Source organism: Embiotoca jacksoni, unplaced genomic scaffold, assembly GCF_022577435.1.
Source record: "Embiotoca jacksoni isolate LCO1_2020_lvr unplaced genomic scaffold, fEmbJac1.0.p SCAF_76, whole genome shotgun sequence".
Lineage (NCBI taxonomy): Eukaryota > Metazoa > Chordata > Actinopteri > Embiotocidae > Embiotoca > Embiotoca jacksoni.
In genome coordinates this window covers 605,169-670,000 of record NW_027185432.1, presented here as the reverse complement: position 1 = coordinate 670,000, position 64,832 = coordinate 605,169, and the positions used below count along the sequence as shown (strand labels likewise).

At 43.7% G+C, this 64,832-nt stretch overlaps 1 protein-coding gene across 1 annotated transcript; it reads right to left on the bottom strand.

Moving 5' to 3' along the window:
- Window positions 1–7,567: 7,567 nt before the first annotated feature.
- trpm4a (transient receptor potential cation channel, subfamily M, member 4a) lies at window positions 7,568–43,387 on the bottom strand. The gene is made up of 28 exons (XM_069177669.1): window positions 43,318–43,387; window positions 34,268–34,329; window positions 32,716–32,893; window positions 32,200–32,380; window positions 29,118–29,287; window positions 28,846–29,023; window positions 26,531–26,595; window positions 25,784–26,023; window positions 24,866–24,968; window positions 24,487–24,605; window positions 23,070–23,372; window positions 22,660–22,761; window positions 21,931–22,059; window positions 21,395–21,524; window positions 21,062–21,207; window positions 20,417–20,529; window positions 19,777–19,884; window positions 19,643–19,689; window positions 18,187–18,419; window positions 17,687–17,802; window positions 17,420–17,552; window positions 16,745–16,919; window positions 15,561–15,726; window positions 15,250–15,431; window positions 12,076–12,208; window positions 9,354–9,426; window positions 8,807–8,900; window positions 7,568–8,583 (listed from the first exon to the last, which is right to left on the bottom strand). Exons 1-28 carry the CDS (start codon window positions 43,384–43,386, stop codon window positions 8,558–8,560), a joined length of 3,774 nt encoding a protein of 1,257 aa, XP_069033770.1. The 5' UTR covers window position 43,387; the 3' UTR covers window positions 7,568–8,557.
- Between the last annotated feature and the right edge of the window lie 21,445 nt (window positions 43,388–64,832).

Below are 64,832 nucleotides of genomic sequence, written 5' to 3'. Positions count from 1 at the left end.
AACTTCCTTCCCGGAGCCACTGGCCCGACAGATCCCATCATCTGATCGGGATATGAATGTCATAAGCATTCATTCTCCCGAGGGGAGAAATTCATTGGATTTTAATGACCCGAGGACCTTTCGCTGACCTCAGGGTAAATATTTTTAGCTCTAAGAATAGCTAAATCATCAGTTTGTTGTGTAACACTATCATAACATGAAGTGTAATGAACATTTCAGCGAGTACTCCAGCCGTCCGGCTGTCGGTCCACATGATGATTATTCTTCAAAACATGCGATTACAAATTATGTGTGATTCCTCCTGGGTGTCCATCATGCTGATGCAGCCAGAACGTATGCAGTACCAGAGTAAAGACACCGATCTGGAGTCCATCACCTCGTCCATCCCTCCCCCTACATGCTGCGCCCAAAATAGATGGATTTTGTGCAGGGAGGAGTTGACAACCGTTCTATTTTAAACCCCACACTGTCGGAGTCAGTGTAATGTGAGCCTGCTTGGCTCTGTCTGCGGGACCAACTCAGTATCCCACCCCCTCGGTCAATTCTCACCTCCACATGCATGAAGAAAAAGGTCGGTGACAGGAGCCTCCCAAACACATCCTCCATCCAACTTATTAAAAACTCAACTAAAGTCAATAAATACATGCATCCCACTTTTCCAGTTGCCGTTCTGAGGCCAGTAATGCTCCATTAAATACAGTTTTGTACACAAACTGCAGAAAACATTCAATGTAACTTCGAACTTTGAGCCAAACAAAAACAAAACTGCTGCCAGATATGAGGTGTACTTTTTATCTATGAACTTTGTAGGTTCAGGTGTGCATTTGTTTTTTCTCAGTTAGCATTAAGTTTTGTAAAGTTGTTACCAACTCTGTTTGATTGTAAAAAGCAGTCCTGGTTCAATGATACATAATGAAAAGAGGACTTTTACTTTGACATCGTTCACTTCCTGTAGTTGATGTTAAATCTCAAAAGAATCCAGGAGCTAATGAATGTCAATATAATGTATAACATCACTAGCTGCGGGAAGGACATGCAGCAATTAAATGTTCTAATGAGAAGCCAAGTCAGTCAGGTCACTGGTAACAGGATCACGAGGACAGGGTGGTGAACAGGTCTAGACCTGGATTCTCATGTGGTCCCTAAGTTAAATAAAATAGAAGATGTGCAATCATCTAATGAACAGATGGTTGACCAACCAACACATCCCAACACATTTACCACAGAAGAACCTTTATACCATTCTGTTAGACTGCACATCCTCACCAGTACCAGTCAATAGTTACAGCTTTTCATGGCACAGCATTGGTACAACAGCGTGGCTTTGAGAAGAAGTTCATCGTGAAGTTTGTGATGGTGACAGACTAGCGGCACTGAGAAACAGCTGAGCAAAGGACAGAATGAGAGAGGAGATCAGATCGAGATGAAGACTGCAAAGTGGCTGAAAGTGGAGATGAGCTCAGACATGCCAAAGACATTTTTCTCTCTTAGTTTGGACCATGAGTCGGCCTGCATGGACCTGCTTGACCCACTTAGTTAACTGCCTCTACTGTTTAATTTCTACTTCCCAGACAGTAAAGAAAGAAAAGCTGCCTGTTCTCATTAGTTTTATAGAATAACTGATGTATATCTGACATTAATCTGTCTGCTATAGTTTAAGTCAGATGTTTGCAAACAGAAAAAATGAAGCTCCAAACTCATGACCTCATTTAACTCCAACATGTCTGGGTGAAAAGAGGCATGTTAAAGAATGGGTGTTATTTGAGGTTTTGGACAGGGTGTTGTGAGGTAAAGAGATGACAGCCAGTACACTTCATTGGCCCATTCATCAGCCAGCGCTCACATTCCCCAGCAGGATTCGTTTTCCTCCCTCAATCCAATCCAGTGCCAAATTCATCCTGAGCTCTTCCCATGTAAGGACTGTCTAAAGTGGGAAATCACTTTCCACGATACAGTTACCCAAGGGGAGTGGTGTGTGTGTGTGTGTGTCTGTGCGTGTGTGTGTGTGTGTGTGTGTGTGTGTGTGTGTGTGTGTGTGCGTGTGTGCATGTGTGTGTGTGAGTATGTGTGCGTGTGTGTGTGTGTAAGAGAGAGAGAGGGAGTAGGAACATTAATTTTAAGCTTTCAAATATGAAAAAAGTCATATCTTTGTGAGTTCAATGTGTATCAGGTCTACACGGGTAGAAATGATCATGTGCTCACACTGAGGTCTGACATGATGGTTGCTCTTGGCTTTTTTCCCACTTTTCCTCTGCTTTAATAATTTCATGCCATCTTAAACTCACCTCACAACAGTGTTACAGGGTTTAGTTTGAAGGCTGAGATATGTTTGCTACTCCAGGTTTGGGAGAGCTGTATGTGCTCACTGCTGAGACAGTACTCCAAATGCTGAGATAGCCCTGGGCCATATGACAGCACTGGTAGTTTTGGCCTGCCCGCCTCTTCAGCCACCCCCCACTCTCCCAGCCCTTGGCCCCTAATGAGGGAGACATACACCGATGAGCCACAACATTAGAACCATCCCCAATATTGTGTAGGTCCCTCTTCTGACACCTGAGCAGTCTCACCGACTCGTATAAAAGACCTGAGGGTCCTGTGGTATCAGGCTATAAAATTAGTCCTGTAGGTTGCCAGGCAGGACCGACATGGGTCGACCTTGTTTTTCCAGTACATCCCACAGATGTTGGATTGAATTGCAATCTGGGGAATTTGGAAGCACTTTGAACACTTTGTCATTTGCACCGATGAACTGCGTTCACAGATGATGGTTTTCAGAAGTGTTCCTGAGCCCATGTAGTGATTTCCACAACAGAATTGTGTCTATTTTTAATGCAGTGCTGCCTGAGGGCCCGAAGATCACCAACCAATATTGGTTATTAGGCTAAAAGTTCAAACCATTCCCTCCGTCCATCCATTTTCCTCCTCTTATCCGGATCGGGTCGCAGTGGCAGCAGGCCAAGCAAGTTTGTCCAGACTTCCCTCTCCCGGCAACATTTTCCAGCTCATCCTGGGGGATACCGAGGCGTTCCCAGGCCAGATGAGATATATAATCCCTGAAGCCTGTTCTGGGTTTACCCTGAGGTCTCCTGCCAGTTGGGCGTGCTTGAAAAACCTTCAGTGGGAGGCACCCAGGAGGCATCTGATCAGATGCTGAACTACCTCAGCTGACTCCTTTCGCCACAAAGGAGTAGCGGTTCTACTTTGAGCTCCCTTCTTATGTCTGAGCTCCTTACCTTATCTCTGAGGCCACCCTAAAGAGGAAACTCATTGTAGCTTGTTGCCGTGATATCATTCTTTTGGTCACGACCCAGAGCTCGTGACCATAGGTGAGGGTTGGAACATAGATCGACCGGTAAATCAAAAGCTTCGCTTTTCGGCCCAACTCCCTTTTCACCAACACGGCCCAGTGCAGCACCTGTTTTACTGCTGCCACCGCCCCGATCCACCCGTTGATCTCCCGCTCCATCCTAACCTCACTCATGAACAAGAACCCTTAGTACTTAAAACTCCCTCACTGGTGGTAGACACTCCCTCCCGACCCAGAGGGAACAATTCACCGGTTTCCAGCACCATGGCCTCAGATTTGGAGGTAATAACTCTCATCCCCACCGCTTCACACTCGACTGCAAACTGCCCCAGTGTGTGCTGGAGGTCACAGTCTGATGAGGCCAACAGGACCACATCATCTGCAAACAGCAAAGAAATGATCCCGAGACCCCCAAACCTGATATTCTCCTCCCCCCGGCTGCGCCTAGATATCCTGTCCATGAAGGTCACAAACAGGATCGGTGAAAAAGGACAGCCCTGGTGGAGGCTAACACCCACCGGAACGTGTCTGACTTATTGCTGAGAATACGAACACAGCTCCTACTGCAGTTGTATAGAGACCGGATGGCCTTTTGCAATGGCACCGGCAGCCCATACTCCCACACCACCCCCAACAAAAAACCTCCAGGGAAATGGTTAAAAGCCTTCTCCAAGTCCACAAAACACATGCTCCTCTTGAATCCAAGGTTTGACAAACTGCCGGAGCCCCCTTTCCAGCACCCTGGCATAAGCTTTCCCCGGGAGGCTGAGTAGTGTGATACCCCGATAGTTGGAGCAAACTCTCAGGTCTGCCATGGTCTGTCAGTCCATGGGTACTATTCCTGACCCCCATGCAACATTGACAGCCAGGGGTAAGACCTGCTTTCCCTTCCTGAGTCGTCAAATGGTTTGCCAGAACTTCCTTGAGTCCTATCGAAAGTCCTTCTCCATGGCCTCCCCAAACTCCTTCCACACCTGAGTTTTTGCATCCTCAATCACCGCAGCTGCAGCTGCAGCTGCAGCCCTTCTACAGTGACCTGAAGGTGCTTCTTATTTCACCAGTGACCTGAAGGTACTTCTTAATAAGAAGAAAGCAACCTTCAGATCTGGGGACAGGGAGGAGCTCAGGAGAGTGCAGCGCCACCTGAAGGAGAAGATGAGAGAGTGCAAGGACTCCTACAGGAGGAAGCTGGAGGCCAAACTCCAGCAGAACAACATGAGGGAGGTGTGAAGGAGATTACTGGGTTCAAGGGAGACAACCAGGGGGCTCCCTGGAGAGGTCCAATGAGCTAAACTGTTTCTTCAACAGGTTTAGTTCACCACCCTCATCTGTCTCCTCCACACCTTACACCTCCCAAACACCTCTGCTGCCTCCCTCCCTCCCTCCTAGGCCCCCCCTGGTGAGCTGCATAAACACAGAGCCCTCAATCTCAAAGGGCTCTTCCTCCATCGACACCATTACCCCCCCACCCCCCTCTCTGTGATGACTGGCCAGATTAGGAGACAGCTGGAGAGACTCCACCAGGCTGCAGGACCTGACGGCGTCAGCCCCGGGGTCCTGAAGACCTGCGCCGTCCAGCTGGCTGAGGTCCTACAACACCTCTTCAACCTGAGCCTGAAGCAGGAGGAAGTCCCGGTGCTGTGGAAGACGTCCTGCCTGGTTCCAGTCCCTAAGAAGACGACTCCATCCGGCCTCAACGACTACCGACCGGTTGCCTTCACATCTCATGTGATGAAGGTGCTGGAGAGGCTGGTCTTGGCACACCTCAGGCCGCTGGTGAAATCTTCTCTGGACCCTCTGCAATTTGCGTACCAGCCTCATGTGGGAGTGGATGATGCCATCATCTACCTGCTGCAACGAGCTCAGTCTCACCTGGATGTAACTGGTGACTGTGAGAATCACTTTCTTTGATTTCTCCAGTGCATTTTACACCATCCAACCACTGCTACCGAGTGAGAAGCTGCGGGTGGTGGGGGTGGACTGGTCCACCGTCTCCTGGATCACTGACTACCTGAAAGGCAGACCACAGTTTGTCCGTCTGGGCAGTGTGCTGTCTGATACGGTGGTCAGTGGTACTGGAGCTCCACAGGGAACTGTTCTGTCTCCCTTCCTGCTCACCTTATACACCACTGACTTCCAGTACAACTCAGAGTCACGACATCTGCAGAAGTTCTCTGATGACTCTGCAGTGGTTGGGTGTATAAGGGATGGACGGGAGGATGAGTACAGGGCAGTAGTGGAGGACTTTGTGGAGTGGGCGGGAAGAAATCACCTGCTCCTGAACGTGGCCAAGACCAGAGAGATGGTGGTCGACTTCAGGAGGAAGACGACGGCTCCACAACCGCTGAGAGTTCTGGGAGAGGAGGTGGACATGGTTGAGGAGTACAAGTACCTGGTGTGTCCATCGACAACAGACTGAACTGGAAGACCAACATCAATGCTGTCTACAAGAAGGTGATGAGTCGACTCTTTTTCTTGAGGAAACTTCGATCCTTCAATGTGTGCAGCGAGATGTTGGAGATGTTCTACCAGTCTGTTGTGGCCAGCGCATTGTACTTCACTGGGGGAGCAGCATTGGAGCCGGTGACACCAACAGACTTAACAAACTGGTTAAGAAGGCCGGCTCCATCATTGGCTACAAACTGAACAGCCTGGAAAAGGTGGTGGAGAGGAGGACGCTGAACAAACTATTGTCCATATTGGATAATCCTGACCACCCTCTCCACCACCTGCTGCAGGGACAGCGGAGCACTTTCTCCAAAAGACTCCTCCAGCTCCGCTGTCACAAGGACAGCTACAGGAGATCATTCCTGCCGACCGCAATAAGTCTATACAATAACTCACCTCTGGAAAAATCCATCACACAACAATAACACTGTTGTCTGTGTTTCTTGGTTGTTTGTATATAATATATATAGATATATATACTGTACTGTATATACTGTGCATTTTATATTTAATATTTAATTTTTGTTTTACTGCTATTTTATTGCTTTTTATTATTCTATTATTATCTTATTGCTTCCTGTATGCTGCTGTAGCGAAAAAATTTCCCCTTGGGGATTAATAAAGTAACGACCTACCTCCCTACATACCTTCGAGCCTGCCAGTACCTCTCAGCTGCTTCAGGAAACACCTGTGCCAACCAGACCTGCTTTTAAAATGGTCTACTCAGATTCCATGTCCTCAACCTCACTCGAGATGTGTGAGAAGCTCTTCCGGAGGCGGGAGTTGAAGACCTCCAGAATAGGGGCCTCTGCCAGACATTCCCAGTTCACCCTCACTACACATTTGGGTTTGCCAGGTCTTTCCAGCCGAGCGCAGAAGTCCAACAACAAAAAAACATTTGGGTTCAAACTGGGCAGGCTGTACCTCCTAATCACTCCCCGCCAGGTTTCTCTGTCGTTGCCCACATGAGCGTTTGGTCTGTTTGGTCCATAAGCACAAACAGTCAGAGCCTTCCACCCTGTAACCCACAGGCGCATGGAGGCGACCCTCTCCTTCCCTTGGGAGAACTCCAATACAGCCGGGGGCTCGTGAGTATCCGCACACTCGTCCGGCACCTCTCATCCTGGGCAACTCTAGAAAAGGACAAAGTCCAGTCCCCCTCCAGGAGCATGGTTCCAGAGCTGGTGCTGTGCGTGGAGGTGAACCCAACTACAGTATATCTAGCTGGTACAGATCCACCTCCCACACCAGCTCCGGCTCTTTCCCTGCTAGTGAGGTGATGGTCCAGGTCCCTTGAGCTAGTCTATGATGTCGGTGATCAGCTTGCCGTCCGGTCTACAATGCACCCGACCCCAATGCTTGTTCCTGGTTGGTGGGCCCACAGGGTGGCTGCTCCATGTTGTTTCTTCGGGCTGAGACCCACTGGGTTCCATGGGCGAAGGCCCGGCCACCAGACGCTTGCCGGCGAGCTCCCCTCCCAGGTCTGGCACCAGGAGCGTGCCCCCGTTTCCTTGATCTGGGCGTGTGCTTCTGATCATCTGGGGTTGTTTGAAGCGCTCTTGGTCTGGACTCTCCCCTGGGACCAGTTTGTCTTGGGAGACCCTACCAGGGGCTGATACCCCGGACAACATAGCTTCCAGGATCACTGAGCCACTCAAACCCCTTAAGGTGGCGATTCTCGGAAGGGCTTCAAAACATGCAGCATAAACTCTATATCAGAAACCTTTGTCTTTATGTGCATCTTCATGCTGAGAAAATAGTACAAGGAATAGTTCCAAGAAGGAAATAACGTTGTTGTGGTTTGAACAAAACTTAAGTTCTCTACAATCTTTATTGGAAACATACAGTATCTGTACAGTCACTGTGTAACAAAAGCAGAGGTATATATTGTTTACAAAGAAAAAAAAAATACAAATTTAAACCCCAAGTTGAAAATATCACATCCCTAAATGACGTCAGTTTCACACCAGACCTCCATCAACACCACCGAATGCTGAGTGCTTCTTAGTTGTGTTTCATGTGTTTTTATTGCATGTGGATGCATCAATAGCAGTGTTCAGTGATAGTGTAAAATGACATCATATGCATTTCATATGAAAATGAAACTATGAGCCAATCATCCAACATGAAGCTGCAGGACATCTTTGACAAGTTCATCATCATTCAGCATCCGTCACTGTTTTCTGTCTTTTTTGCTGTAACGTAAATATGCTGCTTGAAATTAAGTTGATAAAAAAAGCAGGTCATGAACCAGAAGCCATAAGCAAAACAAAGAGCTAAAAAAAGTTAAAAAGGTCTTTGTGGAGTTTTGCACTACAAGCAACCCCTTTAAAATAAAAGTAATTTGGTTCATATATAAGTATTGATAAGTGCAGTTTTACTGAATATGCAGGTCATAATTCCCCTAAAAAGGTTGTCATATGCTCATATGGTGATGATTGTCTTACACAGATTATTTATGACATTATATGAAGGCACTCTCTGGTAGCATGTGGGGCTTAAAGCTCTGTTTAATACTTTTAAAGACCCCATGTGTCACTCTTTGGCGGTCCCTAGTGGTGGGAGCGAAAAAAGAAGGTAAAGAGACTAATGAATGCTGGCATTACTGTAAACATGAAAAACAGGAGTATAAAAGATACTTATGATAAAAGTATTTGTTAAAATTAAAATACAACTTAAAAACATACAAAGTAAAACAAATTAAAGGATGAGCAGATCAGAAAAGGTGCTTTATAACACGAAGGCCCTGAGGAAACCGTGTATGTGTGTGTTTGACAGAGAGGAATCCTTGAGTTTATGCGGTCAGCTTGGAGACATCTGAGGAAGATCTACAACAGAAGAAGAAAATAATGATGAATCCCAAACAGGATCCTTCAAACAGCACACACAGAAACAAGATCATAAAACATGACAGGTTGGTCTGGATGCTGCGGACGTTGTATCTCTGGAAGATTATGGTTCATTAGACCAGTGATAAGGTCTGCAGCCTGCGGTCGTCTGACTGCTCGTGTTAAAAACCTCCACTAACGGTTCGAGGTCCGATGACGTTACCTCTGAGGAGCGGAGCGGGCCGGTCGGCTTTAATCAGAGTACTCTGAGACAGAGCGTCTGTCATCCAGGAGAGGGCGCTGCAGCAGTACTCCAGCTGCAGGAGAGAGACCCACAGACAGAGATGGATGAGTGCTGAGCATGCAGAGCCGACAGCTGCAGGGAAACCAGACACACCAGCAACACACATATACACCCATATCAATCCAGCCATACATACAAGGGTCGGACCGGTGACACTCATCAGTGTTTTGTCAAGATGGGTCAGCTTTTTATTTTTACCTGGCTCGAAACAGGAAAATCTCATTCATAGAAATAAAAAAAAAATAAAGAAATCTAATCAAGCAAAGAGGCGATGAATTTAAGCTGCAGCTCCACAACCTGCTGAACATTCAGTTATGTCCCTGGGAGGAACATCTCTCAGTAAATACAAGGTTTACATGTAAAGAATTCACTTGTATAACAATGCTGGATTTTATGGCCTTTGAAAACAACTTGAGACTTGATGGTGACTGTTACAGATCAGGTGTCTATTTAAGGTGCTGCTGACCTCCGTCTCCAGCACACGCAACCTTCGGTCGTGGTCACGGATCTCTGCCATCTGTTTCAGCACACTATCCACCCTGCAGAGACACAAACACAAACACACACACACACACACACACACACACACAATGAATATACCAGCTGCAGGTACAATGTCGGAATTCAGTTCAACAAGAATAAACGACCACAAAAGAATTTGAAAACATTTTAAAAGTACAGTGCATCCAGAAAGTATTCACAGAGCTTCACTTTTTCTACATTTTGTTATCTTACAGCCTTATTCCAAAATGGATTAAATTAATTTTTTCCCTCAAAATTCTACACACAATACCCCATAATGACAACATGAAATACATTTTTTTGAAATTTTTGCAAATCTATTAAAAATCAAAAACAAAACAAAACAAAAAAAAATCACATGTACATAAGTATTCACAGCCTTTGCCATTACACTCAAAATTGAGCTCAGGTGCATCCTGTTTCCACTAATCATCCTTGAGATGTTTCTACAACTTGATTGGAGTCCACCTGTGGTAAATTGAGTTGATTGGACATGATTTGGAAAGACACACACCGTCTATATAAGGTCCCACAGTTGACAGTGCATGTCAGAGCACAAACCAAGCCATGAAGTCCAAAGAATTGTCTGTAGACCTCCAAGACAGGATTGTATCGAGGCACAGATCTGGGGAAGGGTACAGAAAAATGTCTGCGGCATTGAAGGTCCCAATGAGCACAGTGGCCTCCATCATCTGTAAATGGAAGAAGTTTGGAACCACCAGGACTCTTCCTAGAGTCGGCCGCCCAGCCAAACTGAGCGATCGGGGGAGAAGGGCCTTAGTCAGGGAGGTGACCAAGAACCCGATGGTCACTCTGACAGAGCTCCAACGTTGCTCTGTGAAGAGAGGAGAACCTTCCAGAAGGACAACCATCTCTGCAGCACTCCACCAAGCAGGCCTGTATGGTAGAGTGGCCAGATGGAAGACACTCCTCAGTAAAAGGCACATGACAGCCCACCTGGAGTTTACCAAAAGGCACCTGAAGGACTGTCAGACCATGAGAAACTAAATTCTCTGGTCTGATGAAACAAAGATTGAACTCTTTGGCCTGAATGCCAAGCGTCATGTTTGGAGGAAACCAGGCAGCGCTCATCACCTGGCAATACCATCTCTACGGTGAAGCATGGTGGTGGCAGCATCATGCTGTGGGGATGTTTTTCAGCGGCAGGAACTGGGAGACTAGTCAGGATGGAGGGAAAGATGAATGCAGCAATGTACAGAGACATCCTTGATGAAAACCTTCTCCAGAGCGCTCTGGACCTCAGACTGGGGCGAAGGTTCATCTTCCAACAGGACAATGACCCGAAGCACACAGCCAAGATAACAAAGGAATGGCTTCGGGACAACTCTGTGAATGTCTTTGAGAGGCCCAGGCAGAGCCCAGACTTGAACCCGATTGAACATCTCTGGAGAGATCTGAAAATGGCTATCCAACCTGATGGAGCTTGAGAGGTCCTGCAAAGAAGAATGGGAGAAACTGCCCAAGAATTGGTGTGCCAAGCTTATAGCATCATACTCAAAAAGACTTTGAGGCTGTAATTTCTGCCAAAGGTGCTTCAACAAAGTATTGAGCAAAGGCTGTGAATACTTATGTACGTGTTATATTTTCATTCTTTATTTTTAATAGATTTGCAAAAATTTTAAACAAACTATTTTCACTTTGTCATTATGGGACATTGCGTATAGAATTTTGAGGAAAAAAATGAATTTAATCCATTTTGGAATAAGGCTGTAACATAACAAAATGTGTAAAAAGTGAAGCGCTGTGAATACTTTCCGGATGCACTGTAAAAGAGAAACAAGTTAAACTGATTAATACTGACGTGATTAACAAACGAAAGGTGAACGAAAAGAGTCAATTAGTTAAAAGATCTCTCTTGTCAACAGATGAAAAAGCATTCACTTCTCATTTGAGGTTTTGGAAAGAACTGTACACGGTTTTCTGTGTGAAAAATCAATAACAAATAAAACCATTTTAAAATTGTTTGCCTTTTTTTTTTTAACTGTTTATAACAATATGTGATATTACAGCAGCACAGGTTTGACTGAAAAACGGCATCAGTCACATGCATGCATCCTACAGAGCTGAATTCATGCAACTTTATCTGCGTATGAGATATTTTCCAGGATATCAGAGGGTTAATATGCAACATCATGCAGCCCTCCAAAACCTCATCAGATCATCTCCTCTGTATTCACCTGTGCTGAAAGCACAACATTTCTAATGTCTATTTTTAATTGGTTATCATATTCACAAGAATCTGATTTATCCTAATTAAGCTAATTATTAAAAGATATTTTACACCAACACATTTGTCTGCTAATAATTTGAATTTGTTAGCTAAAAGAAAGCATTGTTCCCTCAATAATATGCAAATGTGTGCATAAATATGTTCCAAAACGTAAGAGATGATCTCCTCTGTGAAAAGTATGTTCAGTGTAAGAATGAGGTTTCGCTGTGAAGGAACACGAACGCATCCACAAAGTCACAATGTTTCAGCATCAAAGGAGCCGATGTGACATCCTGCGTACAAAGTAGCGCGTGTGGTCACGTGACGTAGGACTACAACCTCAGTGAAAGGTCGTTGGTCTGTGCCACCGACAGTTAATACGAATACATTGATATGTGAGGAAACACGTCTTTTAACGATCGGAGAGGAAACTTACTTGACGGATGTCCGCTTCAGTCGCGCCGTGTCGCTCTCCCTCTGCCTCTTATTCTGAGCCGACAGGAGGTTTTCTTTCTGGATCGCCTCCCATGTGTTGAGTCGGCTCGCCTTCCTGCCCCGCAGCTCCAGAACTGAGGACGGAGAGGACCGGTGGGAGGACAGACAAGCAGGGACACAGATAAACATCCACAGAGAGAGTTATCTGAGCTCTTGGTTCTTTAGAGTTAATGACAGGATTATTTCACAGGTAACGAATCCCCAGTAAAAACTAATTTGGCCTCCTGCTGTTCCTGAGCCGACAACCTTATCTGGAACACAGCTGGAGTACACAGCACCAATTATTATTCAGAACATTTCTGTTGGGGGGGGTTAATAGAAATCCAGAACACCTTGGCTGTCGTTGGGGTCCAGTGGTTGATCTCAGAGAGGTGCTTGGAGTTTTGGGATGGTGTGTTGGAGTAGGAGATTTTTCTTTTCGTTTTTGGGTAAGAACTTGATCTGGAGGATGAAGATTTTGGCGGAGCAGAAAGTGGATTTGTCTGCTGTTACCAATTCATTGATGGAACAGATAGAATAGGTAGAACAGATGGAATAGGTGGAACAAGTGAAACAAGTGGAACAAGTGAAACAAGTGGAACAGGTAGAACAGATGGAACAGGTAAAACAGGTGGAACAGGTAGAACACGTGGAACAGGTATAACAGGTGGAACAGGTAGAACAGGTAGAACACGTGGAACAGGTAAAGCACGTGAAACAGGTGGAACCGGTAGAGCAGGTACAGCAGGTACAGTGGGGCAAAAAAGTATTTAGTCAGCCACCAATTGTGCAAGTTCTCCCACTTAAAAAGATGAGAGACGCCTGTAATTTTCATCATAGGTACACTTCAACTATGAGAGACAGAATGGGGGGAAAGAATCCAGGAAATCACATTGTAGGATTTTTAATGAATTAATTGGTAAATTCCTCGGTAAAATAAGTATTTGGTCACCTACAAACAAGCAAGATTTCTGGCTCTCACAGGCCTGTAACTTCTTCTTTAAGAGGCTCCTCTGTCCTCCACTCGTTACCTGTATTAATGGCACCTGTTTGAACTTGTTATCAGTATAAAAGACACCTGTCCACAACCTCAAACAGTCACACTCCAAACTCCACTATGGCCAAGACCAAAGAGCTGTCAAAGGACACCAGAAACAAAATTGTAGACCTGCACCAGGCTGGGAAGACTGAATCTGCAATAGGTAAGCAGCTTGGTGTGAAGAAATCAACTGTGGGAGCAATTATTAGAAAATGGAAGACATACAAGACCACTGATAATCTCCCTCGATCTGGGGCTCCACGCAAGATCTCACCCCGTGGGGCCAAAATGATCACAAGAACGGTGAACAAAAATCCCAGAACCACACGGGGGGACCTCGTGAATGACCTGCAGAGAGCTGGGACCAAAGTAACAAAGGCTACCATCAGTAACACACTACGCCGCCAGGGACTCAAATCCTGCAGTGCCAGACGTGTCCCCCTGCTTAAGCCAGTACATGTCCAGGCCCGCCTGAAGTTTGCTAGAGAGCATTTGGATGATCCAGAAGAGGATTGGGAGAATGTCATATGGTCAGATGAAACCAAAATAGAACTTTTTGGTAAAAACTCAACTCGTCGTGTTTGGAGGAGAAAGAATGCCGAGTTGCATCCAAAGAACACCATACCTACTGTGAAGCATGGGGGTGGAAACATCATGCTTTGGGGCTGTTTTTCTGCAAGGGGACCAGGACGACTGATCCGTGTAAAGGAAAGAATGAATGGGGCCATGTATCGTGAGATTTTGAGTGAAAACCTCCTTCCATCAGCAAGGGCATTGAAGATGAAACGTGGCTGGGTCTTTCAGCATGACAATGATCCCAAACACACCGCCCGGGCAACGAAGGAGTGGCTTCGTAAGAAGCATTTCAAGGTCCTGGAGTGGCCTAGCCAGTCTCCAGATCTCAACCCCATAGAAAATCTGTGGAGGGAGTTGAAAGTCTGTGTTGCCCAGCGACAGCCCCAAAACATCACTGCTCTAGAGGAGATCTGCATGGAGGAATGGGCCAAAATACCAGCAACAGTGTGTGAAAAACTTGTGAAGACTTACAGAAAACGTTTGACCTCTGTCATTGCCAACAAAGGGTATATAACAAAGTATTGAGATGAACTTTTGTTATTGACCAAATACTTATTGTCCACCATAATTTGCAAATATATTCTTTAAAAATCAGACAATGTGATTTTCAGGAATTTTTTTTCTCATTTTGTCTCTCATAGTTGAAGTGTACCTATGATGAAAATTACAGGCGTCTCTCATCTTTTTAAGTGGGAGAACTTGCACAATTGGTGGCTGACTAAATACTTTTTTGCCCCACTGTAGAACATGTGGAACAGGTTGAACAGGTAGAACAGGTGGAACAGGTGGAACAGGTAGAGGGTGTCGTTGTTGTTAAATATGAGAGATCTCCTGCGGTTTCCAGGGATGTGGGAGTCCTTTTGGACTTGAGTCCTTGAATTGGAGGATTGTGGGTAATCTCTACTGGGCGTAGACCTTGGGTTAATTTTAACCAATCAGCATGAATCAAAACCAGATGACACTCTGCCACCGCTGTAATTACCTACTGTGTCCACCAGAGGGTTTTTAACAGAGTACAGAATATTGATCAAATAGTTTTAGTGAACACCAGCAGCTTGACGAGGTGCTGAGTGTTTATTCTGCAGTGAACGCTGAACTTATGACAGTTTATAAACGCTGCTCTCGTCACTGTCACCAGCCATCCAATCACAGTGAAGGAGGGGCGGGACAAATGCGGTTAACCACCGACACTGGTCCGATTGGACCTTCAGAGTGGCTGAGCTAACGCTAATAATAATAACAACAACAACAACAACAACAACAACAACAACAATAATAATACCAGACTATTCAGAATACCAGAAAAGTGAAGCTGTGAGCGACCTGCTGACAGAGACTGGTTCACAGACTATAAACTGTGTATCAGCCTTTTGATTTTAGCATCCACCTTCACACATGAACAAAACCTGAATTTAACCTAATCTGAACATCAACTCCCTTTTAGATTTTAGTGCTCAGATGATTTTGGACCTCCCCTGGGGGAGACAGCCCCCCACCCTGTCTCCACCTGCCACTTCTCACCAAAGTGTTGGTTCTTCACTGACGGGATGCTGTGGACATGTCTCTTGATGAACAGGTGCAGGTGTGAGATGATGATGAAAGGTGGAGCCAGGCAGGGCCTGGAGTGATACTCTACTATCAGGTTGTAGCGCTGGAACTTCCAGTAGGTGTCGCTGCGCTCCTGGACTTTGGAGAAGGTGTGACTGTGGAAATTATAGACTCATTGTTTACATGTAGAAGACTTTCCTCTGCTGGGTTTCTGTACTGCAGTAATAATCTAATAAACATATATATAGAGGAATTGAAGTGAATCCTTGTGAGTTTTAGTGCACCTGAACATGGCGATGAGCAGGTTGACCAGCACAATGTTGGTGAACAACAGGTAGATGACGAGCAGGATGACGACCAGCCAGTTGGCGTACGTGCTCAGACACGGCTCGGCTCCCGCTGCGATCTCGGTGGCGTTGTTTGTGCAGTTTAATTCCTCCACTTTATCAGCTGGATGGAAGTTCAAAAAACTTGAAGACCTTATAGAGTGGCATCCATTTCAACAATGTTATGTTCAAATCTAAGATGATTCTGTGTTCCAGTGTTAGTGTTACAGGTGTTTCGGTGTTACAGTGTTACAGTGTTACAGTGTTTCAGGTGTTTCAGTGTTACAGTGTTTCAGCGGTACGATGTTACAGTGTTACAGTGTTACAGTGTTTCAGTGCTCCAGTGCTCCAGTGTTTCAGTGTTACAGGTGTTACGGAGTTACGGTGTTACAATGCTCCAGTGTTTCAGTGTTACAGTGTTACAGTGTTTCAGTGTTAGTGTTACAGTGTTTCAGTGCTCCAGTGTTTCAGTGTTACAGTGTTTCAGTGCTCCAGTGCTCCAGTGTTACAGGTGTTACGGTGTTACAGTGTTTCAGGTGTTTCGGTGTTTCAGTGCTCCCGTGTTACAGTGCTCCAGTGTTTCAGTGTTACAGTGTTTCAGTGTTAGTGTTACAGTGTTTCAGTGCTACAGTGTTTCAGTGTTTCAGTGTTTCAGTGCTCCAGTGTTTCAGTGTTACAGGTGTTACAGGTGTTACAGGTGTTACGGTGTTACAGTGTTTCATTGTTTCATTGTTACAGTGTTTCAGGTGTTTCAGTGTTTCAGGTGTTTCGGTGTTACGGTGTTAGTGTTTCAGGTGTTTCAGTGTTTCAGGTGTTGCAGTGTTTCTGCATTAAATCCTGTTTAGTTGTAATCTGAGGATTTTGCTCAGTGGTGGGAAAATTCATAACATTAAATCATTATACGAGCTGCATATTAGAATACAATGCAGGCTTTGTTTAAGTACGGTTTGTTTTCTGGAATTGCATTTGATCTATTTGTATTGGATTACACCACATTTAACTTACTGACTAAACATAATAAATGTGTGCATTCATTTAAGAAAACTGATTTGAATTAAATGACAACCTTTGAACAATGTAATACCAGAGGTTGGAGTTTTGACCTGATGCAGCTGACCGATATAAAGGCAGGTCGAACTCACTGTCCATCTCATGAATGGGTATCTGCCCAAAGATGTGCAGGTATGGTCTGTAGAAGACTCGGCGGAAGATCCAGTTCGGACGCGGGTCGAACGAGTAGAGCAGAGCTTGATTGGCCACTCCGTAGGCCATGAGCCAGACGGCCAGGAAGAACAGGAAGAAGAACAAATCTTTCACCTGAAGCAAACACACACAGACCAGAGAGGACATCTGTTGAAGAATGTGTGAGAATGATGAGGACACAGCCGGCTTTACTAATTCATGCATTCTACCAACTGAATCTGAATGTAGAATCACTGTCCACGATGCTCAAATAATCCCTCACATGACATGCAGCCAGATGCTTTTATGATTGTAATAACAATAATAATAATAATACTAATAACACCAGACTGTATTCTCAGAGAAAAAAACTGTAAGCGATCCTGTGTGCGAGTTTTGTGTGTCCAGCAGGTTGTTGTGTGTCCAGTAGGTTGTTGTGAGTTTTGTGTGTCCAGCGGGTTTTTGTGTGAGTTTTGTGTGTCCAGCAGGTTGTTGTGAGTTTTGTGTGTCCAGTAGGTTGTTGTATGAGTTTTGTATGTCCAGTAGGTTGTTGTGTGAGTTTTGTGTGTCCAGTGGGTTGTTGTGTGAGTTTTGTGTGTCCAGCAGGTTGTTGTGTGAGTTTTGTATGACGTCACCATTTTGCCGACGATGATGATTTTGGGTCCGAGTTGTTTGTGGATAGCGAAGATGTGGATCAGACGTAGAGTGAAGACCATGTAATCGATGGCCATCACAGCTCGGCCAAAATTATACGACCAGGGAAACATTCTGGAAAAACAAACGTCAATCTCTGGTCAGCGTCCATATTCACCTGCAGGATGATCTCACACTAACAGACGAGAAAGAAGGAAAATAAAAGAGAAAAGACGGATATTTGCAAAAACATGTGAAGGAGGAATCACCTGCAGCACACAGCCAGAATGAAGAGGGCCATGGCTGTCAGATCACACTTGTTCCACACATCCTGGATGTAGTTCTTCATCCTCTGGAGCACAAATGAACTGCCCACAAAGAAGGTCTGTCGACCAGAGAGAGGAGAGTGAGGACAGATGATGGATCAGTGGAACGAGCTCTGCAGGAGTCAGCTGGGAGACCAACACAAGAAAGACTCTACATGGAGACAATATTCATCGGGACCAGACTGTGGCTAAATAAATAGCAACCTATTGTAAGACACACAAAACTCACATAACAACCTCCTGGACACACAAAACTCACATAACAACCTGCAGGACACACAAAATTAACAACAACCTGCTGGACACACAAAACTCACATAACAACCTGCTGAACACACAAAACTCACATAACAACCTGCTTGACACACAAAACTGCCTCAACCCTTTTGCTACAGTTTTCAGCCTGTGTACATGTACATGCTGTATGTGTCTTCGCTACCAACCTGTCGGATCTCCTCACACACTAAGGTGAAAACCCAGAAGTAAAGCACCAGCTCCAGCATGGCGGGGCCGTCGGGGGGTGGCGGCTTGAAGTCCACCAGCAGAACGTAGGCGAACAGGCAGAGGAAGAGGAAGTACATGAGCACGTTGCCGAGGAAGGAGGTGACCGGCGCAAACCAGAACTGCCTCCAGCGGGACACGATGAAAGGTCTCTTGGAGGTGGTCGGCGAAGAGCCTGTCGTAAACACCCAGGTAAAAAAAAAACAGGAAGGGGTTTAGAGACATCAGGAAACACAGACAGACAGCAGAATTCAGTCCTCTGTAATACTATTATAATGTTGGAGCATTTTAAAATGACATCATCTCACAGAACTATGTCACAGTCACGGTGCAGAAATCAGGTGATCAGATGGTGATACTCTCATCATCTTTTAATATCTGCCCTTCTGCTGATTTTGCACACTAATACACACAATATCTAAAAAAAAATTTGTTCGGCCAAAGAATGGGAAATAATGGTGAGGTTGTTGCCGGACTGTCTGTGCAATATTTCAGATTAAATCTGAAACAAATATCCAGAAATGTAATGAGAACAGGATTGAATATTGAGTCTTCATGGTTCTCAGATTGATTTTTAATGATTTTATGATCTCTGACATTTCAACATAACACCATTAAATAAAACTATAACTTTGCTCTTTGGTACATGTTAAAGTAACTCGAATAGTAGCTCCATTGCATGTCCTGTTGATCTTATCATTCTTATGGGTTAATCATGTTTTCCTGTGACGCTCCTCCCATTCTTGCACTTTATCATGTAAGAAATCAACGGACATGTAACCATGATATTTGAATACAAAAGGAACCCTGAACAATTTTGGATGTTTTGTGGAGAAAGTCATCACTGCCCATATCATAATTGAATCTAATGTAGGTGCTCCCTGCACTCACTGACTTTAATAAAAAACATTCTTTCACCAGCACCGGAACGAACATGACGTTCATCACCACTGCTGCTGAAACTCTGAGAACAGAAGACGATCGTCGGTCCATTTGGACGTTTTTGATTTCTGGTTTAAATCTTTTTAAGAGATTCCTTATTATATAAAAAAAATGGAGAAAAGCAAAAGGAGTGGTTGTACTTTCCATTATATTATACGCTCAGAGATATAAAGGCACATTTTTATTTTACCAACCAAAACAATAAAACACACAAAAATAATTCATCCCAGAAACAAGCACTGTGTGTATTTTCTCTCAGTGATGTGAACATATAAGTTTTAAGTTTCTTCTTCTGACCTCGTCTAACTAGAAAATAAAAATGAAAATGTGAAGTGCAGTGACAGCTTCACTGATGAATGTGTTGGCGGCACCCTGCTGACTCTCTGAGACACTTCTTACTTCCTGACAGGAACATCACCAACAGGAGGAACCACTGAAACGAGGATCCAGACTCACCCACGAGGTTTTCTTTCAGAGCCCTGAACTCTTCTGCTTCTTCCTCACTGCAGAACGAAGCATCACAGACTGCCGTTAGAACTTGATACAAAAACCAACACAATGCGATCTGACCAGCGTGCGTTTCATTTTACTTCTGTATGATGTCAGCGAGGGAGAAGACGGTCGCATCGTTCCCTTCCAGACTGTCCGTGTCTCTGCCGTGCGGGAGCGCCACGGACTTCACCTCCTCGTCCTGTTCCCTGTGACATCATCAACACACACACGCTGCCATGTTTTCGTCCGTCAAACCATCAGAAATATGAATTAAAGGAAAAAAAAAAAAAAAATTTAAAGTTTTTTTTTAAAGTTTTTAAAAATTAAAAGTAAAACACACTCACACAGTCAAACATACACTCACACAGTCAAACACACACTCACACAGCTAAACACATACTCACACAGTCAAACACGCACTCTAACAGTCAAACACACACACTCACACAGCTAAACACACACTCACACAGTCAAACACACATTCACAGCTAAACACACACTCACACAGTCAAACACACACTCACACAGCTAAACACACACTCACACAGCTAAACACACACTCACACAGTCAAACACACTCACACTGTCAAACAGTCACACAGTCAAACACACACTCACAGTCAAACACACACTCACACAGTCAAACACACACTCGCACAGTCAAACACACTCACACAGTCAAACACACACTCAAACAGTCAAACACACAGCATGGCACAGTAAGAACACACCACCGACCTGAAGCTAATCAGGTCTGTGTACAGGAATGGGGGCAGGAAGAAGGTGAGGACCAGTTTCCAGACCTCGGTGCTCCTCTCCATGTCGCCCCACCAGATCTGAGACAGCAGCGACTGCAGCACAGAGGACATTCGTTACACTGCCTGCATCATGGCAAAGAGTTTGGATCAAAGAAATTTGTTCAAAAACTGAATTTGAAAGACAAAGATTGGAAATGAATGTTATAGAACGGCTACAGTCTGTCTGTTTGTTTCTGCTTCTGCAGGTCATTTCTAATTTCCCAGCCTGTGTTGTGGAGGGTTCTCCTGTTTACTCCAGTATGGTCCCAGTCTGTTAAAGCAGCAGTGAGCAGGATTTAGGGACATCTGGTGCTGAGTTTGCAGATTACAACCAGCTGAACATGAATTCACCACAAGAGGCCTTTTGTAGTGCCAGTGTTTGGTTTGTCCCCTCTGGGTCCCTGTAGGAATATGGCGGTGCAACATGGTGCACTGCGTGGAGGAAGACCTGCTCCCTCTTCAGATATTCAGTCTGGTGTCATGGCAACAATGATTCTTATTCACTGATAAAACCTTATTTATGAATATTATCTTCCATCTAAACAATCCACACTGAACCTTTTCCTCCTCTTGTCAGCATCTCTACCTGAACTCCATCGTGGCTGAAGAAGAGACGAGCGTCGGCTACCGTGGCCATCTGCAGACACGTAGCTCCGCCCCACACCGGAGACTTCCTTATAAGGAGAGTGAAGGAGCGGCTCTCGCTGTTCTGGTAACACTCACCGAAAACATCTGAACACAGAACACAGTGAAGGACATCGTCATTTTATCTTCTCAATAAGTGTCTCTTAAGTTTCTCACTCTTCACAAGACGACGTACCTCGTGTCACCCTCCCGCCCCTCTGGGATAAGTAGATATAGTGAATGGACGGACAGGGTCTAACCGAGCTGTGATCTTGGTGTGAAAGGTCCGACTCACCATGTGCCAGGTTCTCAAACGTCTGAGCCAGTTCCTTCATGGCCAGCTTGTTCTCAGTCTCACTCTCAAGTTTAGAAAGTTCCCTCAGCAGCTTACAGCCTCCCAGAGCGCTGAGCACCGACTCCCCGGCCTGACGAGAACAAGATCTCAATAAACACCAAGAAACACAAGATCCTAATAAACACCAAGAAACACAAGATCTCAATAAACACCAAAAAACACAAGATCCTAATAAACACCAAGAAACACAAGATCTCAATAAACACCAAGAAACACAAGATCTCAATAAACACCAAGAAACACAAGATCTAAATAAACACCAAGAAACACAAGATCTCAATAAACACCAAGAAACACAAGATCTCAATAAACACCAAGAAACACAAGATCTCAATAAACACCAAGAAACACAAGATCTCAATAATCAGCTGGAACTGGTTCCAGTAACGTTGACCGTGTTGTTCAAACACGGCTCATTAAATAAAGACGTCAACTCTGAAATGAGATGAGATCGTAGAGTATCAAACACGTCTCACCATCTCCCAGAAGTAAACAGCCATTTCACTGCGGTTCTGCAGGACGGCCCAGATGAAGAGGGCGGCCCAGGGCGAGAGGCAGCACTGGCCGCGGTACATGCACTCCCCCAGCAGCAGCTTGTTGACTTGCTGAAGGCGAGAGGAGACAGAAAAGACACCGGTGACTCACATCAGACATGTTCGTCTCTCATTGTCAGGATGTCTTTTTGAAATTGTGACAGCAGTGTTTTTTCACTGATGATGTTTTACTGACACATTTTCATTCTCTGTTCTGCTCTGCATCATCGAAGAAGTATGAATTCACCAAATAAACGTGTGAAACAGGAAGCCATCGATTCCTCACTGAACCCTTGTAACACTGTTGGACAGTTTAGAAAGGAAAAGAAAAGAAATGGAAGCCTGTTTCAGTCAGTCAGAGTTGTGGTGAGTGTTGCGGTGAGCGTTGCTGTGAGCATGGATGGTTTCTGGAGAGGTTTGAGTCCCCCTGTGAGCGTCTACAGGATGAAGAGGCTTTAGGTGAAGGATGGATGGATGATAGCTGCAGTTCATGGAGCCTCACAGCTTCCAGCCTCACGCATAGTTGTGCTGCTGGACACACAGGAGTGATAAACTTCTCCACAGCTTCGGATTAAAAACATTTTTTTCAACTACAAAAGCCACAAAAATGACTTCTACACCTTAGATTCATGTCCTCCTCATGGACTGAAGACAGATTTTACTGCTCCTGACCTTCAGAGCCCTCCTGGTGCTCATGCTGTGATCAAGGCCCATCGGTCCATAGTAGAATGGCTGACAGATGTCACCCAGGAGGTCCCACAGCAGGCGGGACACCTGCAGCATGACCACACACCTCAGTACGACAGCATGCAGAGGAAGGATGCTCCAATACGTTAGTTTCATAAAATGCATCATTATTCTACTGATTGAAGGCCTAAACAACTGCTGTTTCATTGTCAATGCACTGATCCTACTGTAGTCTTTCACATATGTAAAATAAAGTAAGAATATTAAAAAAAAATTAAGCAAAAGATCAACATAGCTTATATATCATTTCCATCATCCTCACCATCATGAACAACAATTGCACACCATCAGTAGAAAATGAGACAGCTATGTGCCCACCTCTCCCCCCTCCTCACCTCGTACAGACTGAGCTCCATCGCCGAAGCCGGTCCAGTCAGTGCACTCATCGGACTATTCGGAGGTGTCGTCACGGCTGTGTCCAGGTCGGGGCAGGATCCAGCCAGGCCCTGCCGCTCGCTCAGACGCCTCTGGAGGAGGATGTAGGCCAGCGAGGTGTCCGACAGCGAGCGGTACAAACTCTCCAGGCGCTGGTACGTCAGGTAGTCCAGAATATTTAGACCGTTCTCACAGAAGAGACGAACGAACTGGGGCTTATCGTTGATCAGAGCGTCTGTCATGGAGTCCTCCAGGTCCTCATACTGAAAACATAATCACCTCATACTGAAAATATAATCAACTCATACTGAAACTGTGAGGCTGTGGCTCAGTCAGTAGAGTGGGTTGCACACTAATCGGAAGGTTAGTGGTTCAATCCCTAGCTCCTCCTGTCCACATGCCTAAGTGTCCTTGAGCAAGACACTGAACCCTAAGTTTCTCTCTTCTGTGTGAATATGCTCCTGATGGCAGCACCTTGCATGGTGATCTGTCTCATTAGTGTGTGAATGGGTGAATGGGAAAACTATGTTAAAGCGCTTTGAGACCGAAAGGTGATAAAGTGCTATACAAGTACAGACCATTTACCATTTGAAAACATAATCACCTCATACTGAAAATATAATCACCTCATGCTGAAAACATAATCACCTCATACTGAAAATATAATCATCAGGTAAACAGGTTTTTCCACATGCTTACTTACGCTGAAGCTTTTCAACACTTTCATAACTCCTGTGTAACATTCAGAGTTGCGAGCACGACTCCACCTTCACACATCAACGCCAGCTTACTGGTCTTGAGGAGTTAGGAAGCAGGCTGGATGTAATGAAAAATGCTGTTCACCCTGAAAGGTCCCTTCATTTACAGTCACATGATTCTGACGTCTTTGAGAAATACAACAAGGTTTCTTTTGGGGAATTTTCTTTCATAACTGAAGCGAACCAGGAGCCATGCCCTGCACCGTACACTGATTGTTTTCATCGTATATTTTCAGTTTCAGACTGTGAATAACGTTTTGTTTAAATGCTAAAAGTTTTCTCCTGATTTCATGTATATATAAAAAGGAATGAGTGTATCTTTTCAATCCATTTTCAATCAATCCATTTTTGTTCATATCTAATTGAGAATCCAGACTTGTAAAATGGACCTTTTTTTTTCTTGTATACGACTGGATGGACTGAAAATGATCTCTGTGTTACTTCATCACTGAAGAAATCATAAAAACCTGACGATTCTCAGGCAAGTTCTTCAATTCCTGCCATATTAGTACAATCTGTTATTATAAGAAACATATTTTCATAATCGGGGTCAGTAGTGGAATTAAGCATCAGGGTCTCATAGTTACAACCGTTCATTGACTTTCAGTTTGACTCCAACCTTCCACTGAATGTCTCCGTTGAAGAGCTCCGCTTTGGCGATGTCCACTCGGTTCCAGGCCACAGCCAGTTTCAGCTCCTCGATGTACTCACTCGCCTTACTGGACACACGCTTACTGGCTTAACACACACACACACACACACACACACACACACACACACACACACACACACACACACACACACACACACACACACACACACAGACAAACAGAGAGGACAGACAGAAAGAAATGATGGGGATAACATGCAGCAAAGGAACCAGACCAGGGACTTGTCACAGATGGCAGCCATGTTGTCTGGACTCCGACCACTATCAGGACTATTTTGTGGCATTCTTAAAAGATTGATAAAAAAACAAAACGATTTTACTGACTTACCTCTAACGAGGGCTTTGAGGAGAACGGTATCGAAGTCATCAGAACCCTCCTGTTCTCCATGAAACACAGTGATGAGCTCTCGGTTCTGGTAAATACTTAGAGCCTAAAGACGTCATGAAGGAAATAAACAAATCAGTACGTGAAGTTTTCATTTCGTACATCACAAACATTTAAACAACCAACATGGAAACTGTGAAGATCAAACACAATGGATGATGTGTAAAATTAGCAAAGTGGGCGGGTTTACACCACAAGGCCAGATTTCAACTTATTACAGGGTTCCCACTGGAGGTCAAAGGTCAAACTCCCCGACTTTTCCCTGACTACCACTAAATAAAAAGCTGAAAGGCCAATAATAAGCAGACAACAAACAGACATTATCTTATTCCAATCAATTTACAGCTTACAGGCATTTTCAGTATAAAACGTTGAACTGCTTAAACCTACTGCACAATTATGATCATGAACAACTAGACCTGTGCATCTTTTCAAATGAGAACAAGAAGAAGCCAGCATGCTTGTTATCGTTGGCTGCTGAGGGCTCTCTCTCCCATATCTGACAGATCTGTGGTAGTTTTACATTTTGATTTTTTTGTCGTCTATCTTTTATCACCCATTCCTTGAATTTATCATTTTGTAGCCAAAGCTCTTGAAATTAAACCTTTTTCTGGCATGCAGGTACAAGAGAGGTCATCTCTTTATTGAAGTGCTAACCACTTGTCGACGAACAGAAAGATGATAAAACCACTCAGGCAACACGGGAAACACGTGAAATAACGTGATAAAAACAAAGATGGAGGATATCATAGTTTGATAAATAGCACCTAAAACCTAAAACATGCATACAAAATTCCCTGATATTGCACGACCTGGCCCAAACACACACACGCACACGCACGCACACCCCGTCTGACTCACACTGTCCACCAGTTTCTCCAGCTCGGCTTCAGATGGGAAGTGTCTCCGGACCTTTTCGCGGAGCCTGTCACGCAGCTCTGCACTGAAGCCCTCCGCCGTTGCCCCCTCTGCCAGAGGAGAGGCGGGACCAAGGGACACTGGGGACAGATTGTCCAGCAGCTCACTGATTAGATCTGCAGCTGGACCTGAACCAGCCAGAACCAGCCAGGGCGTGGCTCTCCTCAGAGAGATGTCTAATCTCTGAGGAGATGAGATGTATACACAGAATAAAACCATGTGACGTTTTCATTCATCTTCTGTTCCTTCAGGAAGTACAGAGGGAGATGGACATGTGTCTTTAAACAGAGCTGTGAACTGGAATGTGTACTGACAGGAAACACAACTGAGTCACACAGAACAACTTTTAACGTTTACAAGCATGATATAAAATGTCACGAAGTACGACGCCACACTGATGAGAAGACACTGTTACAAAGTCCTGGAAAAAAAAGTCACCTTTTTCAATTTTGTTATTAATTTCATTTCCTGAAAATGTTGAAAATTGATATAAGTATTGTGTGAAATGATCGATGGTAATAAAAATGCATATTAACAGCCAAACCTCTTCCCTGAAGCATAAAGTGTTTGGGTTGGTTTGTGACTGTTATTCGTGCCGCCTGCACACAGTCGGTGATACAAGGTCCACCAAACCAGAATAAACAATGAGCTTCGGTGTTACTCTGAGAATGTACGTGACAGATTCCTCACCTCCAGCATGCTGCCGTCTCCTGAGATGAGCATGCAGAGCACTGGGATCTCAATACTGCCACTACCTGATGTCGGTCCAAGATAAAAAGTCAGAAGGAAAGCTTTTTTTTATGAAAAAAATGCTTTCTAACATAAAATAACAGTATAAATAAACCATACAGTGTTATGTCTGATTGTTATGTTTTGCTTTGTTGGTTTTTTTAATCGAGGTAACTTCGCGCTGCACAAACAGGAACTGCTTTTCTCTCACACATCCAGTACTGGTCATCAATTCAACAATCAGATATTTGTAAAGTTTGAAATTTGGTTGAACTGTGTTCTATAAGAATTGCATTTAACACAAGACGTCAGGAAACTACTGAACATACTCAGCACTACTTCCAGCCAAAAATAGAAATAGAAATAGAAAATTGTTTTAATTCATAATTGATGCACTCTTTATTACTGCCGACTCAGCATCACTCAGCATGAGTCTCTGTGTTTGTGTGGATAGCACAAATAGGAATCTAACTTTGGAGGACTTTTGAACTCAGACTGCTAAAATCACATCATAGCTTTGGTTTGAACTTTCAAAGTATTTTTTTTTATACAGAATGAGGACTGTGGATTTTGTCCCCCACACTCACTTTATTAAAGGATTTCTTTATGTTTATGAACAGGAGGAATGACTACAGTGGGTACGGAAAGTATTCAGACCCCTTTAAATTTTTCACTCTTTGTTTCATTGCAGCCATTTGCTAAAATCAAAAAAGTTCATTTTATTTCTCATTAACCCCATCTTGACAGAAAAAAACTGAAATGTAGAAATTTGTGCAAATTTATTAAAAAAGAAAAACTGAAATATCACATGGTCATAAGTATTCAGACCCTTTGCTCAGTATTGAGGAGAAGCACCCTTTTGAGCTAGTACAGCCATGAGTCTTCTTGGGAATGATGCAACAAGCTTTTCACACCTGGATTTGGGGATCCTCTGCCATTCTTCCTTGCAGATCCTCTCCAGTTCCGTCAGGTTGGATGGTGAACGTTGGTGGACAGCCATTTTCAGGTCTCTCCAGAGATGCTCAATTGGGTTTAGGTCAGGGCTCTGGCTGGGCCAGTCAAGAATGGTCACAGAGTTGTTCCGAAGCCACTCCTATGTTATTTTAGCTGTGTGCTTAGGGTCATTGTCTTGTTGGAAGGTGAACCTTCGGCCCAGTCTGAGGTCCAGAGCACTCTGGAAGAGGTTTTCTTCCAGGATATCTCTGTACTTGGCCGCATCCATCTTTCCTTCAATTGCAACCAGTCGTCCTGTCCCTGCAGCTGAAAAACACCCCCATAGCATGATGCTGCCACCACCATGTTTCACTGTTGAGATTGTATTGGGCAGGTGATGAGCAGTGCCTGGTTTTCTCCACACATACCGCTTAGAATTAACGCCAAAAAGTTCAATCTTGGTCTCATCAGACCAGAGAATCTTATTTCTCATAGTCTGGGAGTCCTTCATGTGTTTTTTGGCAAACTCTATGCGGGCTTTCATATGTCTTGCACTGAGGAGAGGCTTCCGTCGGGCCACTCTGCCATAAAGCCCCGACTGGTGGAGGGCTGCAGTGATAGTTGACTTTGTGGAACTTTCTCCCATCTCCCTACTGCATCTCTGGAGCTCAGCCACAGTGATCTTTGGGTTCTTCTTTACCTCTCTCACCAAGGCTCTTCTCCCACGATTGCTCAGTTTGGCTGGACGGCCAGGTCTAGGAAGAGTTCTGGTCGTCCCAAACTTCTTCCATTTAAGGATTATGGAGGCCGCTGTGCTCTTAGGAACCTTGAGTGCTGCAGAAATTATTTTGTAACCTTGGCCAGATCTGTGCCTTGCCACAATTCTGTCTCTGAGCTCCTTGGACAGTTCCTTCGACCTCATGATTCTCATTTGCTCTGACATGCACTGTGAGCTGTAAGGTCTTATATAGACAGGTGTGTGCCTTTCCTAATCAAGTCCAATCAGTTTAATTAAACACAGCTGGACTCCAATGAAGGAGTAGAACCATCTCAAGGAGGATCAGAAGAAATGGACAGCATGTGAGTTAAATATGAGTGTCACAGAAAAGGGTCTGAATACTTATGACCATGTGATATTTCAGTTTTTCTTTTTTAATAAATTTGCACAAATTTCTATATTTCTGTTTTTTTCTGTCAAGATGGGGTGCTGAGTGTACATTAATGAGAAATAAAATGAACTTTTTTGATTTTAGCAAATGGCTGCAATGAAACAAAGAGTGAAAAATTTAAAGGGGTCTGAATACTTTCCGTACCCACTGTATAGCGACTGAAAACCGTCTCACCCCAGATGCCCGTGCGCTGATGGGAAATGTAGTCCTCCAGACTCGCCCGAAAGGCGGTCTCTCCCCCCCGCTGGCTGACACTCCCATCATCCACCAGGAGGAAAGCCTGACAGTTGTTGTCCAGGCAACGCGAGTCTTGCGTCGTGTTCTGGACGTAGTAACGAGCGGGGAAACTGCCCTTCAAACAGACACGCGGCACAAGAGTCGGGAGTTCACAACCATTCATACGACACACACCTGCCAACACGTGTACGGAGAGGAACACTATGTACCTGCGGGTTGACAAGCTGCTGCCTGTTGTACACGAGGCCCCAGGGGGCCAGGCCCACAGCGATCACTTTCTTCTGGGAGAGAGCGGGAGCGGCAGCCCCGTGGTCCCTTACGGCCTCGCCCACGCAGCGGGCCACACCCTCCCGCAAACCCCCCGTCAAGATCCAGGCCCCTGGGTGAAAGTACAGAGACGAGTAGTGAGTTAGGTAGGTAGGTAGGTAGGTATTTACTTTATTAATCCCCGAGGGGAAATTTTTTCGCTACAGCAGCATACAGAAGCAATAAGATAATAATAGAAATAATAGAATAAAATAATAGAATAGAATAGAATAGAATAGAATAATAGAAAAGCAATAAAATAAAATAGCAGTAAATAGCAGTAAAAAATATAAATATAAAATATAAAATGCACAGTATATACAGTACAGTATATATCTATATATATTATATACAAACAAACCAAGAAACACAGTCAACAGTGTTATTGTACTGTGATGGATTTTGCCAGAGGTGAGTTATTGTACAGTCTTATTGCAGTGGGCAGGAATGATCTCCTGTATCTGTCCTTGTGACAGCGGAGCTGGAGGAATCTTTTAGAGAAAGTGCTCCGCTGTCCCTGCAGCAGGTGGTGGAGAGGGTGGACAGGATTATCCAATATGGACAATAGTTTGTTCAGCATCCTCCTCTCCACCACCTTTTCCAGGCTGTCCAGTTTGTAGCCGATGATGGAGCCGGCCTTCTTAACCAGTTTGTTAAGTCTGTTGGTGTCACCGGCTCCAATGCTGCTCCCCCAGTGAAGTACAATGCGCTGGCCACAACAGACTGGTAGAACATCTCCAACATCTCGCTGCACACATTGAAGGATCGAAGTTTCCTCAAGAAAAAGAGTCGACTCATCACCTTCTTGTAGACAGCATTGATGTTGGTCTTCCAGTTCAGTCTGTTGTCGATGGACACACCAGGTACTTGTACTCCTCAACCATGTCCACCTCCTCTCCCAGAACTCTCAGCGGTTGTGGAGCCGTCGTCTTCCTCCTGAAGTCGACCACCATCTCTCTGGTCTTGGCCACGTTCAGGAGCAGGTGATTTCTTCCCGCCCACTCCACAAAGTCCTCCACTACTGCCCTGTACTCATCCTCCCGTCCATCCCTTATACACCCGACCACTGCAGAGTCATCAGAGAACTTCTGCAGATGTCGTGACTCTGAGTTGTACTGGAAGTCAGTTGTGTATAAGGTGAACAGGAAGGGAGACAGAACAGTTCCCTGTGGAGCTCCAGTACCACTGACCACCGTATCAGACAGCACACTGCCCAGACGGACAAACTGTGGTCTGCCTTTCAGGTAGTCAGTGATCCAGGAGACGGTGGACCAGTCCACCCCCACCACCCGCAGCTTCTCACTCGGTAGCAGTGGTTGGATGGTGTAAAATGCACTGGAGAAATCAAAGAAAGTGATTCTCACAGTCACCAGTTACATCCAGGTGAGACTGAGCTCGTTGCAGCAGGTAGATGATGGCATCATCCACTCCCACACGAGGCTGGTACGCAAATTGCAGAGGGTCCAGAGAAGATTTCACCAGCGGCCTGAGGTGGGCCAAGACCAGCCTCTCCAGCACCTTCATCACATGAGATGTGAGGGCAACCAGTCGGTAGTCGTTGAGGCCAGATGGAGTCGTCTTCTTGGGGACAGGAACCAGGCAGGACGTCTTCCACAGCACCGGGACCTCCTCCTGCTTCAGGCTCAGGTTGAAGAAGTGTTGTAGGACCTCAGCCAGCTGGACGGCGCAGGTCTTTAGGACCACGGGGCTGATGCCGTCAGGTCCTGCAGCCTGGTGGAGTCTCTCCAGCTGTCTCCTAATCTGGCCAGTCATCACAGAGAGGGGGGTGGGGGGGTAATGGTGTCGATGGAGGAAGAGCCCTTTGAGATTGAGGGCTCTGTGTTTATGCAGCTCACCAGGGGGGGCCTAGGAGGGAGGGAGGGAGGCAGCAGAGGTGTTTGGGAGGTGTAAGGTGTGGAGGAGACAGATGAGGGTGGTGAACTAAACCTGTTGAAGAAACAGTTTAGCTCATTGGACCTCTCCAGGGAGCCCCCTGGTTGTCTCCCTTGAACCCAGTAATCTCCTTCATACCGGTCCACACCTCCCTCACATTGTTCTGCTGGAGTTTGGCCTCCAGCTTCCTCCTGTAGGAGTCCTTGCACTCCCTGAGCTTCTCCTTCAGGTGGCGCTGCACTCTCCTGAGCTCCTCCCTGTCCCCAGACCTGAAAGCTGCTTTCTTCTTATTAAGAAGAACTTTCAGGTCACTGGTGATCCACGGCTTATTGTTGGGGAAGCATTTTACATTCCGGGATGGTACGGTGGTGTGTTCACAGAATTTAATGTATTCTGTGATACAGTCCGTCATGCTGTTGATGTCCTCCCCATGTGGTCCAAACAGCACATTCCAGTCCGTGGACTCAAAGCAGTCCTGCAGGGCTTCTTTAGCCTCTTGTGTCCACCTCCTCACAGTCCTGGTGGTCACAGGCTGCCTCTGCACCAGGGGAACATACTTGGGAGATACTTAGTTAGTGTCTCATGGACACTCTCATGGATGGATGGATGGATGGATGGATGGATGGATGGATGGATGGATGGATGGATGGATGGATGGCTGGATGGATGGATGGCTGGATGTGTCTACATGCAAACTTTTACTGAACACATCAAGATAGTTGGAATCACATCAATGAGGTGCCAGCGTTTGGGACAAATGAAACAAAACAGCTGCAGTGATTCCAGCTCGGTGATGATGCGACTCTGTAGTTGCACCAATAGAATGAGTGCTGTGTTTAGATGGATGGATGGGGATGGATGGATGGATGGATGGATGAATGGATGGATGGATGGACGGATGGGATGCCTCTAACACATTTTAGTATCTTGAAATTAAATGATATTTAGTTTTTAAACAATGTTTAAGACAAAGACAAAGAAAACCTCATAAAACAGTATACTAATATCAAAATGAAGAGTTTCACGTTAAATCGGTACATGTTCCCTTCCCAGTAGTTTCCACTGATCCCGGAGGTACCTGCTGCTTCTCACCTGTGCTCTGTGCAGCCCTCACCAGCCCTTTCCTCAGGACATCCCTCACCCACGTTTTGATCTTCTCGTGGCCTTCGCCTCCCACCACCGACACCACCAGGTTGGGGGAGGGCAGCCCCCAGTGAGCAGTCATCAGGGTGTAGACAATCTGAGGGGATGTGTCACATGACAGCCGCAGGAACTAACCAGGACAGAGGATGGCATTCATCCAACAATTTTAGAACAATGCATCGATAAATGTTATCATCCATCACTGATGCTGTTTGACCTGCCTGTCCCTGGGACCTGAACTTAACTCAAACACAACCTTCATTTTGAAGGTGGTTAAAAGCGTCGAGTCACTTTCTGCTGGGTTGCCTCACACTAAATTATAGGCAGAGGGATATCATGAATGCAATGACCGTGACTTTTAGAGGTTTAGGGAGGCCAGACCAGTCCAACAAATGGTAAGCTTTTTACCTATGACTCTGTGTGTGTGTGTGTGTGTGTGTGTGTGTGTGTGTGTGTGTTTCTCACATGGCTGTGTCTTCGTCCTGCTCCAGCGAACTCCAGCTCTCCGAAGGCGTCCGTAGCGCACTCTGACGAGTGCTGCCTGCTGTCCCACTCGGTGACGATCGCGGCTCCGAAGTAATCGCCCGTCGCCACAGAGTCGTGCACATCGCGCACACCGCCGCACTGACACAACACTCCATTACTGACACACAACACACCGACCAGCAGGACCCACACACACACACACACACACACACACACACACACACACACACACACACACACACACCTGTTATTATGCGGTCGAAAGTGTCTCAAACACCCTGAGCCATTCACAGCTACTAATACAGTTTTTACTTTACAACTACTAACTAGTTTATAGCAGCCACAACCATCTCATCCTTATCAATAACGTGTATACAATACTAATTTAATTAAAAAAAAACTAATTCTGAATTTTGCAACAATGTAACAGACAAAATATATGACAACAAACTTAAAATGATGTTACTTGTAAAAGAATTTGATAAAAAACAAGTATATCAATGTTGGATAAAACTGGATAGTCAGCTCATGAGTTATATCTTTCCTTGATATCCAGTCATAATAATATTTAATATAACCTTTCACTGTGTATCGCTTTATAAGACAATGCTAAAAAGAAATAAGGTCACTATAACAAAACCATCTTGAAACAATATTATAAGTAGAATGGCTGGTATGCAGACATGTTTACTAAATATTTTTTATAGAAAATGTTTTTATGGAGATTCTGAGGTTATACATTATGAAACAATGTGCAGGACTTTCAGACGACAGCACAACAACTACATTCACCTGCACATCGACAGGATCTGCAGCACACATATAATATTAATTACTACACAGTCAGGGCAATTTTAGGGCTCTGATATTGATATGAATGTCTAAGACCTTGACTGTGCAACAAGAAATGTAAAGTTACTGATAGCAACTTCACTTCATGGATTAGGGGCCACCTGACACCTTAGACCTTTGGGCCCCTCAGCTTGTTTAGTAATGCGTCCTGTGACTGAGGCGGCAGGTTGACATGTGTGATGTTTTTCTGGTTTTCATATTAATATTGAATTCAGACATGTTTACAGCCCCAATGTGATTTTTCTGATTTTTCTTTAGTGAGCAGCAGAAAGTTATCAGAGATTTAACGTTTGATATCAGACGTTAATAAAGGGTGTCAGACTGCTGGTGAATCTTGATTTTAAAGAACTTTATCTTCTAATGTTTAGCAATGAAAAGAAATCTTAAATCTTTGAAGTGAAAGTATGTAGATGAAAAATAGAAGAGGAAGTAGAAGCCTAGTAAACATTTCAGAGGGCCAGAGGATGATATGAAATTACCAAGAATAATAGTAAATTGTCTTTTTCTTAGTTAGCAGATAAATCACTTAGGAATCATCTGTAAATTCTACAGTGGGCTTTATTTAAAAGTACTATGACCAACTGTGCAGAGCTTCATTTCAGTAAAACAAGAATCTCGTCAACATAAAACTACAACATAAATAATAATTAAACTGGACTACCAATGACTCATAGATTACCTGAAGGAGTCTTCAACAAAAGTGGTGCACACTCGCTTCTTGATGATTTTGGGAATCCAACTCTGTGAACAAGAAAAACGTTTGTTTACAAATTAAGAGCTCAAAACTAAACTGACACAAGAGTTTAGAACTAAACTGACATTAGAGTTTAGAACTAAACTGACATTATAATTTAGAACTAAACTGACATTAGAGTTTAGAACAAAACTGACATTAGAGTTTATAACTAAACTGACATGAGAGTTTTGAACAAAACTGACATGAGAGTTTTGAACAAAACTGACATACGAGTTTCGAACTAAACTGACATACGAGTTTCGAACTAAACTGACATACGAGTTTCGAACTAAACTGACATAAGAGTTTCGAACTAAACTGACATATGAGTTATATGAGTTCAGAACTAAACTGACATACGAGTTTAGAACTAAACTGACATACGAGTTTAGAACTAAACTGACTACTACTACTCAACCGTCCAAAATGTGAACATTGTGGACAAAACCTTGCACCAACAGTCAGAGTCACCAGTTCTGTCAAAGCGACGAGTCTTCCTTCACCAGCTGCTATCAAAATTAATATTTCTCAAATCCAAACTTCAAATAAAGTCAGAAGAAAATGCACCTTGAGGTGAAATGTCCTCCGGATGTATCCTTACAATGACTGACACCCATCTACAGTTCTGTGGAAACACTTCTGTCTTTGTTGACATTCCCTAAATAAAGAATCTTAAGATGGACAAGTTCAGGCTCTTTTACTCGTATATTCATTGCACTTCAATTCTTTACACAACTAATGTTACAACCTGTAAATATATGCGCTGGTTTCATTGTCATGTAGATGTGAGTGGGCCTGTATTTACCTCACCGTGTTGGGATGTAACTGTCATGCTGTTTGTCCTTGAGGCGGAAGTCTTAACCCTGGAGGCCTCTCTTTATGCACCGTGTTTATCTTGTGTAAAGATTACAGTACAAGTACATTTATGAGCACACAAGTCTGAGGGAGGGACTTTTGGACGATGCATTTACATGCAGTGTTACTGTAAAATATATACTGTAAAATATGTACTGTTAAATATATTTATGGACTTGGACTGAAGCTCAGATCTCAGTCAGACCGTGGTTTACCTATTTTATATAACACATTGCTCCCTGATGTGAAATCTGACACCATTCAAACTTCAAACATGTAATCTGTATTTAATGACCTCATCTGGATTAAAATCTGCTAAAGCGAAATGTAAATGCATGCTGAATGCAATCCAAGCAGTCTGCACACTGTGATTGGATCTCAGCAAGTAGAAATACAATTCACGCAGTGGGACCACATAAAAAAAAAAAAAATCCCCTCAGAAAGTTGCAAGGTCACCTGACTGCACCTTTTCTTTCTAATTTACGATGCTACATGTGGTAGCAGTAACTTCAACTTGGCAATGGAAAAAAAATAAAGCTGACATCCATCAGCCTGGTTTCCTGTAACCAGCCCCACACAACTCATTTATGTATTTAGACTAATAAATGCAGAGACCCAAGTATTAATGCAGATAGTGTTTAAACTTCTTACACTTCAGACAGTGGAAAATAACATTTACAATTTTAGCTGTCCTGCAGAGACTTTGCTTCTCAGAGAGTTTGATGTCTACTAGAAGCAGAGAACCACAAAGATCCTGAAAAACTAGAGAAGATACATCTTGAAAATGTATGTAGCAAACTAATCAAACGAGAAATTAGATTTAACAACCCCCCTATTTTAGAACTGCAGTCCTGTAGTTTTATAAACTTTATATTCCAAAGTTGATTAGAAGTTAAAATGAGGCTTCAGCAGTGTCAGTCAGATGAACCAAGTGTTATGACTATTTTTTTTTTTTTTATTGTACTCTATTAATCCCTGAGGGGAAATTCTTTTGCTACAGCAGCATCCCAAGGGGGAGCTGCTGCAACAGGCTGCCATGACCGTGGCGCCAACCAACCTGAGGTGCATGTTTTTGGGTGATGGGAGGAAGCTGGAGAACCCGGAGAGAACCCACGCAAGCACAGGGAGAACATGCAAACTCTGCACAGAAAGGCCCAGGACCGGATTTGAACCCGGAACCTTTTTGCTGTGAGGCGACAATGCTAACCACTGCACCACCCTGCCACCCTTAATGTATTTTTGTATTTTGTATTTTGTTGCGTAACCAGTCACATCTGCATGAGGTGTGTAAGGTTTGAATGAGTGAGTGTTTTACAGTGTGCAGGCATGAGGCTGGATTAGTTCTTGGCCGAGCTGAAATGGTGCAGAGGAATCTCTGATCTCCTATTTCTCCCAAGCAGCCACACCTGTTCCCAGCATGCTGTGTGCACCTGTAGCGTTGGCCTTGAGTGTTTTCAGGGAGTGTTTTTACAGGTTGGCTGACATTTATTTCTCCTGTTTATGTTTAACACGTTGGTCATGTATTGTATTTTGCTTTCTTGATTGTGGTTGGGTTAAACTGGTTTCTGTTTCTTTAGATGGAGCATTTGGTCACCCTGAAACTCAACACCCTATGACTTAACTTTGTAAATGATGAATGATAAATACTAATAATGTGTCGGACGGGGACCAAGGGACATTCTTTTAATACTAAACAATCCACTGCCAGCTAACCTACAGACAAAAACCAGCCCAGTCACACAGACATGAGCTAACTGACGGAAGAAACTACAAACTGGGACTTCCTCAGAAGCTCTGTGAGGGAATGTGAGGACACCAGTTTTATGTGTAAGTGAGGGAGGAGAGTTCTCTGATATTACTAGACCACACGGAAAAGTTAAAGGCAACAGCCGACAAAGAGAAACTTAAGAGAGAGAAACAAGACGAGGAATCAGCTGTTTGAAACAAAGTGTTGGAGCAGCAGATGGAAGATAAAAGAAAAGCTTGGAAGGAGAAAAATGTCAGCAATGAGTGAGGAGAGACTCAAGTTGAGGCACGACTGAAGGGTCACAAACAGAAAGTGTACATGTGTGCAAGCTTGCACAATAACGTCGCTGACATACCGTATAATACAAGAAAGTAAACTTCCTGCACACCTCGTCGACCTCGTTTTCCTCGTTTAAACTGAGTTTTTACTACAAGACGGAGCAGATTCATCATGGAGTTTATTGAAACATACCTGTGCTGTTATGTATTTTACATGCTCAATTCAGATATGTTTGCATTCTTTTTTTTGTTTGTTCCAGGGTTGGTATATAAAGAACAGTGGAGCAGCTTTCTGTTAGCAACCTACTGCTGCACACTGGAGAGATATAAATCATACATTTTACTATCAAACCCATTATCCAACTGACTTCACTGGGTTCTGTGCACTTTCCCATCACCCAGTGATCACCTGCAGCTGGAGAATATTCAAATCTATCTGCTGTCAATGTAGTCCACGGCATCGCAGTTCTGTCGCAAATGCGCTTGTTTTGTGCTGATCTTGCAGTTTTCTGTTTCATAAGCTCTAATTCTGAACAGATGTTGCTGAACTTTCAGTCAGTCAGGAAACTTCACCATCTGCCGGTGATTCATTATTCAGTGCACAAGCCAGCAATTTGCAATCCATCAGCCCAGATGAACATTTCCAACAATGTGAGGATGGCAGCGGATCGGTGTTCAAGTAGGAGGGTGTTTGAATCCAGCACCCGTCTGGGCTCTGATGTCTTTGGATTTTCATCTAAAGGAATATAAATAATAATTATCAGGGGAATGTGATCCCCCACAGGCCATCAGGAAGTTTGAGAGATTCCTCGAGTGGGTCAATGTGAGGTCACAGTGGACTCGAACTTTGGTGAACTTCTGTGCCAAATCTGAAGAAAGATAGCCCCCTTCCTTTTATATTGTATTCATAATGAGGGATGGACGTGAGGTCGGAGTTACCTTTGACCCCCAAAGTCCTATCAGTTCATCGTCTCACAGAACGGATGGACGGACGAACAACATTAAAAGACAGACAGGCAGACAGGCAGACAGACAGACAGACAGGCAGGCAGGCAGACAGACAGACAGACAGACAGACAGACACTTTATTATACCCACAAGGGGAATTTTTTTTCTTCGCTACAGCAGCATTATAGATACAGGTAAAGAAATAAAAATAACAGAGTAAAAAATATTAAATATAAAAATACACAATACATACAATAAAATAGAATAATATTAAACTAACTAAACAATAGTGCAAAGATTTAAGCAAGCAAACAAACAACCAACGGTATTATTGTTAGGTGATGGATTTGGCCAGAGGTGAGTTATTGTACAGTCTGATTGCAGTGGGCAAGAATGAGCTCCTGTATCGGTCCTTGTGACAGCGGAGCTGGAGGAGTCTATTGGAGAAAGTGCTCCTCTGTCCCTGCAGTAGATGGTGGATAGGGTGGTCCGGATTATCCAATATGGATAACAGTTTTTTCAGTGTCCTCCTCTCCACCACCTTTTCCAGACTGTCCAGTTTACAGCCGATGATGGAGCCGGCCTTCTTAACCAGTTTGTTAAGTCTGTTGGTGTCGCCGGCTCCAATGCTGCTCCCCCAGCAGACTACTAGAAGTACAGTTCACTGGCCACAACAGATGGTAGAACATCTCCAACATCTTGCTGCACACATTGAAGGATCGAAGTTTCCTCAAGAAAAAGAGTCTGCTCATCCCCTTCTTGTAGACAGCGTTGATGTTGGTCTTCCAGTTCGGTCTGTTGTCGATGGAGGAGCCAGTAATCTCCTTCATACCGGTCCACACCTCCCTCACGTTGTTCTGCTGGAGTTTTGCCTCCAGCTTCCTCCTGTAGGAGTCCTTGCACTCCCTGAGCTTCTCCTTCAGGTGGCGCTGCACTCTCCTGAGCTCCTCCCTGTCCCCAGACCTGAAGGCTGCTTTCTTCTTATGAAGAAGAACTTTCAGGTCACTGGTGATCCATGGCTTGTTGTTGGGGAAGCAGTGTACAGTCCGGGATGGTACGGTGGTGTGTTCACAGAATTTGATGTATTCTGTGATGCAGTTTATCATGCTGTTGATGTCCTCCCCATGTGGTCCACACAGCACATCCCAGTCCGTGGACTCAAAGCAGTCCTGCAGGGCGTCTTTAGCCTCCTGTGTCCACCTCCTCACAGTCTTCACAAAATATAACGCTCTTGGACATGAACATGGACCTGTCCCCGCTCCTTCCTCTTCTCTATCTTTGTTCCCTTCTTTGAAACTCAAAGGCCGCTTTAGTTCCCCTATCACTGCTGTTCTGCTTTGATAGTGTAGAACTGGTCTAGAACTGGTAGTGTTATCTCAGCATCAACACAACGTTTGCTCTCATCCTCCTGATGGCAGTGATTCATGCTCATTTCATTCGAAAGCTAACATTGATTCAAGTCATTACCTGCCCTTCATCTCCTTGTTCTTACACATACATCATTACCTGCCTTTTATCTGCTTATCATATCAGATTTGCGGTTGCTGCAAACCAAACAATAACACAAGGACTCCAGAATGATCGTGTTTCATGGGGAACTGCTGCACATCCAAATTGCTACTGTACTGGTTGTGAGATCACCGGGAGAAAAAAACACCATTGTCACCGTCCACTCCTTTAGTTTCAGCATTTTCTGCCGCCCAGGATCTGGTCTGCCCCCCCCACCCCCCCCCCCACACACACACAGGTCATGTGTATATCGCATCTTGCATTAATTTCTGTACAACTGTCGCTCCAAACAGACGCAGAATGCACGGAGCAGCCATCACGCATACGAGCAGGAAGTATATCTCCGTCCTGAGTTGTATATCAAAGCTGTGTCTCCTTGTTTCCTGTCCCCACTTCACTATTGACTGTCCAACAAAAGTAAACCAACAAAAGAAGGAAATCCAATACAATGACATGCTTCCTTTGTATGATGTGTACCTGTGCAGTAACACACCCGGATCACTGTGTTTTATGAGAATATGACACCAAACAGTTCCACTTTCAGCTCTTTTCTTATTTCTCCCTCTCGATTCGAACTTTATCCCTGAGACTAACTGGTGTGTTGAAGAAAGAGATCGAGCACCAAAACATAAAGCACATACATACGAGTCCTACACAAATAAATGGTTCTCTCATTTAGTTGCATTGCCTGTCTTAGCTTATGTCCCATCAGTCTATCAGTCCCTGTGTGGACATACTGCTCTCCTCAGTTTCCACATGCTTGCTGTTTTTCCCCATGAGCTCATCACTTTCCTGCTGTCATTCCTCACATTTTTTTCCTGTGGTTTTTGGTCTTCTGTTGATTCCCTGGTTTTTGATTTTGCCAGTTAATCAGTTTGTGTGAATAACGCTTGTCTTCTGGAGAGAAGCCCCTCTGGAGAGAAGAGACACGTATTCAAGAAGCTCAATGAAGTCCATCTGCCTTTTGAATAAGAATTAGATTCACCACGACCTCAATGGCCGAAACACTCCACGGACATAATCGTTGTTTCCTCTGAAAGACCTCAGATTGATATAAATTTTGTTCCTGGATTAATGGTGGACACAAATACTGTGTTCTAGATGTTGTTCTTGTGTTCCAGATGTTGTACTTGTGTTCCAGATGTTGTACTTGTGTTCCAGATGTTGTACTTGTGTTCCAGTGTAAATTATTAAAGCTGCAGATATTTTGGATTTCCTGTCAGTGTGATCTGGAAAAACACTAATCTGTTAAAATTCAAGTAGTACACAGTAACAGTCCTGACATGGAGGAGTACTATGTGTTCGTGAACTGAGGGAAAGATGCCCGCAACAAACATAGTGACCATTTGATTTCCTTTTGTTAGTTTAAACACTTACAGTACACTATACAGAGTAATTTCTTTATCACTATCCTCTGACAATGATATGATGAAACATGATATTATTTGTTTGGGCACATGAACAACTTGGGTCGGTTCAGGGAAAGATGGGGTTTCATTTGTCTTCATGGTTCAGGTTGAGTTACAGAATATGTTCAACTTCCTGAATATCTAACATATCAGCACACGCGAGCAGCTGCTGCTACCGATGAAGGAATTATTTTCAGAGAGCTTCAGTGCCAAAGTTCATTTCAAAAATTATTTTTTTATGTGACACACTGACTAAACAGTATATTCTTATAACCACCGCATTTTTACTGCACATTTACAGTTTTACACTGAACTGAATGCGATATCCCCATGATGTAAATCACTGAGGTTTATAATGAGGACGGGCTTTAAGGTTGGGTAAATGTTGGGTTTGGGTTTAGGTTATCTTAAGGTTGAGGTTGAGGAAAGCAGTAGTTGGTTTATGGGAGGCAGAGAGATGGTTGAAGGCAGCAGGAGGTATCACTCCTCCGTCTGACCTTTTTCACACAACTCAATCTGACTCGTCAACGCAGGAAAAGCTCTTCATTAAGATTAGCTCAGATCCATCAAGTAGCCCCATTAACTATATGTCTGGACCAGCATTCACAACTCCACTACACTGAAGAGGATTCAACTACACCTGTACCCATTCTGCTGCGACGTTAGTTGTGAAAACGCTCTGCTGGGCCTGCACATGGGCTCTTTGGAAGATTAACTGTTCACGTGAAACTTAATCAGATCAATCAAAGTGCAGCTGCTGTTGCATGGTGAACACATCTTTTATTAAAACACAAGTAAACTGAAAAATGTCTCTGTGTTTTCCCTCTCTGAAACACAGAGGAGGACATTCCAGAGAAAGTCGGAGCTCCTTCATGGAGCTGCTGCTCCTTTTGTTATCATGAAAACAGCCCAGCTGGGACTAATAATCTGTGCACATACAACAAACACACACGCAGGCTTTAAAGGGCAGTTCAAGGAAAAGCGGCACGACTTTGATGTTTAGTAACCTCCAAACCAACATGTGATATAAATGCACATGAGGACAAACTGCTTATTGTAGATACTGTACATTCGATTTCTGTTTGTCTACAACTGCAACTGACATTTTAGTTTTTTTCATCATCATTATTTTAATACTATTAGAATAATGATCACATACCTGCACAGTCTATAATCAGTAATTGTTAAGTCATTTTTTCATAGGGGCCACTGACCTGCACTTGGGGACGTCCTTGATCATAATTTGTTTATGTTTTTATAACTTTATTTCTTGCTTATATATAAATAATATTTAACATTCTGTCCACAGCTTTATACAATATATATATATATATAAACATATTTCTACACTGTGTAGTCTAACTGTATTCTTCTAATCTCTGTTTCCATTGGATCAAATGCAGTTGGATATTTTATGATACTTTAATATTCAACATTCTGCCTAAAGTTATAAGGAAGCAAAATGTTTGTTTTGGTTCAATGTCATCAAACATTACTGATGAAAACAGAAGTAAATACATCTTTATCAGCACTATGGTTGCTGCCATCAAATTCAAAATGAGCATATATATTTTATAAAACAATACAATGTCTCAGTTTTAACATTTGATTTGTTGTCTTTGATCTATTTCCAATTGAATACGAGTTTACATGATTTACAAATCATCACATTCTGTTTATATTTACATTTTACACAGCTTCCAAACTTTTTGGGTTGTAGATTAAATAAAAAACAATGAAGTTATCTGTTAGTTCTTCACACCTGGCAATTAGTTTGAAAAAAGGTGACAAGCTGCAATGATGTTGTTTTTTCGAACAGCAACAGGTTGTGATTTCATTCTAAGTTTTTTTTTTTTTACTTTGGTCTATCTTTGATAGCTCTAACTTTTGTCGTGTGAGTGAATGAGTGACAGTGAGAAACCTGCTCCCGTCAGTCCGGACCCCTCAGACTTCATACCTCCAGGGACCCGGAGGCACTTCAGCTGACAAGTCTCAACTACAACAACAGCATATTTATGGGATCCCGGGTTTGCTACCAGAAACAAGTTGCACTCTCTCATCTCACTTTACAAACACAGGGGAGAAACTCTCTCCACAAACCAGCCGGAAACCAGACAGAAACAAGTTGCGCTCTCTCCTCTGCAACCAGCTGAGGAAAGAAACCAACCAAGAAACCAACCAGAAACGAGCCTGTGTCCTCAAACATCCAGCGTGTTCACAGTTGTCCCCCACAGATCCGTCACATACCTGATCCTTCTCCTTCTTGCTCCCAGCTCGTCCGCCTCCTTCATCAATTTCTTTCTCCAGCTCCTTCATCCTGTGCTGCATCCGCGTCCTGTGAGCAGAGAGGTCCGGATCAGCTGCGGATCCTGAAGCCCCGCCCACAGCCTCCACTCAACTGGAGGCAGCGCGAGACATTGGCTGCAGCGCAGTCAAACATTTGTCCTGTCCGTCATCGGAAGTATAGATCCACAATAAAACCGTAGCTGCAAGACAGTAAAACATCTCCGATAAAAACAAACAACAAAAACCTCATGAGTGATTTAGCCTCAGTAAACAGATCACACCTTAAAACTGACCTCTGCAAACAAGCTTACATCCATGTTAATCAGACTCAGATATTAAATGCAGTGCAGATTTTATGTATGAAGCCGACTGACGGCTTCAAATCTAGATGTCGCTGCAAATAAACTACAACTGTTAAACCGAGATGCTTCACACATCTTTAACCTGGCAGCACAGAATATCTTCATACACTCAGTCATCACTTCAGTGTCGGACCGAGGGGGCAGTATGGATCACAGTCTTCTGTTCCTGAATTGCAGCACTGAATAATGGAGACAGAAGTGCTTGTACAAAACATGTGGACGTCACTGTGAAGTTGACCTTTGACCTTTTGGACAGGAATTTTTGAGGTATGGCCACAAAAGATTGTCAGGGAACAACAGAGGGCGACTCTCACAAATAGACAAATTAAACACAACAAACAAACAAACAACAGAGAAGAACTAAATAATCAGTAGAATCCAAATTAGTAGAACCAGTTCAAACCGTTACAGACAGGAAGTGACTCCTGGGTAAGGTTACCATAGAGTTGGTCCTGATGACCAGATGAGATTTTCCAGTTAGGGTTTTTTTAGATACACAGATACTCGTGATTATTGAATCTGTGATGAGAGAAGGTCAGCTGACCTCATCATCGACGATGCAGCGTAGAGCATCAATGATAAATCTGAGAGCCGATTCTAAATATTTTCACCATAGTATTAGACTGATGAGACGGTTGATTTAACAGATCTATTCCTGCAGATCAGGGTTGGATGTATTTCTGTTGGAAGCCAGTTTTCTGTTTTCATTCGTTAACAAGGTTTTTGATGGTGTCTCAATGTGTTGTATTTTTTTTTCCTGAACCCTTTCAATGTTTGAAACACTGACAATAATTATCTGCAGATTGCTGTTGTCTGACTCAACAACCATGAATTCACTTTTATCATTTTATCATTTATCATTTTATCACTGAGGGATTGTTTCAGTGCTTGAAATGAAAGTTGCAGTTTCTTGATGGCTGATTGAGCCAAATCAGCAGCATCAGTGTGAATGGTACCGTTCACATACAGACATGTAGGAAGATATCATTTCTTAGATATAAATGGTGAACAGGATGCGGATCCCAATGGCACAGTATCAGTGAGGAACTGGAGTCCAGACCAGACCCTTCACCCTCACACAGCGACATCTGTCACATCTGGAAGCATCTGAAAGATCCCAAATCGAAGCCAGAGGTGAGAAACTTATCAATAAGTTTGGATTGGTCGACCTTTCGGTTTAGTTAGGTCCTCAAACACAGCAGCACAATGTCTCCTGTTATCTAAACCGCTGAAGAGATCATTCAATAGAAGTGTGGCAGCTGAGGTGGCGCGATGATGAACTCTATAATCAGATGTTGGACCGAGTGTTCTGAAAGGATGATTTCGGCTGATTGGTCACTGATGCTTCCAGGATTTTAGATAAAAAAAAAAGAGTTTTAAAATTGGACAATCATTTTTAGGATCGTTGCTATCTCCACATTTACGCGTCGGAAAAATGTTCGGCGATGTTATGAAATAAAACGCCTAAAAAGTCAAGTGCAAGTACTTCAAAATTCTAATCACGCAAGTACTTGAGTAAATGTACTCATTTACTTTCCCCCAGTTGGACCACCTCCTCGGAGATTCATTCATAGGTTTAGGGCTCCATGGTAGTAGTTTACAGAATCTGCTTGAATAATTATATTTCAGGCCATTTTCTACCTGAGTGCTTTTATTCAGTGCCTTTATTTGACAGCTGAAGTTACCATCTGCTTTAAAGTTTGAGATTTTCAGTGTAAAACTGATTAAGAAAAAAGAAGCTCTTTGAGGATCTTTTTTTATGCAACCCTGTTTCCAAAAAGGTTGAGATGCCATGTGAAATGTAAATAAAAACTGAACTTAATGAGTTGTGAATCATGTAAACTCATTTAAATAGACCGATGACAACATATTAAATGTTGAATGTCTTTTGTTGTTTTTTTATTTCTGATCCAACATTTTGATTTTATCTTATTATGAAAACAGATATAAATAATATTACACTTGATAAAACCCGTTGACAAAAACACCACAGTAAGTAAAATATTTGTAATTAAATCATTAATGACAAAACTAAAAGAGAGTATAGTGTTTTTTTCTAGTTCTCTTTCTTGTTTTAGTCTTTTTCCATGAAAATATGTTTCTAAGAACAACAAGACCTCTTCAGACAAAAACACACAAACACAATACATCCTGTATTTATTCATTAAAATGTGTCTCCCTGCTGCTCTTACCTTACATTCTTACCTGCATTTGAGTGAAAAGCCAATGAAGCTGATTCTGATTTTTCACAATGCCAATATTTTGGTAATAAGACACCAGGACCTGGTTTCCATACATTACTACGAAGAAAGGATTTCTTATATTACAATAGAAGGTATGTTGACAGGTAAAGAAAAAGAAGATGGTGATAATACAGCGCGGATAAAAGGCCCTCCCTACTTCCACAGTGTACGGTAAATGCAGGATTTAAAATGAAAACAATTAAGTGCAAAAAAAATAAAAATCAATAAATACAATTATGAAATTAAATAAAAACCAGGGATAAAAAATATTTAAAATGTAAAAACCAGGACAGTAAACCTTCCTCCAAATTAAAATCCAGATTAAAGAGAGAAATTACTCCTTTAGTAGTTCCTGAACATTTTGGTGAACAGTTGAGTGACAGCTGATATCCAGGGTCAGAGAGCTCCCAGAGAACTTCACAAAACAGGAGGAGAGTAAAGTGAACAGTCTGGACTCGGAGCAGGATGGTGACCGACCCACCCCCTCCCCGGGGGATTCTGCACTCATTTCCGTAGTACAAGGAAGTCAAATAAAACACATGCTTCTCTCTGTGTAACTCTGGGTCTCACAAGTTTACAGCAATTACCACGTGAGTCAAAGAAGCACACAAATACAAACTGAGCACTTTAATATGGATCTCGGTCTTCATTCAACAAATAGACCTTGTTCAAGGTTTTATCTCCTGACAAAAGTGTTGAAGTCTGATCACATTACAACAGGTGGTCATATACAGGGAGACTATAGTAACCCCCTGTCCACTGAGTCCTGATGGACGACCTTTGACCTCTGAATGCTGGATAGTTTTGATCTGCTCTGACAGAGTAACTCAAACTACAACAACAGCAACACACTCTATTAAAGTTACATAAAAACTTACAATCTGTGTCTGACCTCTGGTCATTTTAACACAACCTCTTCCTCACAACACAACCCCTTCCTCCAGGCAGTAAAAATAAAAAAAATAAAAAAATGTAGTTCTTTACATTAATTAAAATCTGCATTAAAAACAAACATGATGGTATAATTTTGCACTATTTTTCTGTTATAAGTTAAAGTTTGTGTAGCTCTGCAGAGACGACAGTGATGTTTACAACTTTCACCTCTGAATCCCTTGTGTGTGTGTGTGTGTGTGTGTGTGTGTGTGTGTAACCTTGGAGGCGACAATGGGAGATTACGCAGACAGTACAGGAAACAGTAGCTGGACAACTCAGGAAATCTGCTTCCTGCTTATTTCTGCATGCAATAACCACAGCTGCAGTTACAGGTCATGTGACATGCCTGGAGGCGGAGCTACAAAATCAGCTCCATCTTCTATGAGGCCTCTGAGAGCAAAACAAGTAATGAGGCACTTCTCATCTCAGTCCGATCATTGGGAAGCTTTTGCTTTTGTGTTGTAAATTTGTAATAAAACAGTTTACATGTATTTAAAGTGCAGAATTAAGTTTCCTTTTTGGCTTGAGAAAATTATAGCTGTTTATGTACATATGCTGCATTAGCTCGTGGTTACAACACGGGAAGTCGTGTTCAAATGGTTCAAATTGTAAAAACCCCGTTGCTAGGCAACAGCAACATGGAGGGCGTCTAGAAGCCACAGCTAACCATTTATCAAGTTAACAGGAAATACAAAGACACAGGGAAAAGGTGAGGCCGTTGGAAAGATCAGCGTTTTCCTCAGATGTAGGCTGTTATCCAAGTTATGAAGACAAACTCTACATGACTAAAACTACAATATATCAGCTCAACATCCAGCCAAACATGAACTTCCATGACCTCTGACCTTTCTATAAACAAACACATCACAACTAGTGAACTCTGGACTTGTGAGTTATGACATGGTGAATACCACAAGAGGGCGTCATTCATACGGACTCTTCTCTGTACACGGTGATCACGAACACATCTGAACGCAGCAATAATTCCCTCATTTAGGGCATCATAATAAATACATAAATACATTTATCAATACCAGGGTTAATAAAGTGTTATCTTATCTCATAATGTTTGGGACACAGCATTCGTAGCCATGTATAGAACTGTGTTGTAAATATCTGTCTGCTGTTCATAAACATTGTTTGTTCGCGAGTATCTGTCCTGGCGACGCTCCGCTGGGCCTCGACTGCAACCGTCTTCAGCTCCTTTGTTCCCTTCAGGTTTCTCTTCAGTACAACTGGAGGTGGACTCAGTTGGACTTAGCTTGTAGCTTTGAACACTTTCACTGGGTCGGCAGTGTGTTTGTGATCATCGGGGGCAAAAGAAAAAGGTCAAAAAGCAGGTAAATAGGAGATCCAATGAAAGACAGACAAAAAGGAAGATCCAGAAAAAAAACCTCAGGTCGATACACCAGGACTCACTAAAAACAATGAAGTGAGAGGAACGAGGAGTGAACACTACGGTTGGCTTAACGATGGTCTGACACAGGAAGTAAGGAGCACGTAGACTGTATACACAAGAGGGCAGGAGATAAGTGAAAACAGGGGGAGGACACAAGGAAGTGAAGAGAACAGAAACAAGATGAAGAAGTGAGTTACCAAAATAAAAGAGGAAATGAACACTAAAACCTTTTAGGACCGAGAGACAAAACCAAGAAAGACAAGTAACACGAGAACAGACTGAAATGGACAGAACAAAAAACTAATCAGACAAACACAACTAAACAACAAGGATGAAATGTGACATTGTATTGGATATTTGTTTTACTATGATGATAGAATTTTTTTTTCAAACTAAAAGTGTGGTGAAGAAATCTGCCTCACACCTCTACAAATATGTTCATGGCTGAATGTGAAACCAGAGCGTTGGCCTGTTAGAAAAACCTTTTATGAAAGCCACGATAATGATATTCTTAGTGTTGGCCACTAGGGGTACCCTCACTTCCTTCTGAGGAGGTTCCTCAAGACATTTCAGCAGACACAACAATTTCCAAATATGGAAATTCACAGGAACTGAAATTTCCGAGCAGCATTAAGCACGATAACCGGGTCGAAACCAAGAGCTGAGCAGTCAGCTCCAGAGGCCGGAGCAAAGATCCTTGTGATAGGAGACATTCGTTCATGTGTTACAACGAGACGCTGGTTCTGGTGAAACAGAGTAAGTGGGAGGAGGCTCTGATCCACTGCAGGTCTCTGGGGGTCCTGGCCAGGCTGACCACACCCGATGACAACGACTACGCATGAGAGATGGCTCAACACGCCACCATTGACGAGGTTGGTTCTGTTCGTTTGGTCGAGCAGCTCATCGCTCCATATTGATACGTTTCTCCACTTCCTGTCTGTAGGTGTGGACCGGTTTGCGGTACCTGGCCGGTTATTGGGTGTGGGTGGGCGGAGAAAAGGTGCAGTTGATGAATCTTAACAGCTGCCCTGGTATCCAAGCCTGTGGTGTCCTGAAGAGCAGCGACACCACGAGATCAGAGACTGCAGCATGAGAAGAAACTTTTTCTGCTACAGGAAGCCTCAGACCAGTGATGGGACCTAATTTACTCAGGAGACAGTTTATGACACTCAGGCCTTAATAACTTCATATTGTACTGCTTATTCCATTATGTAACTAACTAGTTAGACACTTTCCAAATGAAGTTTTTACAAACTGTAATTTAACAAAAACATTTTTAGACTGATTGTTTTAATTGTTTGACAGACATAAAAACATTTCATGTTTTAGCCTCTGAAACACGATGACTTGCAGTTTTTCCTGTTGTCAAAATAAGAGCTTTGGACTCTTTGTTGGTTGTGTTATGTGGTGAGGGGATAAACGAACCCAAATGCAGACACACGGCAAAATCTCTTAGGAATCAGGTCTTTATTTCCCGGGCAGGGAGTGCAAACAGGAAATGCACGCCAAGAGTCTGTGTCAATCTGCGCCTCGCCACCCGAGGGAATCCCGGGGTTCTCCTTGACACGTGGCCGGGTGACGTAGCTGAACGGCGATGCTCTGCTGGGGGAATCCCCAGATCTCTCCTCAGCGAGCTGATTGGCTGGATCGACTGTGTGACGTCCGCGACTCGACACAAGATCGCTCAAACCCTCGACAACGGATCTCCGAGGACCGCACTGGAGGGTCTCTTCGTGCAGGTGATGCCCGTGGCTCGACACTGGACGGAACTAGCAGGGTCGACTGTGTGACACTCGTAGCTCGACACAGGATTGCCAAGATTGCCGCAGATGATCTCCGAGGAACGATCTGGAATCTTCTTCGTTCAGGTGGATGCCCGCGGCCCAACACTGAACGGCAGGAAAACAGGAAACAGGTCAGAATCGTAATCTCAACAACGGGAGACGGAACGGACTTACTGGACGGGTTGACGGGTAGGCAATGGACGAACTGACACCAGATGGGCAGGAAACTAGGGTATAAGTAGCGGCCGGCGTAATCCACTCAGAATGCCGCTCAGCTGTGCTGCCGGAGAGGTGCGGTAGTAGGCGGGGCTTGGAGGAGGGTACTGCTGAGAGAGAAAAAACAGACAGGGGAATGACAGGACACAGGAGGAAAGGTATTCGGGGGTTAAACAGGGGAAAACACACTGGGAACAGACAGGAATCCTAACAGTACCCCCCTCTCAACGGGAGCCTCCTGGTGAACTGCCAGGCTTGTCAGGGTTCTGTCGATGGTAGGTGCGAACCATCTCAGGATCCAAGATCCAGGAGCGTGGTACCCAGCACCGCTCCTCAGGCCCATAACCCTCCCAATCTACCAGATACTGGAACCCCCTACCTCTGCGGCGGACATCTAGGAGGCGATTGACCGTATAGACGGGCCCTCCATCGATAATTCGGGGTGGTGGAGGGAGTGTGGCCGGAGGATTTAATGGGCTGGTGACCACGGGTTTCAGGAGAGACATGGAAGACAGGGTGAATTCTCATGGAGGTTGGTAACTGTAGTTTGACTGTGACGGGGTTGATTATAGCGGTGATCGGGAAGGGCCCAATGAATCTCGGGGACAGCTTTCTTGACTCTGTACGAAGGGGAATATCCTTCTTTGAGAGCCAAACTTGCTGTCCGAGCTGGTACACGGGAGCGGGAACTCGGTGACGATCTGCCACCCTCTTGTTCTGTTCCGCAGTGCGGAGTAGGGCGGCCCGAGTCTCCCTCCACACCCGCCTACAGCGACGGGCATGGACCTGAACCGATGGGACTGCTACCTCGACCTCTTGGCTAGGGAACAGGGGAGGTTGATAGCCCAGGGAGGCCTCGAAGGAGGACAGTCCAGTGGCAGCGGAGGTGTGAGAGTTGTGGGCGTATTCTACCCACGGAAGGTGACGGCTCCAGGATGCGGGATTGGCGGTGGTCACACACCGAAGAACGGCCTCCAACTCCTGATTCAGCCTCTCGGTCTGCCCATTTGTTTGGGGGTGGAACCCTGAGGAGAGGCTGGCCGTGGCCCCGATGGTCCGGCAAAACGCCTTCCAGCCCTGAGAGGCGAACTGCGGACCCCAATCAGACACAATGTCCGCAGGGATGCCATGGAGTCGGACGACATGCAGGGTCAGCAGGTCAGCGGTCTCCCGGGCAGACGGAAGCTTGAGGAGTGGAATGAAGTGGGCCGCCTTCGAGAACCGGTCCACTATGGTTAGGATGACCGTATTCCGGTTAGATGGAGTGAAACCCGTGACAAAGTCTATGGCAATATGAGACCATGGGCGCTGGGGGGTGGGGAGTGGTTGTAGTAGTCCCACAGGGGGTCGGTGCGAAGCCTTATTGCGGGCACATGTAGTGCAGGCCAAGACGTAGGCTCGCGAGTCCTCCTCGAGGGATGGCCACCAGAAGGTGCGGCGAAGCCAGTGTATGGTTCGGCGGATACCTGGGTGGCCGGAGAGCCGGGAGTCATGAGCCCACCGCAGGACCTGGGAACGGACGGATGGAGGAACGAACAGCTGGTCAGCGGGACCTCCTCCGGGGTCAGGCTGGGTCCGCTGAGCCTCACGCACCGCCGTCTCGACCTCCCAAGTCAGCGCTCCTAGCACGCAGGAGGGAGGCACAATGGTGTCCGGGGTTGGCTCCTCCTCATCCAGGGAAAACTGACGGGACAGGGCGTCGGGCTTAGTGTTCTTGTGCCCTGGACGAAAAGTGATGGTGAAATTGAAGCAGGAGAAAAACAATGCCCAGCGGGCCTGACGGGGGTTTAGTCTTCTGGCTGTGTGTATATACTCTAGGTTTTTATGATCGGTGAGGACGACAAAAGGCTGCGCTGATCCCTCCAGCCAGTGCCTCCACTCCTCCAGAGCTAATTTCACAGCCAGCAGTTCTCGGTTACCCACGTCGTAATTCCGCTGGGCTGGGGAGAGTCTTCAGGAGAAGAACGCACAGGGTCGGAATCTGGAATCAGCGACTGAACGTTGGGACAGTACTGCCCCGACCCTGGTATCAGAAGCGTCCACCTCGACTACGAACTGGCGCCTCTCGTCCGGATGTGCGAGGATAGGGGCCGAGGCGAACTGTTCTTTGAGGGCCAAAAAAGCCTTGTTGGCCTCGGGCGTCCAGCTAAAATCCACCTTGGTGGATGTGAGTCGAGTAAGGGGAAGAGCTGTCTGGCTGTAACCCCGGATGAATCGCCGGTAAAAATTGGCAAAACCTGCTGAAGTCTCTTTCGGGAGGAGGGCACAGGCCATTCCGTCACAGCTTTAACCTTCTCCGGGTCCTTATGAACCTGCCCCTCCTCTATGATAAAGCCCAAAAACTGGACTGAAGGGACGTGGAACTCGCACTTCTCTGCCTTAACGAAGAGCCGATTCTCCAGGAGTCTTTGAAGGACCTGACGGACATGATGGTAGTGTTCCTTGGGGGTAGCTGAGTAGATCAATATGTCGTCCAAGTAGACGAACACGAACCGGTTCAGGAAGTCCCGAAGAACGTCGTTCACCAGGGCCTGGAAAACAGCAGGGGCATTGGTCAGACCGAAAGGCATGACCAAATATTCAAAATGGCCAAGGGGGGTGTTAAATGCCGTCTTCCACTCATCTCCCTCTCGGATTCGGACCAGGTGGTAGGCGTTATGGAGGTCCAATTTAGAGAACATGGTGGCCCCAGCGAGAGACTCGAAAACGGAGTCTAGCAGTGGTAGAGGGTACTTATTCTTGGTGGTAATCTGGTTGAGACCACGGTAGTCAATGCAGGGACGCAGGGTCTTGTCTTTCTTGGTTACAAAAAAAAACCCCGCTCCCAGAGGGGAGGATGAGGGATGGATAATTCCTGCGGCTAGAGAATCTGTGATGTATTGCAGTTTGATTGTCAAATTGATAATAACTGATAAATACACAGCGCTCCATTGCGACTCTACATTTGCAACCATTATTTAAACATGTAATTTTACCGGCTTTCTGAAAAAATATTTTATTATTCTGTATTTACGTACTTTTACTCCTGCAACTAAGATTCTGCTGCGCGAGCTCCACGTGGATCATTTTGACAGTAAAAGTTGTTTCCAGCGGTGTTACGGGGCTCTGGGAGTGATGGGGAGCAGCACAGTAGAAAGAAAACCCAGGGAATTAAGAAGAATTTTTTTTTTTATACACTTTATTAATACCCGAGGGGAAATTTCTTCACTACAGCAGGGGGGCTCTCAGGGGGGAGCTGCTGCAGCAGGCTGCCACTAGCGCGGCGCCAGGTAACCTGACCTGAGGTGCATGTTTTTGGATGATGGGAGGAGGCCGGAGAACCCGGAGAGAACCCACGCAAGCACAGGGAGAACATGCAAACTCCGCACAGAAAGGCCCAGGACCGGATTCGAACCTGGAACCTTTTTTGCTGTGAGGCGACAATGCTAACCACTGCACCACCGTGCCGCCCAAGAAGCTGAAAAACTAGTCGTATGAGTGAAACTCAGTCATTTATTCAAAAGAAGGTTAACCGAAAGACGAGCAGTAGAATTACTAGAAACAAAGGAAACGATTGACAACTGCTCAACTACTGCTAACAAACTAAACTTAAACACAAGCCCACAAGAAAGAGGAAACAAGTTGCTGAGGTCACTCATACGGCAAACCGAATGTGATCATTTGAGAATCACGTAAACCCATGTTGAACTGAAAATAGACCAAAGACAACATATCTGTTGGGGATTCGACCCCTGAGAGACTGGTGTAAAGATGAATATTGACCACTACAGGGTTCCGGTCAGAGAACACAGACATCTGATTGTTCCACACGTTACTGTATTGTGTTTGGCATAGAGTATTATAACTTGGACAGATTGAAAGATGGAATGATTGACAGATGGATGGATTGACAGATGGAATTTCTGAAATAAACACAGAAAGCGAATTACAGAACCGAATTATCACCAATAGTTAACCTTAACTAAGCATTAATACACATTCACAGGAATACAGGCTCGCTAGCCAGATTAGCCACTTAGCTCAGCGTTGGGCTATTATTTGAACGGCTAATTGCATAACAAACACTTACTAACACCAAATGCACTTAAGAGCACAAGTACAGCTATAAACGGAACCGTTTTACCACATAAATCCAAAGTTACAGTACTATGACTTACATCATCAATGACTCGATCTGACTATACTGTCGGTCCTGCAGAGCATATACGAACCGGAAGCGGAAACAGTTCGCGGCGTCAAAATAAAGTTTCAAGATAAGAGCGTCGTAACCATATTGTCTCTGTCCGTGAAGAATTCGCAACAATATCAAACGTGAAATGTTATTGTTTTATGAAAAATATACTCATTTTGAATTTGATGCCAATGTCCACGTGTGACCTTGAAATTTCCATCTCACTTTGTATTCCTAATTTTTTTTTTATTGTACTTTATTAATCCCCGAGGGGAAATTTTTTTGCTACAGCAGCATCTCGGGGGGGAGCTGCTGCAACAAGCTGCCACTAGCGCGGTGCCATCTAACCTAAGGCGCATGTTTTTTGGGTGTTGGGAGGAAGCCGGAGAACCCGGAGAGAACCCACGCAAGCACAGGGAGAACATGCAAACTCCGCACAGAAATGCCCAGGACCGGATTCGAACCCAGAACCTTTTTGCTGTGAGGCGACAATGCTAACCACTGTGCCGCCTAATTTTCCTAAATGTAAACAATAAAGGATAGAAGTCGGGCATCAGGTTGAAGTTGTACAATATAAAACCCTGTATCCATGGAAACTTTATACTTCTTTTGTTTCTTGTAATAGTTTAGTTTATGTGTATCATTTTCTAAATACTTTGCTGAAATAAAATCATTAGTACTGATATTAATTAGATGGATAGCGTCTTTGGGTCAGATGACTATTAAACAGGTGGTTTCATATTGTCTCTGACTTTTAACTTGATTAATAACTTCCTGATTTTAATATCAGAATGATGTTTTTTGGAGATCTTGTCTTGTAACTATGACCTTCATTAAACCTTGATATCCCAGCATGCACTTGTACTTCTCTATAATCCAAAGACTATATATAAATGTGGAAGTAGCTTTGTCTGGTTTGATTGACAGGCCGGGGATGAAGTCAGACTTCTGCTGAAGAGGGGGGTCATAGTGACCTCCAGTTCGCCATCAGGTCAAACTCCTCCCTCTTCTCACGTTCGTCCAAATATGGCGCCAAGAAAAAAAAAAAAACAAGTTGCCGAATGTGAGACTTTCAAACCAGTTCACAAAACACTGTGACATCATGGCTAGTTGCTGCTTGCTTTGTATCTGATTTAAATCTGTAAACCGAATGATTAACCTATAATAAATAAATGGAATAAAAGCCTGATCTCACCAGTGGTATGTGTCTTTTCTCTCTGCCCAGTGTGAGGGTGAAACATTGGACTTCATCATATATGGTGTTTTAGGCAAGTTCTTGTTTTTTGGTTATCATCTGGTACCGCCGGATCGGTGCGGCTGCAGCAGTACAACAGGCGCTGCACCAGACCGTGTTGGTGAAAAGGGAGCCGAGCCGGAAGGCGAAGCTCTCAGTTTACCAGGCGATCTACGTTCCGACCCTCACCTACGAGCTCTGGGTCCTGAACTCAAGAACGAGGTCACGGCTACAAGCGGCCGAAATGAGTTTCCTCTGTAAGGTGGCCGGGCTCAGCCTTAGAGATAGGGTAAGGAGTTCGGACATCTTGGAGTTGAAGCGCTACTCCTTCACGTCGAAAGGAGACAGCTGAGGTGGTTCGGGCATCTGATCAGGATCCTCCTGGGCGCCTCCCTCTGGAGGTTTTCCAGGCACGCCCAACTGGAAGGAGACCCCAGAGAAGACCCAGGACACGCTGGAGGGATTATATCTCCCGGCTGGCCTGGGAACGCCTCGGGATCCCCCAGGATGAGCTGGAAGATGTTGTGGGGGAGAGAGAAGTCTGGGTCAGCTTGCTTCGCCTGCTGCCACCGCGACCCGACCCCGGATAAGCAGAAGATGATGGATGGATGGATGAATCTGGTACATCATTCAAACAGAGAGTTTATACACAGGAGGTAGAGAAGGAGGACGATTACACACAGCCGGAAACGATGAGGGCGGGAAGACAATCAGACACAGGTGGGAAGACGAGAGGACGGGAAGTGAGACAAGAAGGAGAGTTGTCAAAGTAAAACAGGAAGTGAACATGAAAGACTGAAGACAGAGAGACAGGACAGAGAAACAGGATTGAGAGACAGGACAGTGAGACAGAAAGACAGGACAAGACGATGAAGAAAAGACAGATTGACAACGAGGACAGACTAAAAAGGACAAGAAGAAACTGACAAAGACCAAAAGATAAAACAAAACAACGAATGGTGACATGATAAAAAATCTTAACAGGAATAACAGAGTTTGTATCAGAAATTGTGACGAGTACACCAGATTAAAATGGAATTCCTCCTTAATATGAATTGAAGATATTATAGTTTCAACAGATTAAACATAATATTTCTGTAATTTAAAGATAATATTCATGCATATAACCTCGCTTATTCCTTTGTTCTACGACCTTCAGTCTTGAAATATAAAGTTTATATTATGAGTTGCCTTTAATAGACAGAGAAGTGTTTTAAACTAATCTATATTTGTTGCCACGTTTTGCTTTGCAAGTACAAACGTGGCAAAAAAAATCAAATCACAAAGTTTCAAATCCAGTTTGCTTTTAAATAACTTTCCTCCATAATAACCTATAATGTTGAACCTTAAACGCTGAATGTGTAATAACGTAAAAGGTGATCAACAGCAGCTGGTCATGGACTCATCTCTCATTTTACACTTTTTATTTTGAAAACATAAAGTCTCTTTCTTCAATTTAAAGCCTTATGACCAGTTTTCTGATATGAATTCTCGGCCTTCCCAGTGTGATATGTGAATATCACAACCACCATTGCTTTTGTGCGTCATGTTTTGCTATTGAGAGAGTATGCAAAATGGGTTTCCAAAATCAGAGCAGATTTGAATCTCTGAAAGGAGCATCAAGAAGCAAACATTACAAACATCAGATGGAGAACAACATCCAGAGAAAGGAACCCTTAGAAATTCAAGTTTAGTCATTTATTTGTGATTTTATATGTGATGTAATGTGCATTAATCCGTACTATATAATAGTCTGAAGGCATTTAGGTTAAAGATTTTCCTCATGTAAAGTGTTTTTTTTTTGGTCTATATGTTGCAATAAAGACAGTTATTTAGACTTTGGTGTTCAGCTGTTTAGAAGTTCACGCCTTCTGAGCAGTTTGACATCATTTGTCGAGGCGGTTGCGCTGAACTACATGGTGACCGTCCAACATGGCCACCAGGGGGCGCTAGAACACCTCAGCAAAACATACGTGAGCAGAAGGAGACACTTCTCTCATTTAGACATGTTCTCAGAGATTCTGCTCAGCTGCAGAGGATGTGTGTGTGTTTGCTTTCAGGAATCGATTCCAGTTTAATCCACGTTATAAGACACTTGTTGTCACGTTGTGTCTCTTTATAGTTGTTTTATGTCTCCTTCGGTTTGTCATGAGTCTCTGTGAGTTCGTTTGCTCCTCTTTAAGGTCATTCCTTCCTCTTTGTAGTTGTTTGTAACTCTGTAATCATTTGTGTATCTCTCCGGTTGTTTTGCATCTCTTTGTAATAGTAAAGTGTTGTTGTCTTTTTTTTTGCCACTTTGTGCCTTTTTGTTGTCACGTTGTGTGTTGTTGAAGGATGTGATGTTAAAAAAATCTCAGACTGTGTCGCAGAAGTTGAAAGAATTATAATATCACTATAAAGTGCACAGGCAGATCTGACTTGTTACATGTGCATGATTCATTAAATTAATCTATTATTGGAATTATTCTTATGACGTGTATGAACGTTTTAGTCTCATCATTTCACCTGAGTCAACGGACCGAGGAGCAAATAATAAATAAATATAAAATCATAATCGACAGCGGAGAGGAAGGTTTTACTGTTAGATCTTATTAGTAGGCAACAAGTGCAGTGATTTAGTGAATCAGTCAGTCTGTTGGATGATATCAGTAAAAAACACTGAAATTAATCAATATCTCATAAAAATCAGTCATTGTCGGTCTCTTAACAGTCTGCTCCTCCGCAGAGAACTGTCTCACTGTCTCACTCCACAGAGGACTGTCTTACTGTCTCACTGTCTCACTCCACAGAGGATTGTCTCACTCTCACTGTCTCACTGTCTCTCTGTTTCACTGTCTCACTCCTCAGAGGACTGTCTCTGTGTCTCACTGTCTCACAGTCTCTCTGTCTCACTGTCTCACTCCACAGAGGACTGTCTCTCTATTTTACTGTCTCACTGTCTGTCTGTCTGTCTTTCTGTCGCTCTGTCTCACTGTCTCTCTTTCTCTCTGTCTTCTCCGATTGGTGATGATATTTTTCAGAGAGATCTGATTGGTCAGGTTTCTTACGTTTTGATACGATTTCTCCAACATAACCTGTTCCGGACCAGGTTAAGTTTGCAGCATCAGTTACCATGGTGATCTCTTAAAAGAGACAGCTTGGTGACACTGACAACCCTTTAGTGTCAACATATCTCACTAACCCACTGATCTCACTTTGTAGTTCACCCCTCATTTGTCTTTGAGTCTTTTGGTTGTTGTGTGCATCTCTTTGTAAATGTGTCTGTTTGTGTGTCCTGTAGTTGTGTTTCTTCTCTCAGTAGTTCAGTTGTGTCTCTGTGATTAATAGACATCTCTTGTTGGTTGCTTTCTTCCATTTGTGGTCATGTTGTGTCTCTTTGTGGTTGTTTGTCTGTTTTCTATTTGTTTTGCATCTGTTTGTTGTCATTTGGTTGACTTTCCAACCAGAAATGTGAACAGCTACTCAACACAAAGATGTGTTCACGATTACAGCTTGAGTCCTGTTGAGTGAACATCAGCATTGGATTTAGATTGAGAGTTACAGGTATGTGGATATATTCAGGGTTAGAGTTATGTGGATGTATTCAGGGTTATGTGGAGGTGAGGTTCCTGCCTCTGTTTGGACATTAGATCTAAATCTCCGAGAAGTTCCTTTCTGCCACATGAAACTGAGAGGAACGAAGAGGGAGAGAATATAATTTGAAAGGAACTCAGAAAAAACATCCAGTCCCTCTGTGTGTGTGTGTGCGTGTGCGTGTGCGTGTGTGTGTGTGCGTGCGTGCGTGCGTGCGTGTGTGTGTGTGTGTGTGTGCATGTACCCTCTCTGATTTGGACATAGAATAAAGCTCGAAAGACTAGAAAGGATTTGGAGGTCAAACTGGACCAGATGAAAAACCAATGTTACTGAAAGTAGACTGTGTGTCATTACTGCAACATAGAATTATAGCAGGCTGGTGTGGTGTTGGAGGCCAACAATGCATTCAGCTAAAACAGTGTCCGACTCTTGCCAAGCGACCTGATTGGTCAGACGGTGGCCCACGCTGTCCTCGGAGATCCCATAATGCACGGCGCTCCCTTTCTGTGGTAAACTGGCTGCTTTCTGCATCACGACTGAAGAAAACAGTACACGTGTATAACCGATGAGTGTCAGCAATTATCCAGCAGGGGGCGCTCCACACTGAGAACAGTGGGAAGGATCCAGCTGCAGGACCAGCCTCAAAGACTCCCCCACCCAGGGACATGCCCACTCCCTCTCACAGGGTCTCTGAAGTCCAAACAACGGCACAATGGAAAACACCAGGAAACAATGCGTGACCTGTAATCACACAGAAAGGCCTCAAGTTTTATTCATAGAAGTGAGACATCATTCACCAGTGTGCTTATAGAAATCATGCTTATAGCAACAAAAAGAAATCAAGACAGATGGCAACATAAAAAGCAGGAAGAACACAAAAAACAAAAACAAAAACAAAAATCCTTATGAACTGGAAATCAAGGAACACCATACACATTACACACTGGAAAAACCTTGCAATAGATGTATCATCCCCTTCTGCAACAGAACCTCAGTCAGTTTGGTCATCTCGCCTTAATTTCTCACAAATGTGATCCCATCTATCCTTTTATCTTACTTTAGTTTTATTTGCATATCCACAGTTATAATCTAAGCACACTCACACCGAAATTGGAATATAGACTGACTGCTTAGTAAAAACACACACACACACACACACACACACACACACACACACACACACACACACACACACACACACACACACACACACACACACACACACACACACACACGCACACACAAACACACAAAGGCTACACCACTACCAACAACGTATTAACATCAACTCACACAAACAGCTGACACAACCTGTCACTGTATTGACTGCTCTTATTGTGATTGAATGCTCTTATTCTCTTTGTGTTATTCCCTTAGTGGATTATCTTTTTGTGTTGCACTTCAAAAGCATATATGAAGGGAAGAAACAACACAAAGCTCCAAATAGATCTGAACAGTTGCAGATAATCCATCATATCTGATCACAAGTAACAGAATTAGTTCCTTCACACGTTGTCAGATTGTTTTCTACTGATTTTTAAAGACTTGTTAATTGATGGAGAATGAGTCTTCATATCGGGAGAATAAACCACTGATGATAAATGTGTTGAAGATGAAGATGACTCCCTCAGGTGTTCTTCCTCCTTGTTCTTCACCTGAGGCGTCCTGGTAGAACGGACCTTCCTGTTACTGTGATGGTGACCCGCCTGCCGCCTCTCTTTGTCCTCGTACATCTCCACCAACCACATCTCTTCTTCACTGTTTTTCATTAATTAGACTGATCGTGGAATTTTAAGAGCTCCTGAGATCACGTGACAATCCGTCTTGTCAGGTTTCATGTTGTGCATTTTGGAGCAGAACCACCGTGGTTTGGACCAATCAGATGATTCTACTGGGAGGTGGTGATGTGCTTCAGGTGTAACGACAGTCACAAGTGATTTTTCATTTGAAAACTGCAACGACGACTGCTTTGGTATTTGTAAGAGTGCCTTTTATGTGCAAATGCCCTTTACAAAAATGATGCCTCGCATCTGATTGGCTGAAATTAGCCCATTACAGATAGTCATAGACAAATGATTCCTGCAATCACCTACCATTTATTTGGTTTAAATTGCATTTAGCAAGCAGTTTCCATGGTTCAGTTTAACAAACCATTTGCCACGTTAAGTTCTTTTCTTTTAAAGAAGATTTTTGGGGAATCACTCATGGATGAACTAAGAAGAACTGGACACTAATTACAAGATGGTGCCTCATTAATTTCAATTGAAACATCTCGGTGATGCTTAAACCAATTTTTTTTTTACCCGACTTCCCTCAGGAGAGACTTGGATGCACTTTTAGGCCCTTTGAGTATCGTCCTTCTCGGTCGAGCCGGAGAGAGCTGACTGACTTCCTGTTGGCTCTCCACATGCAAAAATGTAATAAGCTGAAATGAATATAACTCTTTTGGATTTCCCAGATATTACTAGAGGAATGGATCCAAATCTCATAATAAAAGGTCTTTAGTATCCCATGACATTTCAGGCTATTTAAAAAAAAAAAAAAAATCAAGTGTAAGATGAGATGTGAAGAAAGAGATGAGATTGTCTTACTAAATACCGAAGTATTTAAATAATAACAGAATAAAATTCACCTCCAAATAATGATATTTTTTATGTCATTATTTTGGTACGGGACTATCAAATCTGTTTCTTTGCCTCTTGATGTCTCATGTTTTGTGTTTGAAGATCGAGCAGAAGATACAGTTTCATGTCATGGATTAAAGCCTTCTACTTTTTTTTAATTCACTTATTTCAATTTGGGTTTAACTGCAGTCTGATGTGATCTGTAAGTCACACTTGTTGTGTATACCTTAACTCATAGCCAGTATGATTACTGATGATTACATAGATTAAAATTACTGATGCATTATTGTGTACATCACTACCTTGTTGCAGCAGGTAAAGCTAGGACTAATTCTTATAACTTTATATAATGCTGATGAGGGTTGTAAATTGTTTTTATTTTTGTTGATTATTTATTGTATTCTATGAATCTGCAAAGTAACTAAATCTGTTGTAAAGTCGCATAAAAACATATCGTAAATGTACTCAACTGCAATGCCTTAGTGAATTGGCATTATTAAATAAAATTCACATCTGAAAAATTTCATGAATGATTTAATATCCTGGCCTGTATCAGCACGTCCTGCACAAACGTGACATCCACAGCAGCGCGCCTGTTCAGGCTCGTCTTTATGTTACGCAGAGGTCAAACCAGTGTAACTTAATGGGTCTGCAGGTGTGTGTGTGTGTGTGTGTGTGTGTGTGTGTGTGTGTGTGTGTGTGTGTGTTTGTGTGTGTGTTTGTGGAGCCATTTGCCTAACAAGCAAATTTAAATGAATGCAAATGTTGTGTTTCCATTATTATTTTGACTTTTCCGTCCCTGCCACACATCATTCAAGCCCAGTGAACTGGACTGATGAAGTCAGGAGAGGTGTTGCAAAAGAAGAAGAAAAGCTTCCAGGAAGACGCTCGGAGGAGAAGAGGCAAAGAGAGGAGGGGAGACTATCAGAAGAAGAAGAAGTGGGCTGGAACTTAAGGTATGCTGGAGGCAGGCACAGACAGGCTGAGACACCAAGGAAAGGAAAAGTCATGAGGATTCAAAAAAGGAAACAGTGGCAGCAATCTGAGGAGAGGAAAACATCCCATCATGATTAAAGAGCTGTCCATAAGTGATAAGATGATATTGTGCATAAACACAGAGATCATATAATTTAATTCCTTGGAAACAGCAACTCTGGGAGATCGCCTCCCAGAGTTGCTGAAACTAACTGAAGCACAGAAACTAATAATGAATCTTAAAGGTTAGTATTTGAGAGGAAAAATATAGCCTGATCTGTGGGTTTTTTTTGTTGATGTTTTTTTTGCAGCTAAATTTTGTATTATTTAATAAAGTATTATGAGTATTATTAGAGTTCATTAAGATCTATTAAACTTTTTTCAAATGTCATTTTGCATAATAATTGTTTTGCTGTAATAAACAAGAACTTCCCTAAAAGAGACGTTGTCTGGATGGCAGCACATGTTGCTCCAAAAACTGAATATATCATTCAGCATTAATGCTTCCTTCAAGATGTTCAAGCTACCCATGCCATGTGCACTAATGTATCACTGTACCATCACAGATGCTGGCTTTTTAACTGAGCGCTGATAACAAGCTGGATGGTCCCTCTCCACTTTAACCTGGAGGATGCAGCGTCCGTGATTTCCAAACAGAATCTCAGATTGTGATTCATCAGAGCACAGGACAGTTTTCCACTTCACCTCAGTCCATCTTAAATGATCTCGGGTCCAGAGAAGGCGACGGTGTTTCTGGATCATGTTTCTATCTGGTTTCTTCTTTGGAAAGTTTTAACCTGCATTTGTGGATGCAGCGATGAACTGTGTTCACAGACGATGGTTTTCAGAAGTGTTCCTGAGCCCATGCAGTGATTTCCACTCCAGAATAGTGTCTGTTTTTAATGCAGTGCTGCCTGAGGGCCCAAAGATCACCACCATCCAATATTGGTTTCCAGCCTTGTCCCTTGTGTTCAGAGATTTCTCCAGATTCTCTGAATCTTTTAATGATATTATGAACCGTAGATGATGAAATCAACTAATTCTTTATAATTTTACATTGAGGAACATTGTTCTTAGATTGTTCCACTATTTTCCCACACAGTCTTTTACAGAGTTGTGAACCGCTCTCCATCTTCACTGCTGAGAGACTCTGCCTCTCTGAAATTATCATTTTATACCCATTCATGTTACTGATCTGTTGCCAGGTAACCTATTTAGTTGTGAGATGTTCCACCAGGTGTTTCTCTAGGATTACACAACTTTTCCAGTCCTTTGTTACCCCTGTTCCAAATTTGTTGAGATGTGTGCATCAAATTCAAAATAAGAACATATTTTACATAAAACAATAACATTTCTCTGTTATTGTTTTTGGTCTATTTTCAATCAAATATAGGTTTATGTGATTTGCAAATCTTTGCAGTCTCTTTTTATTTATATTTTCCTGGTTTGGATGGAGAACTTGATTTGTTTCCATTTTTTAACTGCAGCTTTGTGTATTTATTTGTTTTCTCTCTCTTTTTGGAAAACTGGATCAGTTTAAACGTTACTTGCCACTTAATGTTTAAATGTATGTTAAACTAGTAAGATTTTTTAAGATTTTGATTAATATCTGCATTTGGTATCTAATCTGTGACATTATGTTTCCTATCATGTGTCTTCACCTGCTCCCATGTACTGGGTGACGGTTCATTGGGCCATACTGGTCATGTGACCACTGACCAACACATATAAAGCAGCTTATTTGTAGTCGCCCTGGTGAAGGCCTGAGAGGCTGAAACCCGTTGACATGAGTTTTTACTCTGATTGAACAGCCACGACTGATTAAAGACTTTTTAATAAGTTTTAAGTTTTCAACATAAATTGAAGTTGATTTTTGTTGGGATTCATCATGAATTTGTTAATATGGAACAAACATTGTTACGCAGAAAAAAGTTGATTAATTTGATATAAATACAGTAGACA

Coding starts and splice junctions, on each gene's coding strand:
- trpm4a (XM_069177669.1), bottom strand. CDS start 43,386: ATGAAGGAGCTGGAGAAAGAAATTGATGAAGGAGGCGGACGAGCTGGG. Junction 29,288..32,199: donor GAGGGCTGCACAGAGCACAG/GTGAGAAGCAGC, acceptor ACTTTCACCCAG/GGGCCTGGATCTTGACGGGG. Junction 20,530..21,061: donor TCAGCCACGATGGAGTTCAG/GTAGAGATGCTG, acceptor TCTGTGCTGCAG/TCGCTGCTGTCTCAGATCTG.